At 36.9% G+C, this 70,484-nt stretch overlaps 2 protein-coding genes, 1 long non-coding RNA gene and 1 pseudogene across 3 annotated transcripts; 3 read left to right on the top strand and 1 right to left on the bottom strand.

Annotated features, from left to right (window-relative positions):
• Positions 1-9,999: 9,999 nt before the first annotated feature.
• Positions 10,000-20,333, bottom strand: LOC112203231 (annotated as a pseudogene).
• Positions 20,334-33,338: 13,005 nt separating this feature from the next.
• Positions 33,339-35,673, top strand: LOC112201766. The gene is made up of 5 exons (XR_002936896.2): positions 33,339-33,436; positions 33,836-33,898; positions 34,020-34,071; positions 34,562-34,636; positions 35,659-35,673. It is a non-coding gene; the product is annotated as an uncharacterized LOC112201766 (long non-coding RNA).
• Positions 35,674-38,450: 2,777 nt separating this feature from the next.
• Positions 38,451-41,783, top strand: LOC121049153. Its single transcript, XM_040505737.1, has 4 exons — positions 38,451-38,454; positions 39,530-39,705; positions 39,813-39,934; positions 41,703-41,783. The coding sequence occupies exons 1-4, from the start codon at positions 38,451-38,453 to the stop codon at positions 41,737-41,739; spliced, it is 339 nt and encodes a 112-aa protein (XP_040361671.1). The 3' UTR covers positions 41,740-41,783.
• Positions 41,784-42,905: 1,122 nt separating this feature from the next.
• LOC112202536 lies at positions 42,906-45,490 on the top strand. Its single transcript, XM_040519374.1, has 7 exons — positions 42,906-43,395; positions 43,528-43,797; positions 43,909-44,195; positions 44,282-44,669; positions 44,779-44,848; positions 44,925-45,026; positions 45,134-45,490. Exons 4-7 carry the CDS (start codon positions 44,464-44,466, stop codon positions 45,224-45,226), a joined length of 471 nt encoding a protein of 156 aa, XP_040375308.1. The 5' UTR covers positions 42,906-43,395; positions 43,528-43,797; positions 43,909-44,195; positions 44,282-44,463; the 3' UTR covers positions 45,227-45,490.
• Positions 45,491-70,484: the final 24,994 nt, after the last annotated feature.

The raw sequence follows: 70,484 nt of genomic DNA, 5'->3' as shown, positions 1-70,484 counted from the left end.
TTTTCTATGTATTTTTGGGATCATTTTTATGACAGCGATATCTTGCTTCATACTATCCAGATTTATCTTTCCCTTGTAACCTTGGTTTGTTCTAGGTCTGGCACCATATATATTCTCCTATATTTATCTAGATTTATCTATTTCAATTTTTTTTAAACCAACCATAAAATGACACGTGGCAGCCTCGAAATTCAACAACTTGGGGTGTTGAAGGCTGGAGTTTGGGATGGAGGAGGGTGAAATTAAGCCAAGGTTAATTTGGACATTTTGAACTGATGTGGCAGGCATCTAGCTGAGTTGGCAGCGCAGGATTTGCCACGTTGGCAACTTAACAGACTTTTTGGACGGAGATTGGACGGAATGGACCTTAAGTGTGAGAAATGAGAGATTATGGACTATCCTGTTTAATTTTAAAGGTCAGAGACTAAACTGTTTTTCATGTCAAAGTATGAGGAGTAACGAGTATTTAATCCATATATGTATAATATGTAAGAGGACTTTAGTCTTTAGGAAAGTAGGGTGTTGTGCTAGAGTTGTTGCATTATGGTGGAGTTCCTGTTTTTTTTTTCCTCATGATATCTCTCATATGTATCCGACCATCTTGACATCTCATATCCAACAATATGTCCAACCATATGCCTTTCAACCACACACGTGCCTTCCAACTCTAGTCATACACCCTTATATAGGCCATATACTTACCAATGACCATAATTAGTCTTATAAACTGTATAACGGTCTAATAATCATTATATATTAATATAGAAAACTATAAAATTATAAATAAGATAATAAACATATTATTAAAAATAACCCCCACAATAAATAAAGTAATAAATTAAATTTTAATTTTAAATCATAAAATTTCCAACATCCCCATTGGTTTAGAATTAAAATAAAATCTTTTAGAACAAATATGTGAGTGCTTTTATTGTGCAATTGGCATATGTACCTTTCCGGTTTGAACCTAGCTTAGTGTTGATAGTTTCCATTTGAGGAACCAAAGTGTTCAAAGTATTGAACTTGGCACCTTTGACCAAACTTCAACATATCATACACATAGTACGGATAATTAAACAGTTTCGCGTGTTGGCGCGTTTATGGTTGTGCGTGTATCTTGATTCTCGTGAGAGTACTAGAGAACAACCTATTTCTCATAGTCACAGCCTCACGAACAACTCTCACTTAGGTAAGTTCTTCAAAGGTACGTGTGCCCGGACCGAGAGTTTTCCCGCCTTGAAACTCCTTGAAACTCATTCAAGGTATCATTGTTTTCCTTTCCTAACGTCACGTTTAATATAGCACTAAATGCCTTAGGGATGCACAGGAAAATATCTGTTTTGGATATATATATATATATATATATATATATATATCCTTAAATTATGTGTGCTATATTTGAGCCATGCAGTATGGATTGTCTCTACCACATTGACCTTCTATCATGGGATCTCCAATCACAAAAATTGGTTACCTCTCTAGGTGTCTCCTATATGGGCTTAAGCATACCACTTCAACAATTATAATATGGTCTCCTCCTTGAGACTATAGGGGCCTCCTCCGCGAGGCATATATATGACCTTTTTCATATTATATATATATATATATATATATATATTTTTTTTTTTTCTTTTGGCCAAATCTTGCTTGTTACTTTAGCTTGCAAAATCCTGCATTTTAATTTGTCTATAAGACTCAAATAAACCATCAGCCATAATTCTCATAGGATTATTCTCCTCCATATGAGAAAAAAAAATTATACCTATGTATTGATTATTTAACGATCATGTAAGATAAATCAATAAGAGAGTTAAGAAACCCCTACAAACATCATACTATTGAATGATATCAATCCATAGTAAATAGTATATAAGGATTAAATCATAGCCCTAACATTGCCATGGTATTGAATACGTTAAAAAGCACAACCCCTACATTCCTAAGATATTTGTAACAGAAATTAGTTATGTGAAACTCATAATAATAAGCATCAAGTAATAGTAATAATGAAAATAGTTACCCACATTATCATGATATTGAACTCTTGCAACATATACTCATGACAAAATTACTACGAAAAAAATTGTAGTAATAAGTATTAAAGAATAGTACTAATGCAATGATATAAATTTCAAGTAGTAGCCCCCATATTTGAAATATAAATATTTTTTAAATTAAAGAAATATATCACTCATCTTAAGCTAGAGTGGTCATTACATACTTTTCTGCTGTCTGACAGACAGGAAGATGTGTAAATACTCACAATGGTACATAGAACTATACCACTCATTAGACACCAAATACACTGAAAAACGGATCTCTTCTTTCGGTAATACTCCAGAGATTCACTAAAAGGCACATAAAGTGTAGATCTCCCTAAAAAATTAGAGAATTATTGAAAATAAACAAAGCTGCTAACAAAGAGTTCCCTAAACAAAGAGAATTATTAGAAAGAAAATCTAACTAATTTGTAGGCTAAGGCCCAAAGAACAATAAAAAACCCAAGGCCTAACAAAGTTGGAAGACAGATGCAATCCCCACTCCTCAATGACGCTGACTCGCGCAGATAGCATCCCACTGATGCGACCAAACCCGACACCAAACAACATAATGTCAGCCGTTGTTCACTAGGAAAGACGTCCGCCTTCTTTCAACCATTATTAAACACAAAACTAACAACTCAAACGCTCATTAAAATAAATGCAAAGCTTAAATAAACTTACACATGTATTTTTGAAGCATTCTCAATTTTCAGATAATTTTATGTGCTTCTATAAACACAAGGTTTTTTTTTTTTTTTTTTTAAGAGAATGTGGGTGTCAATTCATTGATGAATATAGAGAATATTACATATAATAGCTTATCCAAGAAAGGGCTACGACAAGATTGAGCCATCCTTAAAGAGCCCTTGGGCTGACCAGAAATGGAGCAATATAACAGGGCTATCTAAAATGCAAAATTATTCAACATCACTATATTTAACTAGTAACCTGACACTACTAGGGAAAGGACTGGAATGAAACGAATAATTAACTGTAATATTATTCACTGAACCTAAGAAGCACCCTATGAAAGGGGACATCGCTAGAGAAAAATGCTGAAAAACTTAAACTATGCACTATGCAAAGCTTTAAAAAACTCTAACATATTGGGCTAAAAACAAATAGGCTCATCCCATAGCTGGCCTAGTAGGATGGAAGCTCAAGCAGCTCAGCATTTCACCCTCGACCCAAATCGAGATCCGTCGCCAGCACCAACTGGATGCCTGCCACCGCCTACTTCCGCTGCCTGCACTCCTCGTGCTCACTCCAGACCAAGAGCAGGCTGAGTCAAACAGAACACAAAGAGAGAGTTGGAGAATTTTTCATACTCATATATATATATATATATATATATATCTCATCTCCAGAATTGGAGTATTACATATACAGAAGTTACAGAGTTCTATTAGAAAACTAATTACAATAATTACAATGTGATATTCTCTCCTTAATTATACATATATTCTCTCCTTAATTACACAAATATTCTCTCCTTGATTACACAATCTTAATCAATCCACAGTCACCACAATAAATGGGATACCAATCCCATGACTCATGTTAACACTTCCCCTCAAGTTGGAGCATACAGATCAAGGATGCCCAACTTGTCAAGTGAATCATAAAACGCCTTACTAGATAAGAGCTTAGTTTGGTCGGTTCACAACATTTATGAGGAGAATTTGATATAGGCAGAGTAACTCGAATCACACCTTATTCCTTAAGCATCAAAAGGGTAAGGTTACAGCTTTGATCATTTATGTTGATGACATGGTGGTGACAGATAATGATTCACAGGAGATTAAGAAGTTATAGAGTTAGTTGTCCTCAGAATTTGACATGAAAAACTTGAGAAATTTGAAGTATTTCTTGGGGATTGAAGTTGCTCGAGGGAAGGATTGTATTATGTTGAGTAAGAGAAAGTATGTCCTCGATTTGTTAGTAGAGACTGGCATGCTTGATTGTAAGCCAGCTAATACTCTTATTGAGTAGAATCATTGGTTAGCAGAATATCCGGATCAGGTACTCACAAATAAGTAAGGTATCAAAGGTTAGTTGGGAGATTGATTTATTTGTCACACACTAGACCAAATTTGGCTTATGCAGTTAATGTTATGAGAGTCAGTTTCTGTATAATCCTAGTGAAGCTCATATGGATGTTGTAATTCGAATCTTGAGGTACTTAAAGTCTGCTCCAGGTAGAGGGTTGGTGTTCTTCAAGAGTAGGCATTTGGATGTTTGTGGGTATACAGATGCAGATTGGGCAGGTTGTATTACTGATCTAAGGTCTACTTCAGGCTACTTTAATTTTGTGGGTGGTAATTTGGTTACTTAGAAAAGCAAGAAACAAAAGGTGGTAGCCCGTTCCAGTGCTGAAGCATAGTATAGAGGAATGGCTCGTGAAGTTTGTGAGATGTTGTGGTTGAGGCACTTGTTGAGAGATTTGGGGTTCAAACAGAAGAAGGCAATGCCTCTATATTGTGATAATAAAGTTGTTGTTCAAATTGCTCAAATCCGATTCAGCATGACAGAACGAAACATGTGGAGGTTGATAGACATTTCATTAAGGAAAAGTTGGATGGTCAAATTATTTCATTTCCTTCTGTACCTACTGAGGAGCAGTTGACAAACGTTCTTACAAAGAGCAACCACAATTGGACCAGGAGGAGGCCACGTGACTAGGGAAGCCGAGTCGTGGACAGCGGTGGAGGAGGAGAGTCGTCGCTGACTGGGATGGTTAGGTGGACCAGCGGCGATGGTAAGTATCCAGGCCTTCGACGACGGGCTCGGGAAGCAGAGGAAAAAGATAGAGTGGCATGCTTTTAAGTTTAGGGGAAATGATCATTTACCCAATTTTAGCTTAAAAATTGCCCACTTACCCAAACACTTAAGAGATTTCCCACTTACCCAAACACTCTAAGAGATTATTTTCCTAATACCCAATTAAGCATTTTTTTTAATTCATTTTTATTTATTTTTGGGACAATTTTACCCTCTCCTTCTTTGTCACTTTGAGAAAGAAGTCATTGGAGACCTTGCTTGACTCCAGTGGCGGACTCTGGTGACTGGTGACCCGACGCCGGTGACCGGTGATAGGAATCCGGCGACCAATGACAGGAATTCGGAATCCGGCTACCCGACTGGTGACCGTATTCCGGCGTCTGAATTTATTGCCTCCTAATAATACCCAGTAACCATATTATTGCCTCCCAATACACATATTATTGCCCCCCAATACTCATATTATTGCCTCAAAATAATCATATTATTGCCCTCCAGTGAATTGCATAAACTCCCAAAACGAAAATGAATACACTACAGGCACAATTGATCAATTTATATCCATATTATTGCCTCCAATAATTATATTATTGCCCCGCAATAGACATGTATAACTACTCAATAAAACTTTTTTTTTTTCATTCTTCTTTCTTTTCAGCAAGAAAACACTACAAAAATTGCATCCAACTGCAATGTTAACCTGCTTCTATTAACAAGATATTACCCAACTATTGTACATGTTTTCTCAAAAAAAAAAAAAAAAAAACCCTACTGTGCTTGGAAATCATACAGAACCAACGGGGAAAGCAAGCTCTAGAACAACTTGTGCTGAATATCAAATTAACCATCAAGTGTTCATCCAACCATTAGTTTCGAACTTTCTTTTTTTTCCTTCCATTCGCGGAGCTCACAGTTTACCAAAAAAAATGAGGCGGAGTTGATAGAGAGACTGGCAATGGAGAATGTAATTGGGAGTTGGGACTCAGACCAAAAAAAAAAAGTGCAAAATCAGGCTACAGACCACTGTAACGGTGGGGCTGAGAGTGGTCAGAAAACAACGTCGTCCAGCACCTCAGCAAACGCAGCGCCCAACTCTGAAGCACTTCCTTCACAGAAGCTCAAAATCGTTGTAGTCGTCATCCTCCGACGCCTAGCTCAGCTTGCCTCTGCGATTGCGAGTCTGTCTCCATCTCCTCGTGCCTCTCACTTTCGTCCTCGGGGCACGAGCATGACGACTTGCCCTAGATCTCCCTCGATTTAGACAAATTGAACCCGAATTCAAACCCAAACCCGTTGTTCTCCCTCTTGTTAGTTGGATGACTGGAAATTTCCGTCGATCCAGATTTGCAGACATGGAGAGAGAGAGAGAGAGAGAGAGAGAGAGAGAGAGAGAGAGAGAGAGAGAGAGAGAGAGAGAGAGAGAGAGAGTTTGAGAGGAGTCAGAGAGGAGTCTGAAAGGTGTAGGTTGTTAATTAAAAGGGCAATATTGTCAATAGATATTAGATTGGGTAAATGAGGTTAAAAAACTCTTAGTGGAGCAAGTGGACAATATTTAGACTAAATTTGGGTAAGTGGTCACAACCCCTTAAGTTTATAATGAGAGTTTGTCTAAAATAGTCTTTTTACTTTTAAATGGGATAAGCGGACACATTAATCTCTTACTGGAGTAAGTGGGTTCATATTTGCTCAAATTTAGACATTTGGTCAATGACCCTTTATAATTCTTGAGAATCTCTTTGTTTTTTTTTTTTACTCTTTTGGACAAAGGGTACCCTTGGACAAAATTTTACCCTTCCTGCAATGTCCTGGAAAATTTTATAACAAATTACATATAAGTTATTGACAAAAGATGACTTAACAAATACATCCTTTAAAAATTGAATTAAACATATAAGAACCAAATTTTACAAATAAAGATAATCTGCTCTCCACTTGCCACATGTCATGAGTTAATTTACTTTTTTACCTTAACTACTTCTTTTGACTTCTAATCCCTTTATAAGGGCTAAATTTTACAAATAATGACAATCTGCTCTCCATTGGCCACATGTCATGAGTTAATTTACTTTTTTACCCTTAACTACTTCTTTTGACTCCTAATCCCTTTATGTTACTTTTTTTCTTTCCTGAGAATAATCCCTTTATGTTACTTCTCAAAAGCAAAAAAAAAAAAAACACTCTTCATTTTACGTTGCTAAGAGAGAGAATCTCAGAGCTATTCGTCAAACTTCTTTTTCTTCTTTATTGCTAAACATGTCCTTGGTTCAGTACAAGCTTCATTTGCAGTAGCAAGAGTAGTAATAGTTGCAGTATCAGGAGCAGTAGTAGTAGCAGTAGCAATAGTATGAGTATGAGCTGGAGCAATAGCAGGAGTAGGAATAGTAGTAATTAGATATGTCAATCCATGAATGAAATTGAAAACATACTAAATCACATTATTCCCACAGCAAGATTACCAAACCAATAGCAATTAGTCAAATCAATCACCCAATAATCATCAAAAACAAAAACTCTTACTCTCCTATAAAAAACCCTAACTCTAGCTCCTTGCAATTAGTTAGAAAATTACATAGAAATTTTCTGGCCCGATCTGGTCTGTGCATTATCGCCATCACTTGTTATCAACCATTGAGATCAAATATAATGGCTGGAATAGAACCGAGCCAAGGTTCTAAAAAATGCTAGGCGCTAGTTGGGCGGTGGCCCGAGGCTTAGCGCCTAGGGGGCGGGGACTAGGTAGTTTTTTTTTTTTTTTGTGTAACATATGTAATTATATATGTGTATGTGTAATTGTAAATGGAATTATAATGATAAAGTTGTAGTAATAATTACTTTGTCAGCTTGTGTCTATCTTCTTCAATTAAAGGGTAATTGATAACATATAATTATATAATGATAAAGGAATCTGGATAACATTGTTACTTTAGGTCTTTAGTAAATGAACTTACTACTTCCCAGATACAAACACGCGTCGAGCCTCACAACCAAATTTCTAACGACCCTGTCATCTTCTCTCTCTCGCTCTAGATTTAGAGAGAGAAATCAACTCAATGAGTTCGCTAAGAATAGCGTTCGACTTCGAGCTTCTTCGACCCGGATCGACAACCCACCGACCCGAATCAAGATCTAACAGGAATTCCTCGCTCCGACCACCTTCGGCCACGAAACCTGTCGGGTTCGGTCCTTCACACCGTCGCCGTCATACCTATGGTTTTGGTTCGTCTAATCATGCACCGTGGACGGAGAATCGAAAGCCGAAAAGCCTATAGCAGCTCTGGCGAGTTTTGCATTTTCCGGAGCTATCGCCATGGACTCGACTTCCTCAGCCACTGATGATCGAATTTAATGAGATTAAGACAATTAGGATTTCTAAATCTCTCATATTCAACGTTTTGGTATCAGTATTCATGTTTGGCGACAATAGATCTCCGTTTTGGGGTTATCTGATCCACTCAGTGGCAGTGCTGTAATATTTTCAAAAAATGGAGGCTTTTGGTCAATTTCTCTTGAAATGCGGAGCCAAGCCTGCTCCAATTCATTATGGGCCTGGGCTTCATGTTCTTATGTGTCTAAATCTTATCACATATGTTTTTTCTGTTTTTAAATGTTTGGTCTGGTAGTGATATGTAATTTTCTAAAAATTTTATTACTAATAAAATTCAAAGAGTCTTAAACTTAAAGTAAAGACAATTAAACAATTGTATCATTTTTTTTTTTAACTAAAGCGTCACTAGGACTTGTCATTAATAATAAAGGTAAGGCAAGAATGTGATATTCTGCTACCATTTACAGATAGACAAGAAGTTGTGATGAAACACACCACGGTGATACATAAGATATGACCATTCATTCGATAAGTCATGCTCACTTATTCAAAGCAAGCCTATTTAACTATGACTTAGTACGCAGAGTAATAGGCTAGTTTAAATAGAAAAACTAACTAAAAGATGGGTATAAAACAGTCCTTCTGGACCCAAAAAAGCCAGGCCCCAAATCTATCTTTAATGTTCCAAGCTCAAACCAGCGGCCCAAGAAGCCCATCAAGGCCAATAGCCCCCACTAGACATGCTGGACCCTAGCAAACCAAGTCTGAAAACTAACAGGGCACCCAACCCAGCAAACCATGACGGCGGGTCACCATCAATTTTGGCCGATCAGTCAGCCACTATATTGAGAGAACCTCTATCATCGACGTCACCTAGAGCCGGGTTTGAACTTGGGTCCACCCATATTGATTTGGACACCCAGAACCGAATCGGATCCTTGGTGTCGCCGCTTCGAATCACCTCCCGTATGTTCAACCATAGCCAGCAGGCTACATGCACTGCAACAGGAAACACCATCATGGTGAAGCCTGCATATTCCAGTACCGCATCCATCAGAAGCCAAACAGTCCAAGTGGGATTCAAAATGGACCCAATTAAACCGATCGCAGCTGTATGCGTTCGTGCAACGAGCCGAGCTTTAAGAGGCAACCTAGACGAGGAAGTCAAATCACCATCGTGGATGAGGCTCTTCTGCAAAGCCGGCCAAGGCCATTCCACCGTCTTTAACACCAGTGAAGCCTTCGGCGAATTAACATGCAGCCAAGCCCCTTTGAAATCTTTCGTATTTTGGATCAAGTTCGTATACAGCAGCGTATGCGAAGTTTCCCAGGCTGTGTAGGGCAGCGCCCAGGCTTGAGGGCGACGAAGCACCTATGGAAATGAATCGGTCCAGTCAGTAGCCGGCGCGAGATTGATGGCCTCGGTGACGGAATGAGAGAGAGATCTAGACTGATCAGAATCAGATAAAGTTGAGCCACCCAGACCACCACCAAAACTGATCGGGATCAGTTTGACGGAGAGATCCAGGCTTTCAACCGCCATCAAAGGCAATGGTTTCTTCGCCGGAAAACTGCGGCTTAGTGGACGACTAACCAGGTCGCCATATACTCCAGCACAGAGCAGAAGCAGGGTGAGAGCGATGAAGATGGGTAATGGAGTCGGCGGTGATTGCCATTGAGATTTGGTGGTGGCGGAAGGCCAGACTCAAGTAGGGTTTTGGTTAGCCATTTTACTATAGTGACAATGCTTTAAACAATTGTATCATTAGGGATATACATGATGAAACTAATTGAAAATTTAGATGATAGTTAACGTAAAATCTGTGCTTCATTTTTTCTTTTTTGTTTCCTTCATACTCTTTCTTGAGTTGTTTCCGGAATTGCATGCATTTCTTGATTAGTGAAAGCAAGCTCAACAGTTGGAACGATTTCCGGAGATACTGGATCGTGAGATGGCGTTTCTTGCTGTCGATAGAATACAGAAGTCCCATCCGTCTGGTTTGTATGGCTGAATGGACTTTTGGGCCAGTTGTCATTTGGTGAGGCATTCACTTCATCATCTGGAGCACCAGCGATCCTAGCTTCATGTTTACTACTACTTTTATATGTACGAGAGCTCAGTTCTTTTTCATTGAAAATCTTGAACATGGTCCTAATCCTTTTCCACTTGGAAGCTCTTGAATCAGTAGACATCAAAACTTGCTTATGCTTGTGAATGAAGGAAGCTGCAAATATGAGGAGAGCGATTATTGAAGCTACCCCAGCAATGAGAAATAGGACCCAAAAGCTCTCAAGGCCAAGACTACTGCTGTAAAATTTCTCGGTACTCGAATCTTTACAACTGTTTTCTTTGATCCATTTGTCTTCAATGTTCATTATCTTCTCTCCTTCGGTCAAATTGAGGATTGCTTGTGAAACATCGGGTATAAGAGGAGAACCTTTCGGAAATACCTGTAAAGTCAACATGAAAAGGAATTACATATGAGAAATCGTAGGAACTTTATAATTGTAATAGCCTTACAAAACAAATTTTGATAGTATGATGAAAGAGATCTTACGAAGCCAAAGCCATCAGTTTTAAATATAGGTCCAATCATGGTTTACTTGGAACAATATTTTGCAACAAAAAGCTTCATATAGGGGGTTTCATGAACAATAGCAGCAATACCACCGTTTGCACTCCCCTTTGAAAGAGCTTTATCTATTTCTTCCATATCTCCATATTCTTTAAGCTTGGAATCATGAAAACCTTTTTGTCTCAGGAGACCATAAATATAAGAACTCGCCAAATAGCCCACATTTTCTGAATTCCTCAAAAGATCATTTATATCGGTAATAGTTGGTTGGAGTTGTTGGACTGTCAATAGTGATGCTAGACTAGCTGTATAGCTCTGTGTCACTATTAGCACAACGAATATCCAGATAATCATCACAAATCTTGCCAAGTTATTAACCACTCTCTCCCCTGTAAAACGAAATTAAAGAAATTCATAAATGTTGGAAAAGTAAGCAGTATCAAATAGAAACATATGTTTGATGGAGAAAGAAAATATAACGAATTAGTAATTAGTGTATGGATAATTACTTTGTGAGAAAACCATGGTTGAGAAAGAGAACCAGAAGCTTGTGCCAATTTGATGGGAGGGAGAGCCACGAAAATCGTCATTTGTTCGATGTTCAAGCACCCAAATAACAAAACCAATAAAGATGAAAAAACATAAAGTTGTCATCCAAAGGTCCCATGTCAAAGGCTTCAAGAAAACCCATGCACTTTTGGTCCTCTTGTCTTGTATTGGCACAACCATCACTACATCAACTGCGGTATATGGCATAGTAAAGCCAACATACAATGACCTATTTGCTCTAATCGTTACATCTCCAAGCACAGCATCAAAATTCTGTTAAGTAAGCCAACAAAATATAATGTTGTCAAGCAATAAAAATCTAAATTCATTGCTTATATTTCAATATAAGGTAAATCAAAAACTGAAAATGCGAACATAATGACAATGTACTTTACCCCAATATATACTTGATACACCAAATCATTGTATGTGCCAGCGCTGCTTCCATTAGCCTTTGCAAAGGGAATAAATTCATAAGGAAGTGCATATGGTAAGATCTCCAATACGGCCTTAAACACGTCAATAACGAACCCAGTGACATCCACTGTATTAGTGCTTGGATATCTGGTTACTTTAAGAAACTCTAGAAAACCTTCCTTCACAGGAACTCCTATTCTTAACTTCGTACCGTTTGTCGGGATCTCCCACCCTTTAGGAACCGATAATGACTCTCCAGGCCATATAATAGGTCGAAGATCGCACATGGAAGTTGATATTCTACTTCTTGTCGAATTCAACCGCTTTACTACCTTTCCATTTTCTGGTGTCCAATATCCAACTGTTCTTGGTGCATCCCCATTCACATTAACAATCTTAAAAGTTGATACATTAAGTTGCCTATCAACAAGATTGAAGTTTCCAGCCATACCTTTGAAATTAATAATGGATAATGCATGAGAAAGTTTTGAACCATAATGAGAGACCTCAAAAGTATCAAGATCTGTTGAGTTGAAGGAAGAAGCATTCCTCTTTTGGAATTTGAAACTTACATTGGCAACTTTCTCAAATGCCATGGCTACTGCAAAAGCAGCATCATATGCCCGCAATCCAAAAAAATCTAATTGAACATCAATGATTTTTGGATTGTCTTGTTGGAATTTCCTTTTCCACCTTGATATGAATTGTCTAAGCTTCAATGTCCTTGGAATATAACTTTCTACACCTAACAAGCCTTGCATCAAATCAAGGACGGAAGCCATAGATCGTAAATTATTTCCAATACCATTAGTTGTGATCCAAACATAACCCTCACTCATCATTCCCATCTCCTTTGCCTTAGCAAATAGCCGAGATGAAAGATTAGGCATCATATGCACAATGAAGACTCGAGTCTGCATCGTCATCAACTTGTAAAGCTCTTTTTCAATTTGGTCATCAGTGGCTAATTCATGAATTAAACTTCTGTGGGGGATATGAGCATCCACCTCTTGCAAGGCATCAATTAGAAAAGGTATGACTCCTTCCCCGTACATATTGTCTACGTAAATGGGCACAACTCGTCTCCATCCAAAGTTTTGAACAATACTACTTATAGCTTTTACTTGGTTCAAGTCATTTTGTGCAAACCGAAAAAAATAGGAACTCTGAAGTGAAGTAAGAGAAGGGCTTGTTGCAGAAAATGATATGATGGGTACATGAGCTTGCTCTCCTAGATTCACAACGAAACTTGCCTGCATCGACGACACCGGCCCTAGGATGGCTTTCACTTCTACATTCTTTATCAGATCTAAAGCTGTGTTTTCAGTTCATCGTTAGAAGAAAAAAATCATAATTAGTTCAAGTATTGTTTGAGAAAGCGCATGCTTATTATAATGGCAAAAAACCAAATGTAACTAGGGTCTATATAATCGTACTATGTCTCTAACATTTGGCGACATTTTCCAAGTCCAGTCCTGGATTATATAGCCAAGTCTCTAAAGATGTAAAACCGAACTCTAAGCCAAGTCTTGAAGGGGAAATATTTTCCAAACTCTTTACTTGTTTTTTTTGGGAAAATTACTGGTCACTCTCTGTACTTTTCTCTTAAAAACAGTTCAGTTCATCGCCTTTTAAATTAAACAGTTTAGTCATTATTCTCTCTAATTTTCACACAATAGGTCCAAAATGACTATTTTACCCTTACTTCCTTTTTTTTTTCTCTCTCTCTCTCTCTTAATTCCTCTCTCTCTCTCTCTCCATCTTATACACACACACACACACACACACTTGTATATTATATATAAATTTATATATATATATATATATATATATAAGATGAAGTGAGGGGTAAATATATATAAAGTTATATATATATATAAATATAAAAGATGAAGTGAGGGGTAAAATAGTTATTTTGGACCACATTGTGTGAAATTTGAATGTTTGAGGAGTAACTTGTTAAAATTAGGATAGTAAAGATTGAACTGTTGACGCCCTAAAAGTACAGGAAGTGACCAGTAATTTCCCCTTGTTTTTATTATGCTTTACCTTGAATTTTGAATGTCAATTTTACTTTCCAAGCTGACATGTAAAGATTTTTAGTCAACTTTTTATTTTTTTATTTTTTTTGAGAATAGATAATTTCATTACTTATCCATGATCTGAACACATGTATATTAGATGTTGTCTTATACCAAAATCATAAATAGCATAAGTCGCGAAGCAAAAGACAAGTAACTCTCATTTGGCGACATTTTCCAAGTCCAGTCCTGAATTTTATAGCCAAGTCTCTAAAGATGTAAAACCGAACTCTAAGCCAAGTCTTGAAGGGGAAACATTTTCCAAACTCTTTACCTGTTTTTGTTTTTATTATGTTTTCTTTACCTTGAATTTTGAATGTCAATTTTACTTTCCAAGCTGACATGTAATGATTTTTAGTCAACTATTATTTTTATTTTTTTTAAGAATAGATAATTTCATTACTTATCCATGACCAGAAGACATGTATATTAGATATTGTCTTATACCAAAATCATAAAAAGCATAAGTCGCCAAGCAAAAAACAGGTAAGTCTCATTATTGCAAACAAAATGAGTGTACTTATTCAAGCCTAAAGAACAAAAGAACTCAACCCTCACAACATAACTACTAGAAACTAGTCACCTAGAGACCTCAGTTGGTGTAAAACTAGAGATACTAAGAGTTAAGCTGACAAAAACCAAAATCCATTTGAAAGGCAAGCTAGATAACAAAGAAAAAAAAATCTTTGCCCTTAAGAGGCCTAACTCAATAAGACCAACAAACCTAACCAAAGGCAAAGCCCAACAAACCACCAACCCACTAGGCCCAAAACGGAACACCGACGAAGAAACAAACCAAGGATGCAGTACCGACACCATTTACGCAGTTCCAAAACAACTCTGATCAAAGCTGCCACCAACAACGAATGGTAGCCCCCTATCAGCGTGCCTGTCATTGTCATCACCCAACCATGGTGTTCTACGTAGAGCCGCCGCCAGGAGCGAATCCAAGAGCAAATCGAGAAACCAATGGCCACCCGGATCAGCCCTACAATCATCGACAGGAGCAGAGCACACAGGCGCCCACCCAACCATCATCTCCCTTGACAGCAACCGACCTCCTTGATCCCCATGAACCAAACGAAGTCCGAAACTATTTTCGTCAACTAATAAGTAATAACTAAAGGTTTAAATGATATTTCAACATGAGAGACCTAATTGGCTTTTATTGACCCTCAATACTTTTTATTTTTTTTGAAAGGCCCTCAATACTTTTTATTGGGGGTTAAAAAAACTTTTATTGGGTGTCAATAAATCTTTCAAAACTTTCAAAATTAAGAACATCTTCATTTTGGATTCAAACTTGCTCACCGCTTTTATTCTGTGGTGATATCACCACCCTATTAAAACTTGCCATGTCATTTAGAATTAATTGAATACTTAAATTATATTTTTTTAATAAAACATCATGATTAACTATAATTAAGTTTTATAACACATGGAAGTTTTATATTGAGTGGTGGTATCACCACAAAAATATTGGTGGTGAGCAAATTTGAAATCCCTTCATTTTTCATTGATTATTGACCCTCAATAATACATTTATTAGGGGTCAATAAACTTTTATTAAGGGTCAATAAACCTCCTAAAAATTTTATGAGATCTCCAATGACCACCGACGATCAGCAAGCTTCGGCAAAGTCTAGTGAGCTTCTGACAAACTCTCTCTCCCCTCCAACAACCCCCCCCCCCCACTTTATCTCAATGTGACAAAGGGGGAGATCGAGGGCAAAACAGTCTCAAATAATTGGGTATTAGGGAACAAAATCACTTATCTTATAAGTAATGGGAAAATCCATAAATTTGGTGGGGGTAATGGGAAATAATTTCTCTAAAATTAGGGTCTTGGACGTATTCCCTTAAATATATTGCAAATTACCCATATATAGCATATGCATGCATGTATATATCATCTATGATAGCTACATGCAAGAGGTTAATTAGAGAGAGAGAGAGAGAGAGAGAGAGAGAGAGAGAGAGAGAGGAACCTGCGGCAGCTGCACCAACCACATCACCATTGGAATTCCTGGTGTTCAAAACGAGCCTAGTCTTGTAGTGAGCATGGGAAGCATAGAAATCCGAGAGCGCCATTTCGATGCAACTCAAATACATTTTCCCACTCGGTTCATCAAGGTCTACGACAACTCCCACGTTCACTGGGATTGTTGTTGTGCTTTCAGCTCCCATGGCGGCGACCATGAAAATCCATGAGAAAAAAACAAGGATACTCCTCTTCTGATTCTCCATAGAGCTCATATTTAATTCCAAGTGCAAGGTCACTCGCTCCTATGTAATGTCAAGCTCCAGCATATTTATAATTTTACATAAGGATAACCAGGAAAGCTAGGACGTCGATGAGATTTCAGTTTCAGATACGAAAGTCCTCGGAAAAGATTGATCAAAGTCATCAAACTAACACACCATTTGACTAACACTTCAATCCAAACTATACGATCGGACTGATCGAAGACTTATACTGGACTTATACTAGTCTCTCTTTGTTCAAACTGCGTAAGAATTACTTCTCTCTTTTGTCTTTTCCTCAGTATTTCATGTCCAATATGATCGTCATCTCGATCCATCGTGTTACTTGGGCTACTTTGACATAGCCTGTATACGACCGAATGTTCTAGATCTACTCACGCCTGTAATTAGTATAAGTCCAAGTATGGAAGATTATTTTGTTTTATTCATAGATTTAGTAGAAAATAAGACTTTGATATGTTTGTTGTCCTTCAAATATTATTCATCTCCGAATAGGAGGTATATATAGAGATACAAGTGAATCCTAATAGGACAATATATATCTCCTACAATTATACAGAATACGTAATCTACATAAACAAGGAAAGTAAATATTTACATAATATTCTACACTCTCCCTCAAGTTGGTGCATAGATGTCGATCATGCCCAACTTGTCAATTGAGTTGTCAAACACTTTTCTTGACACTCCTTTCGTAAGAACATCTGTTAATTGATCTTCTGTATGAACGAATGGGAAACATATAATCTTTCTATCCAGGTTTTCCTTAAGGAAGTGTTGATCCACCTCCATATGCTTAGTCCAATCATGCTGAACAAGATTATGAGCAATTTCAATAGCAGATGTGCTATCACAATGCAAGTCCATAGGTTTTTTGAGTTTAAAACCCAAATCTTTCAACACATTACGAATCCACAACATCTCGCAAACTCCATGTGCCATTCCTCGAAACTTAGCTTCCGCACTCGACCTAGCAACAACCTTCTGTTTCTTACTGCGCCAAGTCACAAGATTTCCTCCAACAAACGTAAAATATCCAAACGTAGACTGTCTGTCATTCTTATCACCAGCCCAATCTGCATTTGTGTACCCCACAACTTCCAATTCATCTTCCTTTTTGAACAACAAACCTCTTCCAGGTACCATTTTAAGATATCTCATAATACGATACACCGCATCCATATGCTCTTCACTGGGACAATGTATAAATTGACTAACTACACTCACAACATAAGCAATATCAGGTCGAGTATGAGAAAGATAAATAAGCCTCCCTACTAGACGTTGGCACCTTCCTTTATCAGTTGGAAACTGATCCGGATAGATGGCAAGGTTATGGTTCATCTCAATCGGTGTTTCAATGGGTCTGCAGCCAAGCATTCCGGTCTCAGCTAACTAGTCAAGCACATACTTACTTTGGGATAAAGAAATCCCCTTTTTAGACCTTGCAACTTCAATTCCAAGAAAGTACCTCAATTGCCCAAGGTCCTTCATCTCAAATTCCTTAGAAAGATACTTCTGTAGCGCCTCCATCTCTTTCAAATCATCGCCTGTGACAATCATATCATCAACATATACTCAGAGTGGTAATCTTACCCCAATTATGCTTGATGAATTAGGTGTGATCTGAGTTGCTCTGTCTATAACCAAACATCCTTATAGACTTAGATAGATACAGTAGATAATTGATCAACAACAAGTGCATGTGACCTAGACAACTTATGAATAGATATGTAATTAGCTATAGGATATTTAACTTTGGCTCTGATGTCTGGTTCATATTGTTTCTTAGGAATACCCTTGGTAACCCTCTGTGATATCCTAAACTCAATATTATCTACCCCAGATGATTCATTTGAAATTAAAGGTACCTGAGGAGGAACATTCGCAGTAGATCCTTCAATTGATGATGTAAGGGGGGGAGGGGGTAAAAACTCTGACAGGTGAGAACTCTGAATTATATTGTCTTCATTGGGTGAGTCACGGCTGAGTTGATCAATGGGTAATTCATCAACATCTGTCCTATTCGACTGGTCATGAAGAAGTCGGCTGGATGGCTCATGGTGTTGACTAGATGAGGACCGCACGGGTAGGTCATATAGGTCATACTATCGGCTGGATGGGACAAATCCACTTTGGGATGCAATCTTGTTCAACCAGTCATGGTGTTGGTTGGATAGGGACCCCACTGCCATTGTCAACACCATCTTCTATTTCTTCTTCAAAAAACACGGCATCTTCTCTTCCTCTTTCCAAGGCATCTTCCAGTTCCTTTTTCCAAGGCCATGGGTCCACCTTCTATTTCTTTTTGCAAGGCCACGAGTCCACCTTCTATTTCTTTTTCCAAGTCCACCACTAGTAGAACAATCAATATTCCCAGCTTCTGTCTCTTTTTCTTTTCTTACTCCTCCACCTTCTTTTTCTTTTCCATTTCCAATCCCAAATCTCGATTCTAAGGTTTCTAATTCTTCAAATGAAAATTAATCTCGAGAATTTCCTTCAAAATCTCTCTCCCCCTGAAGGGAAGACCCCGAAACCCCCCTGAATATATAATAAGACTCGAACTCACGAAACCCAACATCAAGAGATGGGCATGTATAGTGCCAGTAAGAGGATCATAACATCGATAACCCTTCTGGAAATCAGCATAACCAACAAATATACACTTACGGGCACGGGAATCAAGCTTGCTATGTTAAGACTTAGGAATATGAACATAGGCAACACACCCAAAAACACGGGGCTCTAGGTTAGGTAACGATGGAAGTGATAGAACTTTCTGAAGCTGCTGCTGAGGATTTTGAAATTCAATCACCCGAGAAGGAGTATGATTAATAAGGTAGGCAGCGGACTTCACAGCTTCTCCCCAATATTCACGAGGTACATGCATGCCAAACAAGGAGGCACGAACAACTTCAAGCAACTGTCGATTCTTTCTTTCTGCCAATCCATTCTGCTGAGGAGTATATGCATTCGATGTCTGATGTTGAATTCCATGAGATTGCATAAACTCCTGCATAAGACAATTAACATATTCTCCTCCATTGTCAGATTGAAAAACTCGAACAGTCTGTTGGTACTGTGTAGACACCATCTTGTGAAACTCTTTAAACTTAGAACAAATGTCACTCTTGTTCTTCAATAACGACACCCAAGTCATACGGGTACAATCATCAATAAAAGTCACATAATATCAAGCTCCAGAAAGAGAAAGGATCTTGGCAGGGCCCTAAACATCAGAATGAATTTTCATAAACAGAATGGGACTTTTATTAAGACTATGTGAATATGTAATTCGATGACTTTTAGCCAGTTCACATACATCACAATGAAAATCTGAAGCACTAACAACAGAAAACAAATGAGGTTGCAGTTTTTGAAGATAACTAAAAGACAGATGACCTAAACGACGATGCCATAGCCACACTGTTTCCTTAGCATTCTCTACCCCATTAACCTGATTCACTTGTCCTAACAGCTGTTGCTCTCCACTTTCTGTCAGATCCAAGTAGTAGAGTTTCCCCCTTCTAACACCATAACCAAGAATCCGTCGAGTTAGAATGTCCTGAAATACACAGAAAGAGGGATAAAAAGTCACAATACACGCTAGTGCTAGAATAATCTGGCCAACAGATAGGAGATTATATGCTAATGAAGGGACAACTAATACAAAATCAAAGGTTAATGTGTCAGATAGGACAACAGAGCCTTCTCCGGTAACTAGAGTTGGAGTACCATCAGCAGTAGAAACAATATGTTGAGAGGAAGGTTTCAGCTTTTTCAAGAGGCTAGGATCATTGGTCAGATGCACCTGTATCAATTATCGAAGAACTATTTATAGACACCTTACCCTTCATGCCTGACTGTGCGACATTAGCGGAGGCATTGGATGGTTGCTCTTCCTTTGTAGTAGCCACAACAGCTTTTCCAAGGTTCTTTCGCGGTTTCTTGGTGAAATCCCACCAATCAGGGTAGCCAATTACTTCATAGCACCGTTGCTTGCTATGACCCAAATCTCCACAGACCAGACACTTTGTATTTGCATATAGATTTGTCCTACTCGGAGGGCGGCGTGGTGAAGGAGTTGAGAAGTCTGGGGGAGGACCATGTCTGCATTGGATAGCCATGATAGAGGATTCAGAGGCGTGTCCCATTGCCTGCCTATCAGAATGCACCTTTCGAACATAGGCATGACTTTGCTCCAAGTCGAATTTCGTTTGCGCAGAATCTCACCATGGACTTGATCATACTCTGAATAGAGTCCACTAAGAAATATGTGAACTCGCATTCGTGCCATGGCAGTAGTCTCTTGAATAGAGGTGGCAAACGGGCCACTAAGCACAAGCACAGCACGGGCCCGGCACGCTTAAAAGGGGCCCGGCACGGCCCAAGCCCGTTAGTGGCCGGGCACGACTCGAGCACGTTAGAATAACGGGCCGGGTTGGGCCTAGGAATATTGGCCCATTGGCCAGGCCCGGCCAGAGCCCGTAATGGGCCCGAGCACGACATATTGTGGGCCGGCCCGTTACAAACAAAAAAATTCATTTTGTTTTTAAAAATATTTAAAAACCACAATGATGAGATTTGAATATTAGACCTCTTTATTTAAAATCTCACGATAATTCCACCAATGCTATTTCTTTATATTGTCAAAATATTGAAACAAAACATTATATCCTTGTTTTGACATAAAGTATTTTTTCTAATCTCATAATAATACAACTATAGAATGAAGGAAATAATAATATGATACTAAATCTTCATTATATTAATAAAGATTAATCTCACAATAATATACTACAAGCAATATATTTTGACTTATTTTTTTCTTTCTTTCTTTCTTGTAGTGGAATATAAAAAATATTAGAAAACTAATCTTAAAAAGCTAAGATTAAGAAAAATATTGTAGAACTTAATTTATTTTAATTTTCTAAATAGTTAAATAAAATTAATTTTTATTTATTCAAATTAAAATTTTAAAATCGTGCTTTATAGCGGGTAGGCACGAGCACGGCCCGTTTATTAGCCCGGCACGAGCACGGCCCGACACGATATGGACTCGGGCCATGGGCCGGACCGGGCTTAATGTTTAAGTAAATGGGCCGGCACGAGCCCGGCACAATAATAAATGGGCCGGCCCAAGCACGGCACGAAGCACAACTAGGCCCGCTTAAAATGGGCCGGGCCGGCCCGTTTGCCACCTCTACTCTTAAACAATAGCAGCCACTATGTTATTTTGGGAGGTCATACGCTGATCAATCTCTTGAAACATTCCCTACCAATTCATTGTAGTAGGTAGGAAGAGTCCGGCCATTCTGTTTTGCTCCAAAACACTTCTTATTTAATTCGAAAATCCTGGTTTCATTAGAATCATCATAAAAAGTCTTCTCAACATCTTCCCAAACATCTTTGCCTGTTGGGAGGCAGATATACCACGATTCATGAGTGATGGCTCCATAGAATCAATGAGCAAACTCTTCACTTTTTCATTGTCTGTGGTCCAAACTTCAAATTCAGGAGAGTTCTCATCTGGTGCAGCTTTGGCTCCAGTAAGGTAGCTGACCTTTTCTCGTGCTCCAATCCTCATCTTCATAAGAGGTGCCCATATGGTGTAGTTGGATTTGCTCAAGGCAACTCCCGTAGGAAACGCTGAATTATCTTGAGCAGTGGTATGATAATGGTTGATGATTGGAGGCATGTTATCGAGTGCAAGGGTGGCAGCGTCGTCTTCCATTGACCAAAAAATAAGAGGCCTACACGTGACCAAGCTGAAAACAGCAGGAGGTCAGGAGGTCTAGTAGGAGGTCTTAGTCAAACAAGGTGTGCAAACTTAATTAAAATGGTGCAGGATGTCTTTGTCAACCAAAAAGTGTGCAGCAGAAGTGGTTGAATCAACCAAAAAGTGTGCAGTAATTCCAATTCAATTGATGATGATGACTTTCAGTTTCGGTGCAGCCAATCAGTGACTTTCAGAGTTTCAGTTTCGCACTTCAAGATTTTTTTGTAGGAGGTCAGGAGGTCTAGTAGGAGGTCTTAGTCAAAGAAGGTGTGCAAACTTAATTAAAACGGTGCAGGATGTCTTTGTCAACCAAAAAGTGGGTAGCAAAAGTGGTTGAATCAACCAAAAAGTGTGCAGTAATTCCAATTCAATTGATGATGTTGACTTTCAGTTTCGATGTAGCCAATCAGTGACTTTCAGAGTTTCAATTTCGCACTTCAAGATTTTTTTGTCTTCAATGATTCGGGCTTTGGGTTTTGGCTTGGCTCTGATACCAAGTAGAAAATAAGACTTTGATATGTTTGTTGTCCTTCAAATATTATTCATCTCCAAATAGGAGGTATATATAGAGATACAAGTGAATCCTAATAGGAAAATAACTCCTACAATTATGCAGAATACGTAATTTACATAAACAAGGAAAGTAAATATTTACATAATATTCTACAGATTTTTGGTCGTATTGAGATATTAATTCTTCGTATACTAATATCTATTCCAAAGTCCTAGGAAAACAACTCAGTCAAATCCGCTGAATGAAAATTCAGGTTATATAATCTTTGGACTAATTTCAGTTTACCCCTAAAGTTTGGGGTCGACATCATGTTAGTCCCTGCAGTTTCAATTTAATCAGTAACACCCTCATACTTTTCAATTTCATCAACCGTGTCCAATATCTGATTCTCCGTCCAATTTGGACATTAACTCTGATACTTTAGAGGCTAAAATGGTCATTTCATAAAAAAAAAATTAAAAAAAAAGAAGAAGAAGAAGAAAGAAAACACAAAACCTTCCTTTTTGCTCCTCTCTCTCTCTCTCTCTCTCTCTCTCTGCTCTTCTTCTTCTTCTTCTTCTTCATCTTCTACTTCTTTTTCTGATCTTCTTCTTCTTCTCATAGCAGTGACATAGAAACCAAAGACCCATCTCTGATTTCTTCTCAATTTTCACATTCCTCACCCCAAAATCAAATCTTTGGAATCACCCATTTCACAATGTCTACTGGAATCATGACCCGGTTCAAGGAAACCGGCCAATCGACCATGGCGGCACACCAACTGTGGTCCAAATTCACAGACCCGACCGCCCTCAGCCTTCCTTCAAGCCTCTTCGACGCCTCGACCCAAGTCTTCCAGAACTTGACCCGGTTCTTTTTCTTATTATTATTCAAATAATCACATGCATTGCCGAGGCCGGCGGGAACCTTGCCGGCGTTGTTGCGGAGGTCAGTGGAGAAGGAGGCGATGTTGATTTGGTCGTAGACAAAGGAGAAGGATCGGGGGATGGATGGATTGGGCTCGGAAGGGGAGAGGCAGGAGAGACTGGACTGGAGGATGAAGAAGGTGGAGCTGATGAGAATGCCGACGAGGATAAAGAGGAGGCTCGATTGCTTGTGTAGCTGTTTCACGCTTCTGCACTCTGTCTCGTCTTCTTGTTCGTCGCAGAGATAGAGATGGATTAGGGTTGGTAGTGGATGATTGTGACGGAGTGAAGGGGGTGGAATTTAATGTGTTGATTTAGGCATGTGGTTATCTGAAGCTATAGAAGAGAAAGAAGGAGGAGGAGGAGGAGGGGGGGGGGGAGGGGTCGAATATGTCAGCCTTGAGGAGTGAACAAGTGGTTGACGAAAATGACTTCTTTTTCCAGGAGGAGATTGGACGATCAAGGGTGGCTGCGGTGGGTTCAGATCATGGTTATGGAGGTGGTGATGGTGGTGGAAGAGGTCTTCCTATGTTTTTTGGGGATTCATTAGATGTGTGATGATGTATGATTTCTCTTTTGTCTTCTCCGGTTCAAATTCGGAAGACAGAGCCATGCTTTTTTTGGGTTATAGAACTGAAAACATGAATGGAGGAATACTGAAGGATGAGAAAGAGGAGTTGGGCTGCGAAGAGAAGGATGGAGATGGTGGAGAAGAGGCCGAACGACTTCGGATTAGCCCCTAAAGTGAGTTTTTTTGTTATGATATTTTTTTTGTCTTGAAATGAGCATTTTAGCCCTTATAGTGGGCCCCCAACGTCAGATATTATATCCAATTTAGACGGAACTCAAGTAATTGGACACGGTTGATGAAATTGAAAAGTATGAGGGTGTTACTTATTAAATTGAAACTGCAGGGACTAACATGATGTCAACCCCAAAGTTCAGGGAGGTAAACTAAAATTAGTCCATAATCTATTCAACAAGGACCTTAATTCTGGATTTTAGGCCATTTGACTAAGTAGAACAATATTTGTAGTTTTCACTCGAAGATTCTGAAGTACAATTTTTTCTTTGTATTTTATCTTTAGCTTGGAGGTTCGTTTATCGAGGGCGTTTCACTAGTACATCAAAAAAAAAATGATAACTTCCAATTTCTTTTTTATTTTTTATTTTTTAAATTTCCAATTTCTTTTTTGTGTTTTTTTTGTATGCCACTATTGCATGAGTTCTCTATGTTCATACTACGTACATACCATCGAATAGAATAACTAGAACTTAGAGGAGTAATTATTTTATGGTCCTGGACTAATATATGGTGGTTCAAGTCAATAATATCACTCAAATTTGGTGGGGATCATGCAGGGGATGAAAAAAAATTTAGATTAACAGATCTATTAGAAATAAGTACAAGTCACATAGGTCAATGACATCAACTCAGACCACCACGTGTACTATGGTCCGGGACCATATTATAAGCAACTCCAACAGCTTCCCTATAATTTATGTATTATAGGGTAGCAAAAGTCAAAGCTTTAGCCTCTTTTTCTTCTCTAACTCCAACATATTCTCTATTTTACAGCAATCTCTAAAATCTCCATAATTCTTCCTTAAAATTTTAGAGATTGCTGTAAATTTAGGGAATTTAGTTTTCTCTTTCCACACTATCCCTAAAATGAGGATAATTATAGGAAATTTGTTGGAGCAAAAGATGCTCGTTTTTCCCTAAAATTGAGAAAAATCAAAATATGGGGAATCTGTTGGAGTTGCTCTAAGTTTTCTACTTAGAGCGAACATTAAATGTAGTTGACCCGTCAAGAAAACACATCAACTTGCACGGGTATTAGTTACCTGGCCAAAGTGAGTTGACTAGGAACTCCCCAAAAGTTAGGTCTCACATTCTTGTCAAAATGCTTGAGGTTGGAGATATATAACATGCGAATACATCAAAAAGGCGCTTGTCCACACTATGCCAAAAAGTCCATCAGACGACAGAACAATCGTCTGAAGGAACCCAAGTCTGTCATCTAGTATGGTGTCGTGTCTTGGGGGTATCAGACGACAGAACACATTTGTCATCTGATTTTTTAAACGATAGAAACAAATAAAAGTCATGTGTCGTCTGATAAGTTTTGCATTTCAGGACCAATGTGATATGTATCTTTAAACGTAATAACACCACAGTTTTGTAATGTATGAGAAACAAAACAACTACATTCTAATATAAATTCTATTGTGTGAAGCATATTTGCAAGACAGATTTCTATCATTTGAGGTTATTAACAAAACAAATATTTGTGGTCTGAATATAAAAGAGACCACAAATTATAGATCTTTTATAAAATCTAGGTCCATTGACTATTGTCATTATATTTTCATGTCCATTTTGCCCCTCGAGTTAAATATAGAAACAAATCAATTGCTTTTTAGCATTGATGTAAAATTTAAATTTTGAACCCTTAATGAACTTGCAATAATTCAAAATATAATTAGTAGGATTAAATTCAGTTTACCCCCCTGAAGTTTGGGGGTAATTTCATGTTAGTCCCTGTCCTTTCAATTTAATCAGTTTACCCCCCAAGCTTGTCAATTCTTCTCAACCGTGTCCATTCCATCCAATTTAGATGTTAAGTCTGACTTTTGAGGGCTAAAATGGTCATTTCAAGACCAAAAAAAAAGAATTTTTTTTTCTTCTGTTTTTAATTTTTTTCTTTCTGTTTTTTTGTTTTTTATTTTTTTTTCTGTTTTATCATTTTTTATTTTTTTAAATTTATCTTCAACCTATACACCACAAGTTATAATAGGTTTATAAGAACAAAAAGATACTCTAGGTGGTTGAAAGCCGCTAGCTAATCTACGATATTTGTGATATATCTTCGATAAAGTGAAGAATTTTAGGACATATCCCCAATAAAGTGAAGAAATATCTGTAAAAACGATTTTACACTTTATCTATAAATATCTGTAAAAAATGATTTTACACAGATATTTCTTCATGATTTTACAATTTATCTGTAAATATTTGTAAAAAATAATTTTGCACAAACATTTCTTTACTTTATTGGGGATATATCCTAAAATTCTTCTTTTTATCCGAGATATATCATAAATATCATAGATTAGCGAGCGACTTTCAACCACCTAGAGTATCTTTTTGTTTTTATAAACCTATTATAATTTGTGGTGTATAGGTTGAAGACAAAATTTATATAAAAATAAAAAAAGATGGAAAAAAAAATTTCAAATGAAAAAAAAGAAAAGAAAAAAAAAACAGAAATAAATAAATAATTAAAAAAAGAAAAAAAATTCCTTTTTTTTCTTTCGTTATTTTTTTTGTATTGAAATGACCATTTTAGCCCTCAAAAGTCAGACTTAACGGTCCAAATTGGACTGAATAGTAGAAATTGGACACGGCTGATTAAAATGGGAAAGCTTGGGTGGTAAATTGATTAAATTGAAAGGACAGGGACTAACATGAAATTACCCCCAAACCTTAGAGGGGTAAACTAAATTTAATCCTATCTCAATTATAGTAATTGAAAAACATTAATCCGTAATCATATATCTCTTATTTAGGTACGTATCTCTTACTTATAGTATACCTACAATATAAGAGAGTTAATTTGTATATCTCTTACTTTATTTATACCTACAATAGAAGAAATCTAATCTGTAAATTTATATCTCTTACTTAGGTACATATCTCAATTATAGTAATCAAAGAACATTAATCCGTAAATGTATATCTCTCACTTAGGTATGTATCTCTTATTTATGGTATACCTACAATATAGGAAATTCTTAAATTTATATCTCTTACTTAAGTTATATACGTATTTTTTAGCTTGAATGAACTTTTGTTTGTACCTTTAAGTTAGGTTGATTTCCCATCTCTATTTGCTAATTTTATAATAGTAATTAGGATTAAATTCAGTTTAGTCCCTTGAACTTTATGGCTAAAATCACTTTGGTCCCCGACTTTTTTTTTTTAATTACGATGGTCTTTGCACTTCCAAATTACATCAACCTAGTCTAAAACTTGACTTTGACTCGAAAGATGACGTCATGTGCTGAGTTGGAGCTGACATAGGGGCTAACTTTTCTGATTTTAAACACCCAAAGAAGGGCAAAATGGTCATTTTCAATTTAATCTAATTTCTAATTTTTTTTTTCTCTTCATTTTCTCTCTTTTCTTCTCTCTCTCTTGCTCTCTCTCTCACTCTCCTGATTTGCATAACCCAAAACCCGATCTGAGCCATGATCTCCGCCCTCCTTCTCCTCATCCTTTCCTCTACACCCCCGCCTCTCCCACTCCCATTCCCCCCACTTCAACTATCGCCACCAAACCCCCATCTCCCAAAACGACGACATTTCCCCCTCCAACCCTCTCATCTCCGAGGTAATCACAACCGCTGTCACCACCATCCCCGCCGACAACATACCGATGGCCACAGCTTCCTCTCAACACCGCTGTCATCCCACTTTGTTTTTCACAGAAGAGCTTCAATGAAAGAGAATCGAAGCCCGAAAGCTTCTCAGGTTCGCAGGTAAATTTTCCGATTCCGACCAGATCGTGAAGTCTCACAGATGGCCGAAGCTTCCTCTCGATATCATGGACGTCCTTATGGTGTCAGATTGTCCCAAAAACAAAGCATGAGTGAGAATCGAAGGAGATGGTGTAGGGGTTTCACGGTGGGTTTTCTTCCTTTTCTGGCTACCTTTTGTTTCAACTCAGGTATGAAAGTTGGTCAATTCTTCGAGCTTTACCTCTCTGTATGCATGAATTTGAGTTTGGATGAGATTTGAAGAAAGTTAGGTTTTGAGCAGTGGTTGACCACCGTGTAGTTACTGTGCACAACGAGGATGGTGGTTGTCGGAGTTGATTTCTGGCCTTAGTTACTGGCTTCATCCCCAACCTGCTCAAGGACCTCCTTGGTGGAAATTTAATTGACCAGACCTAGGTAACTTGGTGGTCTTTGTGTCTAGAGGAGCGGCAGTAGAAGCAAAATGCATCTCCACCGCTGTCCAAACAAGACATTTTCTTCTCAAAGCTCAAAATGCTGCAGAAGTGGGTTATCTAGAGAAATGTGATAGTGGTAATGTTGGTGTACAGCTATTGTTGGCACCTAATGGGAGTTCAAAATTCACAGAAGGGAGTTACTTTTGTTTCAGATGAAATTGCAGAGAGGAAGAGAGAGTCAGAGAGAGAGAGAGAGAGAGAGAGAGAGAGAGAGAGAGAGAGAAGAAAAGAGAGAAAATGAAGAGAAATTTTTTTAAAAAAATTAGAAATTAGATTAAATTGGAAATGACCATTTTGCCCTTCTTTGGGTGTTTAAAATCAGAAAAGTGGGCTCCTATGTCGGCTCCAACTCAGCACATGACGTCATTTTTCGAGTCAAAATCAAATTTTGGACTAGGTTGATGTAATTTGGAAGTGCAGGGACCATCATGATTAAAAAAAAAAGTCAAGGACCAAAGTGATTTTAGCCCCAAAGTTCAAGGGACTAAACTGAATTTAGTCCAAGAAAATAAATAAATATGCTAATCTATGGCACCAAGCCTTAATAATGCTTGGCTTTGGTTTTCGCCAAGGCCTAATCAAAACTAAGAGCCTAGTGATGATTATTTACAATGAGGTAGACATTGTCTTTCAAAAGTGTGATTTTAATTTTCTAAATGACTAAGCCAAAAACTAAATAAACATCAACAATTAAAAATGAAGAAAAAATAAAAGAGAGATAGATTTGGGTACTAGGGATCACTCTCTAGTAATTTCAATACAACAAACACATTTCAAGCAAACAAACATATCTTCATGAGAACCAAATCCCGTACTTAATGCCGGTCAAGGCCACTAGGCCGAATTTCCTTAAATGTATTCACATTTTCGGTTAGGACAAATATGAACTCTCTAACTCATGAATATTTAGTACCTTACTAGGGCTACCAAAACATGAACTAAAGGCGTAGAGGTCTAGAAATTAGGGATTTAAGCATGCAATAGTTACAACCTAGAATGTAACGGTTACTTAGTTCTCTACCTAATGCCGGTTAAGGCCACTAAGTCAATTTCTCTCATTTGGTATCCATTCTTCCGACTAACACTACACCAAAAACCTTAACATACTACACTTTTTGCACAACGAAAAAAAAAAGTGTTGTGTGGTGAAGGAAAGTGCATCAGACAATATGTTTACTAGACTTACGTTATATAAGGTGGTTAAAATTTTGAAGTTTTTATCTAGAAAGTCATTGCACAACGGTTACAAGAATAATCTGTTGTGTGAATAAAAAAGATGCCACCAAATTGTACAACTGTTTAGTTATTTGTGTTGTAGGAGTATACTTGTAAATCATCATACAATGGTTTTTAATGTGCCGTTGTGCAAATGAGTGGCAAAATTTGGAGAAGTCTCCAAAATGGCATTCATCCCCCCCCCCCCCCCCCCCCCCCACAAAAAAAAACAAGCAAATTCGGCTTCAATGTTTGTCATGCTTGCAAGTTCCAACAACATAGTGAACTATTTCTGTTGTGTGAATGAAAAATGCCTAGCTTAAGTGCCAAAATTGACATTTTGATTGCATAGGCAGGAAATTTTCATCTTTCGTTCCCTTAGCTATTAGCAATTCAGACAACGTAAATGTATCTATACGTTGTCTGAGTAATAAAGGGAAAAAAAAACAAAGTTAATGCTAAATGCCTCAGACAACTTGAGAGCACACTTAAACAAAGTTAATGCCTTTTTCATGTCTGAGAGAAAAACTGGAGCTTTTCTTCACTCGGGGAAAAACCTGGAGCTTTTCTTCACCATCTTCTCAAAACACTTAGCCATCACAAATCACCATCTTTCAAGTCTGAATTAGGGTTCTACTTGATTAGGGTTCGATTTTGGGGTTTTTGTTCTGCTGAAAATGGGGATTGGGTTCTCACCAATTCGATTGGGGTTTTTTCCTGGCTTGCTCTCTGACCCGGACACAACGCGACCTGGTTAGCGACCGACCCGAACTTCCACGTCCGGCCACCGATAGACGACGGACGACCACCATCTTCTTCGTCTTGCTGTCGCCAACAGCCTCTTATCCTTGGATTGTCCATGCGCTGAACGGAGAAGGAAACCCGACGACGAGAAGCCCGAACATTCACCGGCAACCTCTGCAATTTTCGGAGACCGATTAAGCTTCATCTGGTATGGAAACTCATCTTCATGCCATTCTCTACATGTTAGGCTAATTGGTTTTCAAAATTGATGGAGTTTTGTCGACTTGGTTTCTCAGTTAGCTCAGGTTCTACGAGGTTGCTACGCCGGCGACTTCTCCGATGCGTCTGGGCTTGGTTTCTGGTTCGACTGCTTCCCTGGATGAGGCCTGACCTTGAGTGGGAGTTAAACTTCGAAGATTTCTGGGTTGTACCACGAGGCACCATCAACTCATCACCAACCCAGTCTCGGCAGCAAGCTTTGGAAAACGAAGTTTCTGTTACAATACCAGAAACTAGCCAAGGTAAACCTAGAGAAGCAAGCCTAAAATTGTCGATTTGATTTCGTGTGCAGAATGGGTTGTTTGTGTCTTGGCATGAATTAATTGAATCGTGGTGTTAGGAGTGAAATTCAAGTTTGAATGCATGTAGAGAATGGGTGTCTGTGCCTTGGTTGAAATTGGTCGAGTTGGATTGAATGGGTTATTTGCCTTAAGTTGAATGACTTGGGATAATCAAGTTTGATGTTTTGATCCTACTGTTATGGCTGTTGGTTGTTCGGTGTTTTTGATGACTTTGGTTCAAGACCGTCCTACCATGGAATGACAGATTCTGAACTCGAAACCGCCAGGTGTGTAGTTCAATTCAACAAGCTTCACCATTTTGTTTCATGAATTAACTAAATTTTATTACATTGAGTAAGGGTTGAAGCTGAAGCAGCAGATGATAAGGGGTCAAGGCACATCATGATAATTGGTTTGTTTATTATGCTCACTGTTTAGGTCTGAGGTAGTATTGTGAATGAAGTATTGTTGGGAGGTGTTTCGTAAAGTTTCGAAATTTGAATGTTCAGGTGTGCAGATTTTGCAATTCATGATGAGCTTGGAGGTTGATTAGCTGCAGAATATGCTAAGAAGGATTTGCATACATATGTACTTTTAGTTGCATTACCATGTGAGTTGGTTTGTTTACTCGGTTTGATTTCATGTATATGCTCGGCAGTTAACAGCTTATACTGAAATAATCATGATTTGATGAAAACTAATAGGTAGTAAGATTTGATTTGAGCAGTACTTCTCATGCAAGAATGATATAACTGTCTTCTGCATGCACATTAGTAGATAACGGATTAATTTTCTTGATATCTGACTTATTGCATTCCTGCAATCTGTTCCAGTCTAATTGGATTCTGTGGTGCTGGTGTTAATTGAGAAAGCAGCTGAGAAAGCCATTCTGCATGGTACAAATTTATTATGCAATTCTGCCACTTTGCAAGATACGTCTTTTTATTCTATACTTCATATATTTTGGATTGCTTCTTAGTAGGTGAATGTATTTGAGTTTTGATTACATGGGCTATGGCTGGTTGCTTCTTATGAATTAGCAAGCCTAAAGCATTTCTAGTAGGGCTGGGCACCCAAAACCGAAGTCCCAGTACCGTCCCGAAACAGTCTCGAAATTTACCGGTACGGGCCGGGATTAAAATTAAAATTTTACTATTTGGGCCCGTCCCGTCCCGTTCCGAGATAAACGGGCCCGGTACCGGTACCAGCTCAGTCCATACCGTTAAGGCCCGTCCCGTCTCGTTTTTATTAAATAAATTAAATCTTTAATTGTTTTATCTTGGCTGAGTTTGATTGGATGATTTAGTCAAATATATGGGAACAAGAAAGAATGCCCACACCTGATCACTAAACCTATTTAACCTAAAAGGCTAATTCGATCCCTAATTCTCAGATCTGAGACTCTCTTCTCTACTCTCCAGTTCCTCTTCTATGCTTCATCTAAATCCCCGATCCCCAATTTCTTTCCAATTTCCCCACCTGTTCTTCAGTAATCAGTATTGATTTCACTTCCAGTCCATTTCACACTTCGATCATCTCCAGTTCAGTTCTTCGATTGAAATTTTGATGGCTAGAGGGAAGATTGGAAGAAGCAACTTGCTCATCCACCCACTTCGGGGCTTGAAGACCATTCATCTCCAGTTTGGTTTTCTGATTTAAATGAATTAGGCTGAGTTAATTTGTAAGTTTAATTGGTAACTTGATCTATAGTCTTACAATCTCAATAAGCAATTATGCAATTGTTCATATATGAGATTTTTATGTTGATTGTCTGATCTTAGTATAAACTTGAGTGATTAACTAGGGTTGATCAATCATCAACGTGTATAAGCTTGGGTGATTAACTAGGGATGATCAATCATCAACGTATAAGCTTGGGTCATATTATAACCAATGATTATATGATGTTGTTTCAGTTTGCCATCTGCAGGTTATATATATATATATATATATATATATATATATATAGAGAGAGAGAGAGAGAGAGAGAGAGAGAGAGAGAATGGCAGGTTTCAATTCTAGAAATGATGAATGAAATGAATTAGAAGCTCTCGTCCTGAAACCGTCCCGGGCCCGTACCGAACCCGTTCGGTTTCGGTACCCTCGGTACTAGTTTTGAAAAACCAACATCCTGTCCCGACTTATAATTCCGGGCTCGGGATCGGGATTACCACAATTTCGGCTCGTCCCTGCCCGTGCCCAGTCCTAATTTCTAGTGGATAAATAAGTGGATGGTGCACTTCAGCAACTCAGGTAATTATCTCTCTAATTTCCAACTTTGGCACCTCACTTTGTAAACTTTTGGTAACAAGTCAAATAATTCTCTATATGTTTCTATATATTACCAGCTTCGACATTTTTCGATAGCTTCTGCAATGACCATAAAATGATGCTCCTACAAGATCTACAGAGATTTGAAGTAGTTCTATATGTTTCAAGAGTACATCAACACAATTAATGATCTGTAATAGTTACTGCATCAATGTTCACGCCTCACAGGTTTAGTTGCCACTGATTTTGGAGTGAAACCTACTTTTGCTCTTTGGTTTAAACATAAACTTGCACAACCTACAATCTTGCACAACCTGATCTCAAGGGGTAGCTGTCTTGGAACAAGCTGTTGACGTCTACACCACTGAGTTTGAAAGGTTTATTAGGTTTATCAGGTATTAATGCTATTTCCTCTGTTGACTTGGTAACATTAGTTGATGTTATTATTTATGGTAATGATTCTTTTCACCATCTCTTCTTCTTAAAAAAAGCATATTACTTTCAAAGTTTCAATTTATCTACCCTTTCCTTTTAGCTAGTGTTTGATTATTTCTTTACACCCTTTCATCCCATGAATGCGTAAAAGTGAAAATTGACAAATAGATTTCATGGTATGCTGCTTCTGATCATGCATCATTTAAGTTTGCATGAACTGAGATAGCTAGCTAAATGCCAAAACGAAGCTGTGTTGTCTTCTTGGGCCGTAAATCTGACTTCAAATGTACTGCCCACTGCCGCTAGACTGTCAGCTGCTTATTTCTATATCAATTAATGTACTATGCATTTTTTTCCAGTGAGGTTTTTGCGAATTCGCCCTTCTTTATTTCAGCAGAGGTTGCCGGTGCATTAGATGGAGGGTTAGATTCTGTTCTTTTTCTTTCTTTCCTTTTCTTTTTCTCCTTATCATGCTTCACTTCTCTATATTCAAAATATGTATATACATATATAATATATAATATTTATTCGCTTCCTGTACAGGAATAATGATGATTACAAAGAGACAACTGTTCCTGCCGGTAAAACACATGAGGTATGTTTCATATCTGTTGGACTCCTTTAATTTTGGGTGGATGCTACTTATATTCATTCAGATCAGCATCACCCTTTATCTAGTCCAGATGTGATTGAGGGATCAGTTTGAATGTGTGACTGAAAGCCCAAGTAACTGGGTAATGTGTTATTTGATTTATGATTTGTTGGTGTTTGTAAAAAAAAAAAAAAAAAAAAAAAAAAAAAAAAAAAAAAAAACTACAAGTTTTCAATTCTAGTACATTGAGGGTAAGGAAAATCTGAAAACTTGTCCATCTAAACTGAGTAATGTGTTATAAGATTTAGTCAAGCTTAGTATAGTAGGTAGTGAAGAAACTTAGTAAGTAATATAGGTTGAGAAACAACCTTCTTAACTAGCTGGTTTGTGGTATAGAAACAATCCTGCAATTATCTTATTCAGTTTCTCTGTCAAATATTATTGCAATACAGCTCCAAACTTATGGCATTTTGTAATTTCATCACTCTTATAGGTTTCTCTGTCTGTGGACTCGAAAAATTCATATATTTCTTGGGACTTTTCGCTTGTGCAAGGGAAGATAAACTTGGTATCGTTCCTAAATTTCATTTCATTACTCGGTGAATGTGTCTTCTTCTTTCATAGCCTGACGAAGTATTCTTTCATCTATGATGTGAATTCTCTGGCCTTCTTCGTTTCCTGTAGTTCTCCGTTGTGTAACTCGTGCTATTTTCTTGTATGCCTGTTTGTTTGGAATGAGATTGGTAATGAGTCCAATAAAAGTTATTGATGAAATGGCAAATTTTAAACTGTATGAAGATTGTGTGAGGATGTTGGGTTGGAATATTCACTTTCTGGTCATTGTTCGACCCAAGGTTGCCATTCTGAGTACTATGAGGTTGAATATAGCAAAAAAGTGCTCGCTTTTCAGATTCTCCAGGAAATTTGGCTGCTTGGTTGTATAATGATATCCTTGTGAAGATTATCTTTTTATTCATCTCTTTATTCTGACAGGATCACCTTGTTTTGAACAGATGCCTTTTAGTTATTTTCTGAGATAATATTTACTTCTGATATAACATTATGAATGATATATGTTATTCGTCTTGTGAAGGACCTTTAGACATTACCCAAACCCCTATGTTTGATAGTACTTTAGTAGTTCTTGAATGTATATTATCTTTCAGTTCAGACTATTGATAATGAGATATGCTGTATAATATCAGTATGTGTTCCAATTATTAAAATAACTCTATATACTTCTTTATGAGAAATTTCTGAAGATTGATGTCTGGTCATAATGGTTAACTCTATATACTTCTTTTGTTTCATACATAAATGATCACAATATCGATTCGAAGTTTGTAAGTAACATTGGTTGGAATATATTAGCATGTATGAATCAAATCATATTAAGAGTGTAGCAAATGACTAATATACAGCTCAGAGATGCATATGACTTCTATTTGGACAACTTGACTTGCAACTTTCAATATTTAAATCATAAGCATAACAATTGGATATATGCACTTTTGGATGGCATGCAGAAGGTTGTGTTCTGATGGATAGAAAGGAATTTCAACTTTCTGAAGCTTATTTGTTTGTATATAGGTTCTGGACTGGATTTTTTGGCTGAGGTGTCTTTGGTTGGACATTTGGACAGAAATTGCAAACCACTCGCTTCAACTTTAAAGGTTTGACACCATGGTTGCACAGACTAAGTTCCTGGAATAGTGGGAAGACAAGAGTTTGTATCAATATGTTGGCTATTGAAACCAAGTTCCTGCACAAACTCTATATGTGGCATGTTTTACGTAGTTGTATTAGCTTTTGGGAAATGCTTTTAACATTAAGAGATAAATGAAATAGGTTTGATTACTCATTTGAGCATTTGCAATGTGTTTTCTTTCCAATTGATCAACGATCTAGACGTACCATTATTTAGGTAATAATGGAGCATTAATTTTGCCTATTTCTGATCACACAATGATCAGGTAACAAAAATAGGACAAAAACACATTGTAATCAATCATATCACACATCAGTTTTTAACAAATCAGTGTCTTTTAATTTATACTCAGACAACAGAATTAATTGAACTCTGTTGTCCTAAAAGTTAATCACACAACAGAACCAATTGAACACTGCTGTTCTAAAGTTCATCACACAACAGATATAGTCCAAGAACTGAAGTTTGAAGATCAATCAGACAACAGACGAAATAAAAAAATGTTGTCTGATACACTTAACATACAACAGCTTAAAACTGGTACTGTTGTCTGAAGACAGCTCCTCAACTGCTGTGCAACTGTGCTTGGCATCTGCCGAGCTATCACACAACAGTTATAACACATACCTGTTGTCTGGCTGTTTATCACACAACTGTGTTCCACCGTTGTCTGATTTTTCATCAGACAGCGGCTTGCTCTACAACGGTGGGTCTCCAAATCCCACAACGGTTTTCTGCCGTTGTCTGATAACATTTTTGGTGTAGTGTGCAAGGTAAGAATGAACTCTCTAACCCTAATCATTATGCCTTGTTAGGGCCACAACATCTAGGATTAAAGGCAAAGGGCACAAGAAAATAGAAACTTAGGCAATCATTCATTCTCAATTAAGCAACTACTTGACACACCACACTAATTACATGAAGCTAGTGAACAAAAGAACCACCAATTGTATCACACATCACAAATCTCAACACATAACAAAGAGAGTGGTTAATTCCCTAAATTCATGCATCAATAACCAATTAGCATAGTAATTAGAGTGCACCCATATGAAAATACATTATTTATCACTTGAAAAATATGTCAATTACATCCAAAATTGAGCTAGAGTTAGAAACCCTAGCCCCCAAAAGTAACTACTCACAACCCATATTCATGAACATCAAAATTACAAAATTCAAATAGCAAAGAGTAGAGAACTGTAGGAGATAACAAGGATAGTCACAAATAGCTATGAAGCTAGCACGACTAGCCTTGAATTACAACCCCAAAAAATACCCAAATCTTGAATCTTGTAGAGATTGAGCCCCTTGATGGATCCTTAAAGCTTTGTGTGAGTAGTCCTTGAAATCTCAAAAGAAAATATCAAGAAGAGAGGAAAATAAAGGAGACACTAAAAAAAAAATTGCAATAGCCACGGCCCCCTGCCGTTGCGAAAAACTGTTTTGCCGTCGCAAAAAAGCATTTGCGATGGCTCTGCGACGGCAAAGCTTCTGACGCCGTTGGTGGCATCGCCAATATCTTTAGCCACGGAAAAATGCCGTCGCAAACCACTTTTGAGACGGCAAAGAGCTTTGCGACACTTACTCTGCGACGGTTTCTTGCTACCCCTAATGCCGTCGCCATTACAAAATATACTACGGCAAATTTCCGTCGTAGCGTAATTAATATTAAGATAATTATATTACTTCCCGCCAAAATTTGTTTCCCGCCAATTTTTTTCCCGCCAATTTTTTTTTGCTGCCAAACTAATTTGCTTCCCTCCAATTTTTCAATAGCAAATTTTGCTACGGTCTCGTCGCTGTAGCTTCGGTGTGGTGTTATATAGAAATATATTCTTGGCTACGGTAATTCACCGATGCAAGTAGCCAACCAGTATTTTTGCAATATCCAAAAATGGGATAAAAATATCAATACACAACACATATATTGTTCATTAACTCATCTATTTCATTGCAATGTAATTAAGTTGTTGCACTGTCAGTATAGGTAATTAGAAGAAGTACAAATTAAGTTATGCCCAAAACCAAGTTCCTAATGAAGACAACCAAGAGTAACACTTAACAAAAATATGCAATAACATATTGAAACTCAGTCCATTGCTCTATCACTGCTTGAATCTGGATTCCCTTCTTCTCCTACAGACTCCCTCCGAATTTCATGGTCACTAGTTGCATCTGGAACCTAAGACATAAAAAAAAAAAAAAGATATATCATTTATGGCTTTGCATATCACCCTTTTTCAATGTCACACCATAACCCGATTCCAATAACCAAACACGCAGATTCGCAGGTTGCATCAATTTTTATAATCATATTACAAAGAGAATGGTAGTATGAGAGGAAATTTCAAACCAAGTGTCATCAAAGCTAGTGTTTCTTTTACAAGTTGATACTAGTATGTATATTCATCATTGATAAAATAACAGCAAAGGGGAAACAGATCAAATAATAGAACAATTGTAGGACTGAGGACATATATGATCATAATAAAACATTATGATCCACCTGCCTACTATACACATACAGAACTAACAAAAGTGACATACTTAAACAAGGAAAAACATCCCACTAAAAAGACCTTTTAGAGACCTTTATACAAAACCAACATATGATCTATATAGGGAACCAATATGATAGGCTAGGTACTATGAACTATATTCATAGACCTAAATGGGTTGAATCCATCAGATGCTAACCCAAGCCTTACATTGCGAATGTCTCCCGAAAAATTTGTGTGTTTTTGGTCAAAATCTTTCCATGCAAGAGAGTCTGTAGGATGCTTAAACACACCATCATCGGTTCTTTCCTCTCCCTAGAAATCCTCCATGCCATCTCATAAGCTTTGCTGTTTTTGAAGACATAAACAACCTCTGTAACCCTGGTTTTAAAGGAAACACTAGGCCAATAACCTTAACACACGACACTTTTTACACAACGAAAAAAAAAAATTTGTTGTGTGATGTGGGAAAGTGAATCATACAACTCTTTTAAGAAAGCTTCATTGTCTAAAGCTGTTAAAATTAAAAAGATTTTAGCTGGAAGGTGATTGCACAACAATTACAAAAAAGATCTGTTGTGTGAATGAAAAAAAAAAGAGCGCATATTTCCCTCGTACTTTTACTCATATGTGGCTCCAAATTTTTACTAAATTGCACAACAGAATTGTTAATTTTGTTGTATGAGAGTAACTTGCAGAATCTCATACAATAATTTTTTACTTTGTGTTGTATGATAAAGGAAGATATTTTGGGAATCCCTACTAAATGCTACTCATTCCCCCAAAAACATACATATTGGAAATCATATTGTAAGTTCCTACAACATAACTCTCTTATTTCTGTTGTGTGAATGAAAATGCCTATTCTAGCGCCAAAGTCATTGAATATAGCGGGAACTTTCCCTCCTTTGAACCTCAGCTAAATTTTAACTTGTACATAATCAGAAAACAAAACGTAATGTATATGTTGTCTGATTCATGAATAAAAAAGAAACAAGTTAAGAGAACGGTCTTTGACTTAGGTCTTTGACTTCGTGTTCACTTACACTTAGACAAAGTGGGTAGCCGTTTCCTCAACACTTAGACAAAAGAACAACCTCTTCTCTCCTCAAAAAACTCAGAGCTACCATGGCAAAACTTCTCATCTCAACACGACCTGCATCACCCCTCATCAAAATACTATCATCCACCGTCTCGCCATTTCTCATGAATTAGGGTTAGGAGTTATACTGTCACCATCTCTCATCAATAGGGTTCTACTCGTCGCTTAGAGAAGGGTTAGGGGTTCTACTGAGTTTGAGTAGGGTTTCATTTGTGGGAAGAAGAAGGAGGAAAAGAGGGTTTCAATCTGCTAAGATTAGGGTTCCATTTGTGGATTCGGGGCTTTTTGGGCTACTTGATTTGGGGGTTTCTCGGCTACTTGAACTGGTGAGTTAAATTTTGTTTGGGATGTCTCGATTTGGTTTTGTGATTATTCATTGCCTTTCATGTGTCGATTTGATGAACTTTTTCATTGGCATATGTGGGTTTTCTAGTTCGGAATTGGAAGAAGCTATTGTGGGTATATTGATTCCAAGTTGTTGGCATGGGTTAAAGGCATTCTTCTTCAGCAAAACATTCAAGCCATTGTTGCTATCGTTTTGTTCACGGTACAAATGTTAGTTCTCTTCTGTTTTCCTTTTCTGTAGAAACAGCTTATGGTTGATTTAGAATGTGATGGTTGGTTAGATTAGGAAATTTGTTTGCTGTGAAAAGTGAAATGTTACCTTCTTTCCCTTTCAATTTCTCCTCGATGGTTAAATATTAATGTCCTCTGTTATGGGTTTTCTCAGTTGACCACAGTTTCTCTGGGTTTCTATTTCTAAATGTTTATATAAACCAACTAAGTAAACCCAATTGCTTTTATATTTGTTCTCAAGCATTTGTTCTTCAAGCATTTTCATATCAAAGAGCCTTATTCTGGATGTATTAAAGCTTTAAATAATTAGGAGATAAGTATATTGATTTATGTCATTCCAATATGATTCTGTCTTAAATGCTGCAAGTGAGACCTTATAGTTTATCTAATTTAGTTCTTATGTTTGGATATTGATTTATTTTGTTTTTGTATTCCTTCCAATTAGTTGTTAGGGAAAACTAAACCTCCTTTAAGCCTCCTATATCTGTTGTTTCCTTTATATCAGTTTTGATATTGTGAATATGTTGAGATTTATTATTTTGGCATTCATCGTACTTGTTGGATTCATTATAGTTATTGTTGTTGAATTGGTTTATTGGTGAATTCTGAGAGCTTGTATAGTTTCATTGCCTCTGTTTGATTGTGGCTCATGGGAATTTTTTTTTAATGTGTTTTGAATTAGAACATGGATGTTTTCAGTGTTCTGGGTTTGTAAGCATATCACCTTTTGCATCAGCAAAACTCTGCTCTGATTTGGGCTGGTTAGAATATCAGTAAGAAGAAGACTATAGTGTTAGAAAATCTTAGATCATGATTTCAAAGGTTTCATAATTAATATGCCATACATCTAATTAATAAAGTTATATGAAACATAATAGAGATCATAGATCTTATGTAGAGGTACACGTCTGCCCCCCTAGTTGGAATCTGCTAAGTATGGAATTGAAATTTTATCCCATATTAGCGTTGGAATTTCATCAAGGAAGTGTCTTCTGTTAATGTAATATCATGATCATAAAATTTATCATATTTTCTGGTTTCCCTAACCTTTTGTGCAAGTTGGCAGTATGCCAAATCTTGTGTAGTGTTATATATATATATATATATATATATATATATAAACATAAACTGTTCGGACAACATTATTACCCCCCACATACCTATTCTTAGTGATGGTAAATATTAGTATAAGAAATTTAGTGAAGTTGTTGACCTACTAGGCAATCTGACCAAACGATGTCATTAGTTTAAAGGTCAGCCCCCTATGATCACCTAATATGATCATTAAATAATCAACACCTTGAAGCTAATAAAGTTATCCGCTCCCTGCCACCAGAAACTATGGGATTTTCTTTTGAGTCTAAAGTCTTGTTTTATGTAGAAACTATAAAATTGAGTTCTGCAATGACTTCTAAATGGACTTTGACTGCAATGAGAAGAAGCATAATTGGCTTCTTAATTTACATGAAATTGATGTGGTTCAAGCTTAGGATAAATGCAGTTGGGTCTTGGTTATCCATTTGGTATTAATTTCATAGTTTATATGAGTTGTGTGTTAGCCTGGTATCCATTTAGTGTGCAGGTCATTTTAGTAATCATTTTAGTAAATGTAAATGGTTGATATATGATTGCTTGATCTCCCTATCAACAAGCTGTAACTATCTCAGTTTATAAATATTATCAATCGACTCCTCTTCAAAAATTTCATAACTTGTATCTAACTATCATACGCTTTTATGCTTTTCAGATTCATAGCTCATCAACACTTCCAGGAACTGCATTAAAGCCATTTTGGGGGTTAAGGACTGGTGAGTATTGCCATTGTGGAATTATATTGTTATGTGCTAGCATATTAAATTGTATCAGAGCCTAAATGTAGTATTTGTTCTATGCTGGTATATTGTTCTGTCCCAATATATGGAATTGTTTTTTTGTGCTTCATATTATAGTATGTATATGTGAACATATTTTGCTATTTTTGTTTAGATTAGCAGATTTTTCTTATGGACCTTAGTGAATCGTCATTGTGAGTTTTTTGATGATTTATTGAAAGGGAATTGTTCTATTTCTTTAATGTAGATGGATAGATCATGGATGAATACTGATAGGAGGTCTTATGAATATAAGTTAGGGGTGGCTGAGTTTTGTGAGTTTGCTCTGGGAAATGCTAGAGACCCAAACCACATTTGTTGTCCTTGCATGAAGTGTGGAAATACGAAGGATTTTTCTACACAAGTGATCAAGGATCACTTATTTATAAATGGGATTGAACAGAACATGGGGAGGTTGTAGTGGAATAGGGATCAGATATGGATACTGAAAGTGTTGAGACAGAGGCAAGTGAATCAGAAACTGTGGAGGGTAACATCGGGGCAGATTATGAAGTAGAATTAGATAGTGATGTAGAGTTGGAAGGCGATGAGGATGAGCAGCTCTCAAGGGAGTGTAATGAATTCAGGAAGTTTGTTGATGATGCCAACAAGCCCTTGTTCCCTGGTTGCACTAGGCACACTAAGATGAATGTGCTTGTGAGGCTTTACAACTTGAAAGCCAAACATGGTATGAGCGATGCGGCTTCAAGGAAGGCAGTCCAAGGATGGCAGTTTCAAGGATGAAGAGACAAAAAAGAAGGCTGAAAAAATAGTAAGTCTAAATATCCATAGTGTATGTATGCAATTTATTCAGATGATATAGTTATATTTGTACTCTAAATATGTCAGGATGCCTTGAAGAAAAGGGTTGCTACTGGAGAACTATCCATTGAGGGAAGTGATGATGTCTTAACATTGGCGTTGAGGACTCCTGAGCATGGGGGAAGAGTGCGTGGAGTGGGAGGTTGTGTGACTCCTTCTACTTACTTCCATCTACCTAAACGTAGAAAGGAGAGCATAGAAGCAACAGTTAGAGTTAGTGTGCAGAAAATAATGTTAGAAGAGAAACAAAAGATAGTAGAGGAGGCAAGGGAAAAGATAATCGAGGAAGCAAAGGAAAAGCTTGTAGCAGATGAGCGGGCATTTTGGGGAACCAAATTTGCTGAACTTGAAGCCAAGATAATTGCCAAAGAAGCTGGGAACTGTGATACTCCCAAACCACATGTTTCTAGTCAAGGGAGTTGTTCACACACAATTGATGAGACAGGTCAAGAAGAACTGCCAAAAGGTGCATTGGAAGAAGAAATGAACCATGTGGATGGAAAAGCAATTCATGGAGCTTTAGATATGATTGAAAACAAGGTTATGCAACGTAAAAGGAAGGGTTCAAAGGTGATGAAGGGAGGCCCTTTGGATGTTTCTCCATGCTTGAAGGACCTTAATCAGTTGAAAAACATGGTTTAGAAAGAGACTTTGGAAGAAAATGTGTCACCGAATGATATTCAAGTGCCACAGCATGTGGAGGGGGCAGAATATGTGGATTTGACATTGCTTGACTCTTCAAAAAAGGTAACTCTGTTTTCAGTTTACACCCATATTGGTAGAATTGATGAGTATGTTATTTCCGCAGGTTAGATTGATCTAGTATAAATTTAAACATATAGGCAGGGTTATAAATATTATTTTTTGCATGTTTTTCAGTCATCTGGAGCAGAGATTAAATGCAAGTTGGCATTAGGTTCTGTTGAACATGTTGTTGCTTATGCTACTGTTATGGACTGTGATGATAACAATCAGCTTATTCATGGTGCTCCACTTGGGGATGATAATCTGCGTGTTTCTATCTATGAGGCGGTTGAGGAGAAAGCAAAGGTCCCATTTCCGATTAAAGATGAAATTGAAACTGTTAAGCAGGCTATGGGGAGTTGGGTAGCATGGCCTAAAGAGCTAATCATAAGGTCACTTGTGAAGGTAAGAAAGTATAAATGAAACTACTCCGATCACATTCACTTGTTTAAAGAAATTTTCTTAAGTTTAGATAAGCTGCATAACATCTAGGTTACATTTATTTCCTTGTTCTAGAAACCTATCAAGGATAATGCTGAGAAGAAAAAGAAAAAGAAAGAGACAGTCAATGAAGACTCAGAGGTACAATTTAGCTTGGCGTCAATGGCACCTACATTACCAGAATCATTGAAGATGCTATGTCAGTGGGGTGAAGAAAAATTCAGAGACGGGCGTACCATCAGCTTCCACATTGAACCTGATGTCTTTTGATATTCTCGCAAGACCTTTCTAATGGGATCAGATGTTCGGCGACTTGCAAGCATGAGGGAAGTTAGTGGAACTTGCATTGTTGTGTATCAAAGGTAAAAAAAATTCAAATTTTCCATTACATATCATTGCTGCAAGTATGGTTGCTGAAAGTATTTTATTTGGTGTAAATGCTTGATAGGTATCTCTATGAGCAGTTGATTGCTTATAAAATGGTAGACATGGTTGCATTCATTGACCCTTCTCTAATTGGTGCAAGTGGGTCTGGGAATGGAACTGTTAGGGCCCAACACATTAGAGATAGGCTTGTAACTGCAAAACCAGGACAAATGTTCATGTTGCCATATAATTCGGGGTAAGTCCATGAAAGTTCTATTTTTCGTATATTGTTTGCAATCAATTTGTGCCATGTTGAACATATATTCTATTACAAGATATATGACTATTTTGTATGCATGTAGTGATCATTGGATGTTGACAATTGTTGATCCGGACCAAGACACTGCCTATTTTTTGGATCCTCTGAAAAGACGCTTACCCACTGGAGATTGGATGTCTATAGTGGAAACGTAAGTCACTGCTATAGATAATGCATTGCTGAGATCATTATATCTATTTAAACATATATGTTGCCCCCTTCTGTTTCTCTCACATCTTCATTTTCTTATTCTGATGTAGTGCACTAGGTATGTATAATTCTGAAAGGAAGAGGAAAGGCCGGAATTCAGTTATGTGGAAAAATTTGGCTGTAAGTTTCACCTATGCATATAGTTGTCTTGCAAAAACAGTATTTGGTTTGTTGTTTAATGATCATTTGTTTTTAGGGCATTCCTCCCCAACCTAGCAACAAGGAGTGTGGGTACTTTATCATGCGATACATGAGGGATATTATTGAGGATAAAGACCTGTCATTATTTCCTGTAAAGGTAAACCCACCTATAAATGTAGTCACTTTACTTGGTTTCTATTGAGATTGTGGACATAACAGTTATGCATGTCTTTGCCTCACTTTGATGTAATACATTGGTTTCAGTGGGAGAGGAGAGATAGCAGCCACTATACCCAAGCAGACATTGATCAGATGCGAAATGAGTGGGCAAAGTTTGTGGTCAAGGCGTATGTGTAGGAGATGAAGGAAAGCATTTCCCATGACATAGGTTGTTGCTGAAGGAAAACATCATTTTGGCGTGCTTCTCTGCTGGTACAATATCCATGCACCATGTCGCATGTTTTGGAACAAATATTATGTTTTTGTACCAGCTTTTGATGTCCCAAGTAGATGGACATGCATTTGAGTGCTTTTCTTCTTTTTATTTTGGATGGGATGATTGGGAAATGCTCCATTTTAACATTTGAGGTTTATAATATGGGTTGGATTATTCATTTGATAGTTTGCAATATGATTTCTTTACAACTGATCAGGGTTTAATAATTAAGTCCAAATGGAGCCCCATTAGTAATGCACAAAATGCAGGCAATAAAAATTGTCATACAACAGATTTAATGTTAATGTTACGTTGTCTCAATACACCAAAATCCGGGTACTCACACAATGCATTCTTATATATCACACAATGGTTTTACCAAAATGTGTCTCTTCAATTACACTCATACAACTGTAACAAATGCATTCTTATATATCACACAATGGTTTTACCAAAATGTGTCTTTTCAATTACACCCACACAACTGTAACAAATGCGTTCTTATATATCACACAATGGTTTTACCAAACATGCGTCTTCTCAATTACACTCACACAATGGTTTCACCAAAAATGCGTCCTCTCAATTACACTCACACAACTATAAAAACAGAACTACGTTGTCCAAAACTAAGCTATACAACAACCATAGTCTCTAACTGAAGTCTGACGACAAATCAGAAGACAGTGAAACTTAAAAAACGTTGTCTGATAATGTTTTCCAACAACATATTGAAACAAGTTTCGTTGTCTGATGCATGCACCAACCATGCGCAGCATGGCTGCACGACAGCTCTGCCTACCATCTGCCGAGAGAAGGCACAACGCTGATAACAAGAGTATGTCGACTGTTTTCATATCATACAACGGTGCATCACCGTTGTGCTATTTTTCATCACACAACGCGTCGATACACAACGGTGGCTGTCAATATCCCACAACGAAAAATATCCATCGTCTGTTTCATTTTTTGGCCTTGTGAAAATATCTTGCTTGTTTTGCTGCTTTTCATTTCCCAAGTGCTGCAACATCATTTGAACTACCATTGTTATCTTTCCATCAAGATGTCATGCATATTCCGCATTCATCCAAATTTATGTCTTCATTTCTAAACAACATACAACTATTAGGACATGCATCTACTGTTTCATAAGTGAATCTAAGATCTTCTGTTAACTTCTGGGCTTCATAATATGACTTGGGAAGTTGCACACCTTCAGGCATAGATTCTTTTGCTATCTCAAGTAAAGTTTTGAAGGATTTATCTATCCATCCATGGAGCACCTTCGCTTGCAAAAGACGAACTGTAAATGACAAAGTTGTGTATCTCTTAGAACCTGGATACAATGGAAGGTTTGCATCCTCAAGAAGCTTCAAGAACTTCTTGGTAGGTTCGTTTGCCCCTACATTAGGATTAGTTGAGTTTTCTTCACTAGTCTGTTCATGTGTTCCTACATTAGGAGCTCGTAAAGCTTCTTGGACAAGTCTGATCATATCATCCTCCATGTAAGAATCTAACCCAATACCATTTTGATTTCCATCCACTGGATGAACATAATGATTAGGCTCACCAAGTTTATCCCATTTCCTATACTTCTTAAAGAAATCATAATCACGAAAATGCTGCCGCACAACTAATCTTACATAGAGATAACGATTTTCGCACTTTCTACAAGGCCAATAAATCCTTGAACCCAGATCCCTATTGATGTATGCAAAAGTCAAAAATTGATCTATTGCATCATAATATGCTAGAGAATGCCTATCTACTAAATCTATCCATGATTTGTCCATATTTCTCCTTAAGCAATCAAATTGAACATCTACGTCAAATAGCCAAGAAAAATATAGTTTATTAAATTATAACCATGACTACTAACCAAACAAAGGACTTCAAACAATTAACCAAAGTGAACAAACATTGCCTACAACTGAGCTGCCATCAAAATACAACACAAAAACTATAAATTCCCAACATCAAAAGTGTAAAATTACTATAAGCTAGTTCAGTCCCTAAAAGAAGGTAATTAATTAAGCAAAGAACATATACTCTAGTTGCAATAAACAGATAAGCTTTGTTCAAAAATACATTAAACAAAAATATATATATAAAAGCGGCAAACAAAAAAGATAAAGCAGATAGCTTCTGCATTTATACCCAACAATCTCATCCAAGACACAAAAAAGTTGTGGCTTACCTTGAATTTTCTATGACGAGTGGAAGATAGATGATAGAGAATAGAGGACAGAGCAGATTAGCCTCCAAGTGATACGCAAATAACCTGCAAAGCCAAACAATAAGATGCAAACAGGTTATGAAGTATCAAACTTTAGTGCTTCAGGCAAACAAAACCAATTAACTGAAAGGGAATGAAATTTAGCAAAATTAGTAAACATGCATGAACCAAACACAATACAAAACTCTTTGGTGCTTTGCTGAAGATTTCCACATTTGTGGAAGCTTCTAAGTTTTCTAACGACACTAAGAAAACTGGACAAATTAAACTGAAATAGAGAATGTATATATGCTCTGTAATTAAGTTATAACATAATTTGCTGCTAAGTTGGGGGAAACTAACAACACCAGGGGAAAGCAGACCAACTTTAATATAGCAAACAGGCCACTTGAAATTAAAAACAAAAAGAAGATCAATCTAGAAGAAACTACTTAAAAAAACCGGGCAGACCAAATACATAATAATGTCACAAGCTTCCAGATGACTAATTTTTCAAGCAAGAGCCGGAGCTTAAAGCCTTGAACTTGGTATTTCATACTGTCATAAACTTCAGTCCTATTGTTCATGATCAAAATGGTCAGGTCCCCCTTTAAACACATTATTATTATTTTTTTAACACTATCAACTTCATTGGGTACATATTTATAACAGCATTGAAAGGAAACCCACATCATAATTCCAAACAAGAAGTGGTGGTCAAAGGGTAACAGATGTTGAATTCTGGATCAATATGTTAGGGGAAGGTAGTATCATCTTGGGATGATATGCACCTTCATCGAGATAAAAAAAAATTCGTATGCAAAATCTGTTTAACAAAAATCAATACTTGATTCTGGTTTTATGGAAATGTTAGCTGATCCTTGATTGAATGCATGCCAAATTTTGGAAAAGAAAACAAAAGTTGAAAAGGTTGTGTATAGAAATCAATGAGCTCTTATTTTCCCAAAAGCAAAAGAAAATGCATAGACAACAGAATATTAAAAGGTGAAAATAAACGAGCTTCACATGCAATCATGGAGAGAGAGAGAGAGAGAGAGAGAGAGGTATGTGTTCAGTAAATGTAAGAAGATAACTTGCATTTGTCATTGAAAGAAAAATAAACAAAAGAAACAATGTTTGAAATGAATCTTATATCTGTAGGTCTCCATTGTTGAACCCTTGTGAGTTCTAAAAAAGCAAGATTAGAACAGAGCATATTTCATATCGTCTTTTAAAAAGTAACCAGCCAATTAAAAGAATCTATGAAATAAATCTCAAGAACCTAATTGGGCATGACACCAAGTTCCACTGCTATCGGGTCATCAAAATCCTAGGATAGCACCAAGTTCTAAACTTTAATAGCACCTACCTAAATTTTTATTTTCCTGTATAGTTATTCCCAAAGAATTTCAAAAACCATGCACATGCACTTCCAAACCTGTAGCCTCCATTTCACCTTTAAACCCGTAGTAAAGTTTCTATCTTGGAAGCCTAAGGTTGTCCGCTGAAAGTGAGTCACTTCATGTTTTTAAGGTTAAACTTATCCAAAGCTAGTAGATTTCAGTTAACTTTCCCTACTGTTTAGAATTCATTAACCTTACTCAGCATATAAGCAAACTACACACAGGTCACATAAACTTGAGGGAAAAACACTTGAGACTTGTTACAGGTTACAGTCAACTTCAGGTTCTTTTGTAGGATAATCAAGGAAATCTGATCCCATGACCCAAAAACTCGTGAAACACTAGACCAAAAATTTGTTTGGATGCTCACCAGGCAAATACTAACTTATACACCATAGCAGCTTGCATGCACAAATTAAAGTTCTAGTGGCCAACCCAATAGCTAAATCATATGATAAGTAAATTACTAGAAGTCTGCAAACATCATTTCCAATATGCAGAGAGACTAAATCAGCATATATATCAAAGTCACCATCTTGGATCTGGATCTAGATCTCTCTCTCATATAATGGGCTAGGGGAAAAGCAAAAAACAAAAAAACCCTTCATTTGATTTATTCCTAAACCCCAAAGGCATAAGCATCATTTTTTTTTTCCTTCCAAAATGATCCAAAGGGAGAATGCTAAGGCTGGAAGGACTATATTACATATCATATACATGCTATAGTTTACTTGACAATATAAAAAGAATGGAACTGTGTTTGTTCCAAGTATGAATTCTATGATTCAGTCAATTCACATAGGTTCTGATATGGCATGTGCAAGCATTAATAAACATTTTAAGCATAAAATAGTTTCAGCTCCATGTATTGCTTTCCCCAATCAACCATCCAGTTGCAGTTTTGAGTAGTGGATTCAGCTCACATTCACAAGAGCCTCAAGTACTGTGCCGTCTTTTATATATAATAACTAGACAATATACAGCTAACAAGCATATGAAAGAACAAGTACCTTCACTAGACTAGCATTTACAATAACCTCTAACGGCCCTCAAAATATCTCGCAGACAAATGATAGGATGACATGGTTATGTAGTGATTAGTCATGGCAATGAAATTATATGCAACCAGCTGCTATGGAGAACAAAATTATCCACTAATTGAGAAACATGTTAAGCTAAATCTATTGAAACAGCAATGTACTCTGTTTGGTTTTCTTGCTAACCTATAAACAATACTTTGATCGTGTTCCAGCTCCAATGAACTAAACAAACAAATCCCAGGATCCCTAACTCACAAGCCAAAATAGAAAGAAACAAAAAATCCAAAATTCTGATTTAATAAATAAAAACGCATATCCAAAACAGAAGAAATCAAAACAAACAAGGAATAGAGAATTAATTACCTTGAGGAGGGTGTTCATTGTGCAGATGAAGTTGAAAACGCAAACGGAAATTGAGGAATCCAAAATTCTCTCTCTTTCGTTCCCTTCGTGAGGACCTGGTTAGTTCAGAAAAGACCAGAACATGTCACTTAATCGGGGATTGCAGGAGAAAGTGAAAGGGAAACCAACGAAACATCCAATCTGACATATCCAAAACCAAAAAACATAACTATTCTTCCATAATTAAGCAAAATCAAAAGTAATTTCAGATACACAAACAAATTTTCTATACTTAATTCCTCTCAAACTACAGAAATCATACTCTTCCATTTCATAATTTGAACTAACTGAATTCAACCCACTGATGGAAGAGAGAAGATAGTTGAGAGAGTGAATTGAACCCACCGAATTGAACCACTGATGGAAGAGAGAAGATACTGAGAGAGCGAATTGAACCCAACTTGAGAGATCGAAAGAGAAGGTCAGTACTGACTATGGCATATGAGGTTCTTCGGATGCAGACAAGTTTTAGGGTTTAGGAGAGGGGAAGATGGAGTATGAGGTTTCACTGTAATCTGATTCAGAAATTCACATGTTAAAAGAAAGCTTTTCGATCCTTTTCAAGAGATTGAACAAAAAGGGCAAGGAAATTAGAGGTAACCTCATTCTGAACCTGAAGAAATGTAACAAATTTGATCGTATTCATTAGTTTTGTTTCAAACGGAGTAATAGAGGGATCGAACAGAATGAAAATATTGGAAACAAAGAGATGGGATTTACCTTAGAATTTGATTAAGCCCAGAAAGAAAAGAAGAGAATAGAAGGCGTTGAATGTTTAAGGAAGAAGAAGAGAGTTTGTGTTTAGGTTTCAAATCTCAGGGGAGTTTGCGTTTAGTTCATCGGGAACTAAAATCTAGACGCGCCTAATTTTCGTCTCTTGTCGCCTTGGAGCTAGGTTAAGTTTGCTTTTCAACATATCTGGAAAATAAGTTGAAAAGGAAATAAAGCTACGGCAATTGCAGCGAAGCAAGAATTAGGAAAAATCTTGCTTCAGCATTTTTAATGTCGTTGCAATTGAAGCATTTTTATGCTACGGCACTCCTTTGCCGTCGCAAACTTTTTTTTTTTTGCGACACCTTGTTTCCCGTAGCAAATCTATGACCAATGGCGACGACATTTTTGCGCCGACTCTAACTGCGGTGGCCATTGCAATTATTTTTTGTAGTGAGAAGGAGAATGGGGGCAGTGCTGCCCCCCTTTGGTGTGCGGTGTTGGTGGTTGATAAAGTCGTAGAGAATGATAGGGTTGGTGCTATTTATACATATATGAGTTGTGGTGGCTGTTGATCAAACAAAGAGGGAAAAAATGAATGCATCTCGTCCATTGGTCGAGAGGGGAAGAGAATTAACATATCAAGCTGCTGTGAATGTAGGGATAGGAGCACATGCTGGCTTTTCTTTTGGTCGGGAGACAATGAAATGATCTTGGCTAGGACACGTGGCATGACCAAAATTGGTCTAGCGGTGCAGATGCAATGATGCAATGTTTAATTAACCATTTGGTTAGATTGTGTCATCATGGACTATTATATATGTAAATATATATCGATTTATAGAAGCCAAGCTTGACCTCCGTAATCCATATCCATATACCGATTATGATGACGAGTGGAACCACACTGAGTATAAAAAATCTTGTTTGTGGGGTAAGTTAAATCCTTCTTTGCTTAGCTTGAAATATGCGAGTTATTTAGACCTCAGCTACAATAATTTTCATGGGATACGGATTCCCAAGTTCATTGGGCAGTTTACAAGTTTGAGATATCTCAATCTCTCAACTTTAGGGTCTTATTCTTCATATGTGGGAGAGATTCCCTCTTCTCTTGGTAACCTTACAAACTAGAACTATTTGGACATTAGTTCTGATATTTGTAGTGATGTTTCTTCCAAGAACTTGAATTGGCTTTCTCATCTCTCTTCCCTAAAATACCTAAATGTCGGAGGTGCAAACCTTAGCGTCACCGGAGTAAGTTGGCTTCATAATGTTAACATGCTTCCTTCACTCTTAGAGTTGCATTTGTCTGGTTGCCAAATTCAAGAAAGCCTTCCACTGTCGCCACACATGATTAATCTTACATCCCTTTCAGTCCTTGATATGTCAGAAAATTACAACCCATATATGTCACTTGATTCTATTAAATTCTTCATTCCCCAAATGGATTTTTAATCTCACTAGTCTCATAAAACTTGATATGAATAGGAATTCTTTCAGTGGTTCATTTCCTCATGAATTTGCAAGCATGCAATCTCTGGAACTCCTTGACTTAACTTATATAGGACTCCAGGGTCAACTTCCCAATTTCATTGGAAATTTGTGCAAGCTAAAGTTCTTAAGTCTTGAATGGTAGCAAAATATGGACATAACATTATCTGATTTACATTAAGAATAAAACCAATTGATTTATCTTTACATAAATAACAAGAAGTATATAATCATAACTCCAATTCTAGTTATCTATTGAGGAGTATGTCTCTTAATAGAAGTAGGAAGCTCATTAGTAATCAACCTGAATTACATCGAGTATTAGTGATAAACAATAAGTCTCCTAACTAGATAAACATGAAGCAGTGTTGGACTCCTTATGGGATGAGTCTAACTCGTGGTTTTGGCCAATATATATAGGGAACAAAGTCCCTGTATTCATCACCAGTTTTTAGCATATTGTTCAGCCCCATTCTAAAGCTTTTGGTGTTGACATACATAAGGCTTCTTGCTCTAGTTCTGCTGCTATTCAATCCGTGTTCCAAGCTGCTCAAGATGTCGAACCTAGGCTAAGCTGTCTCTGCAGGGATCTAGAGTGTTATTGATCCAGGTGGAGTCCTAGTTCCACTAGGAAAGTTATTCTGCAGTTTCTATGTGGATGTTATGCAACTAGTTTAATTGTTCTTGTATATGTGTTATATGTGTTGATCTTGGTTATTGATGTATGTTGTGTTGCATCATGAATTTAACAAATGGTATCAGAGCTTGTGAATTTCATGAAACACATATCATGCGTTTTTATCTTGAGTTAGAAAACAATACAGTGAAAATTATTTTCTAAAATTAAAATATATTTTTAATACTAATCCGGTTTTAACTATATTTTTAAAATTAAATATTTTAAAATATATTTAAAATATATTTTCTAAAATTATTTTTAACCCGGTTTTAGTACTAATCCAACTCATTAAGTAAATAGACCCAAACCCGAGTCTAGAGTTAAAATATTACACTACTACACAAAAACATTCAATGACGTTTAAAAAACTTCAGAAAAAGATTTTCATGGCGTTTTTCAAACGTCATGCAGAACGTCATCTCTACTGGTGCCATCTTATGTGGCATGAATCTATGACAATCAGAAAATGTCATAGAAAGTATTTCCATGACAGTTCCAAAACGTCATAGAAAGTTTTTTCATGACATTTGATAAACACCATGAAAAGTATTTCCATGACGTTTCATAAACGTCATCAAAACTATTTCCATGACGTTTATGAATAGCCATAAAAACTATTTCCATGACGGTTTTCAATTGCCATCTAAAGTATCAAAGATGACGTTTATAGAGTGCCATAAAAATAGCTTTAATGGCGATTAGCAGTCGCCATGGAATAATTTCCATGACGTTTTTTAGTTGCCATTGAAATGCTTTCATGACGTTTTGTGAATGTCATGCTATGTTTTCATGACATTTAGTGAATGTTGTGCTCATATGTTCAATGACATTGACAAAGTGTCATAAAATAAATAAAATTTAAAAAAAAATTATTCAGTATATTTAATATTTAATCAGAAACAAATATTATATAAATCCATCACCAAATATAGGGAAATTCGTCCAAACAGTGTCTTAACTTTTCCAGACTATTAATTTTCATACCTATATTTCAAAAAACATCAAAATAGTACCTGACGATTTAAGCCCGACCCAACTTCCGTACCTAGCAACAGTAAAATCATTAACTCTAATAACTTTTGAAGGGTATTTTCGTCATTTTACTATTCATCTTATCTGAAACCATCCTCATCTCCATCCTCTTCTTCTCCTCCACCGAAACCATCACCAAACCAGACTCTCAGATCTATTGATAACTGATTCTTTCTTTCCTTCTTCTTCTTCGATTGTTTCATCAAACCAAGGACAAAGCGCTGTCTCTATCTCTCTTAATTGCTGCTTCTTCGATTGCCCCATTTTCGCACCACCAGTGAACCCAAACCCGGCCCACAACCAGCTCCAGAATAGCCCGCTTACGGAGGTCTGATTCCCGTGGTGGAACAACGCCAACGCCAAGAAGCTTCCGCACCCAGCAAGAAATCGAGGATGACGTCCGCCGCTTCGACTCCTCCACCAGAATTGCCACCGTCGCTACGGACGACTCCTCCTTCGATGCCGAAGCAACATTCAAATCCATAGGCACGCCTTCGTCTCCCTCAAGCCCTTCAATTCCAGGCAGAAAATACAAGTACTCCAAGAAGTTCTCAAGCTCGCACCCAGTGTTTATCTGAGTCATCAGACCCACGAAGCTCTCAAGTATCTCTAGAGAGAAGCCAGAAATCAACCGGAAAGCCAACATCTCCGTCGGCGACGATGGGCTCTCTTTGTGAAATGGGCATCATCAGTTCACTTTTCTTGGTTGATCTGATTTGGGTTTTCTTTTTTGACTTGTTTCTATGGTTGTTTTTCTCAAGAGATGTGTTTGTTCAGACTGCTTTGATTGATTTGTATTCAAAGCTGGGACGAATTGGTGAAGCCCATAAGGTGTTCGATCAAATGCCTGAGAGACATGTTTTGCATGGACTACAATGTTTTCTTCTCTTACTCGTGTAGGGAATAAGATTTTGGCGAGGACATTGTTCGATGAGATGATAGAAAGGTGTACAGCTAGTTGGAATACTATGATCGACGGCATGAAAGGTGCAAAGAAGTGAAACCAGAAGAGAGAACAAATGGTGAAGTTGCAGAGAGATAGGAGGATGAACAGTAAAATGATGGAAATACCCTTCAAAAGTTAACAGAGTTAACGATTTTACTGTTGCTAGGTACAGAAGTTGGGTTGGGCTTAAATCGTCAGGTACCATTTTGATGTTTTTTGAAATATAGGTATGAAAATTAATAATCTGGAAAAGTTCAGACACTGTTTGGACGAGTTTCCCTCAAATATATCACACATTGTTATTGAATTCAAAATACAAAATACTTATATATATATACATATATATATATATAAATATATAACTGCTTATGCCTTGTCCAAAAAAAAGCTAGTTGCCAATACTATTTCAACTATCACAGAGAATGTACTTAATCGGCCAAGCAACAGTACTTCCAAGTGCATCTTCCATAGTCACAAATTCGGGCTGACTTTGATTGAATACAACATCAGGCATGGCAACTTCCTCAATAGCAATTCTATAACAATCAGGTCCAAGTTTGTAGCCATGCACTTTTGATTCTAGATGAATATCAGAAATGTGTCCTCTAGCCACTACTTCATTTGTACCTTCCCACTTTAGCAACTTGCACTTATCATTGATAGAAAGTTGGGTGCTATCTTGTCCTGACTACAAAATCCAAAATGGGATATACACAATCCAAAGTTAACTACAGTTTTAAAACACGTTCCAAAATCCAGAAATTTTACACAATCTCATAAACATGTTTCGAGGCTGGATACCATGAGGAGAAAGTTTACACAATCTCATAATATACCAAAGCAACATAATACAAAACCTCACCAAAGCAAAGAAACAACAATCTTAGAACAACCAAAGCAACATATCACACTTCACCAAAGCAACAGAACACAAAAACCCACCAAAGAAAAACACAAATTCCAGTAAATATTTAACTGCCCAAATGTAAATGTACCTTAGAATTTCCGGTACCAGTACTTCCTTCACCATGTTCATGTCCATTCTAATTTGTATATAAACAATGAGAACAGTATATATAAGTGTAAACCAGATTCTAAGTAACAAAGTGGAATGCACCAAATTCCTACTTGTGGAGTATTAATAGGATCAGCATGCATATTTCCACCACCACCACCACCACCATGCCCATTTTGGCTCTTTCAAAACAATCACAAACAACTTTAAGGGTTTTTTTTTACTATGTATAAAGACTCAGGGAAGTTGTTTTCATCTGGCAGCATATTTTTGAATTCCTTCAGGAAGTCATCAAACCTAGAATTGGAAAGACCAGATGCAGCTTTCAATTTGTACAAGTTTAAGGTGGCTGATAGCTTTGTGTATTTTGTACAACTTGGGTATAGAGGAATTTCAGCCTCCATAATCTTCTTTTTGTACTTATCTTCTGCATTTGTACAAGATGCACTTGCAACGCCATCAGGAAACTGAAAGCAGGCATCTTTATACATCTGATGAGCTTCTGGCATTTCATAATCCTCATCAAGGTGAGGTGACATTGCATAATCATTGACTTGAACAGATGTGCTAGGCTCACCGTGTAAGACCCAGACTTTATAGTTAGGATCAAAGCCATATTTGATCAAATGTAAGAACAAATCATCATCAGTTTGTGGGCTACAGTTTCCACAAACAGCGCAAGGACATATGACCATGTCAGGATTCCTTGCATACTTCTTAGAGTTCAAGATAAATTCCTTAACTTTTGCTTTGTACTCAGAACTATTTGGTGACCATTTTATCCAGCTCTTATCCATTTTATCCAGTTTTTGATGGGATGAATCATGAAATTTAAACTGACCATAACTCTTGATATAGTTATTCTTTAGTTAATTAGTTTATAATTTGTTTGGATTTACAAATTAGTTTATAATTTGTTTACATGTAAAAACAAATTATAAACTAATTAACTAAAGAATAACTATATCAAGAGTTATGGTCAGTTTAAATTTCATGATTCATCTCATCAAAAACTAAATTTTATTGCTAAAACAAAAGTCAATCTTCACAACCAAAGAAAGTAATTCAAACCAATTTAAATAAGGAATGCGGAGGATCTGAAAAGTAATATACATAACTCAAACCAATATGCATAACTCAAACTCAATCTTGACAGTACATAGATAGATATTAACTACATCATCCAATACAAAGTAATGAAAACTTACAGTTTTTGAAGACTTTCGCCAACAGAGAATAATGTAGATATGCAGTACTTAATCAACCAATGAAGGCAGAGGAAATAGAGCAAGAGGGGAGAGAATCCAGAGAGTTTCCACTTCCTATATTCTGTGATTGGAAAATTGTAACATAATTAGGAAGGACAATACTAACAAGCAGGTACAGCTGCAAATAAAAAAACTACAGTAAATAAAATGAACAAAACAAGCCTAAGTTAAAGGCATAAAGTAGAACAAGCACAAATAAAGAAACTAATGTTCTTTCTACCTGTACTAGAAAGCCTGAGTGATGTAGGAGTTGCAGCTACACATACTACCCTACAGATTTATCACACTAATATTCTTACGGTACTTTTAGCTGAGTTATCTCCAACCAACCCAGAAAGAAAAAAAAAAAAAAAAAAAAAACAGACGCGTATGATCTGATCAAGAAATGAACCGATCATACATATATGTATATAAATATTTGCAGCTGTAGATGTCAATAAGAGAAAGTTGCAGGTGTACATATGAACAAGGCAAACCCCATATATATATATATATATATATATATATACAGGCCCTATCACAGGCGGACGTCCGCACTTTCGCTAAAGTGCGGGAAAGTGCGGACGTCGACGCAGCAGGAGGTTCCAGGACGCGATGGCGGCGCGGGGCTAGCCGGAGGGAGGCCGGAGGCGTCCCAGACCTCTTTTGGGCAGCGATCGAGGTCGGAGGAGGTCGGGGTTGCCAGTTTCTGGGCAGCCACCTCACCTGCAACTGCAGGTTCTGTACAGCGCTGCAGAACGGTCACCGGCGACTCCACCCGACTGCAGACCAGCTTCACAGACCCCCAGCGTCCATTAGGCAAGATGCGCCGCGCTGTCGACGCTCAATCGAGGCCGAAGGAGCGACGTCTGCACTTTTTCTGGGTTGTGGACGTCTGCTCTCGAACGGCTCCGTGTATATATATATATATATTTGCAGCTGTAGATGTCAATAAGATAAAGTTGCAGGTGTACATGTGCACAAGACAAACCCCATATATATATATATATGTATATATATAGTTAAAGACAAGATATAGTTGCAGCTGTGAATCCTCAAAATGCCAAGCAAACACAAATGATTCAATAGGATAAATATAAGAAAATAGAAATAAAACCCAAGTAGTCTCAGACCTCTTTAGCGTCCACAACGATTGACAATGTTCTATTCCAAAACAAGAGTCACAAATTCAACAAAATGACACTTCAATACTAACAAAAACACTTGTTCAGAAATCATTTAAGGTCCGAGATCGAGTATTCTCATAATTCATTTAAACCTGTGACGCAGTAAGTCCTACACTACCTGCCCTCTATAGGATATAGAAGGCAATTGAGTTTCGTAGTGAGCCCGGGAATCGTTGTAGTATTGCAACGACTAAAAGCACTTACAGAAATGAAATTCGGATCATTTTCTAATAATGGAAGATAGTGAAACGAAAACGAGCCACAAACCCATTAGACATAGTTTTCAATAGCTCCAAAGAACTCAAATTCTCAAACTCAATCATTTGCTCACCAATCACTCAATTATAGACCCAAAAATCACTTCAAAACAAATTGAACTTATCCAAACACCACAAAACCCTCCAATTCAAGCACAAACTACCAATCCAATCCCTCAATTGCAAAATCATCACAATTACAAATCGAAAAACCCAAAAAAAACAACAGGTAAAGGATTTGCAGCAGAGGTCATAAATCCACATAAAACCCAAGTAGAAGAAAAGAATCAAAAAGCAAAATTGAGATTACTTGAATACAGTGAGAGAGACGATGAAGGCCGTTGAGAGAACAGATAGGGATAGACGATGGAGAGAGCCTTCACACAGTGAGAGAAGGAGATATAGACGATGAAGGAGTTCTTTTTCGAGGTTTAGATGAATTTTCTTTTCTTTTTTGTTTTTCAGGCTAAGTGTCTTCCTAAGACTAGAAAGACTTTTTAAAAAAAAAAAAATGGTTATATGGTGCCAGATAAAAAGATCTGGATGGGCTAAGCGCGTAATGAAAATTTGGCGCTGGTCTTTAAATTTTGGGCCAAATGTTTTTATGACATTTATGAAATGTCCCGTTTTAGAATCAATGACACTTTACAAACGTCATAAAAAAAATTCTCATGCCATTTTTCAAACGCCATGACCCATTTCAATTACGGCACTTATCAAGCGTCATGAAAATATTTTTTATGACGATTTCCAAACGCCATGGCCCATTGTCGTTCATTGCACTTATCAAACGTCATGGAAGAACTTTTCATGACTTTTGAAAAACGTCATAAGAATAATGGCAGTTAGAAAACATCATCAAATAGTATGACTTTCAATGACGTTTGCAAAATGTCATAAACTTAAGATGCAATGTTGATCCATGACGTTTGCTAATAAAAACGTCATGTAAAGGGTATTTAATGACGTTTTGGGCAAATGTTATCTAAATATTGTCATTAAAAGTCATATTTGTAGAGGTGTTAGTTAAAGAATATTACCGTTAGAACATAACGGTCACTTATGCTTTAGGGATCAGATTGAGTAGGGCTTACTGAGATTGAATTCTCAGTTCTGAGGATTCAAGACCCTCCTTTAGAAATTTTTTGATCAACAGAAGGGTTAAAATTGTTGCTTGCTTTTGATTCTTGCTTCCGCTAAAATAATTGTTGCAGCGCTGTAGCAGAGGCCAAGGTATGTTCATTGAGAATCTCAAAACTTGTTCTTCAATTTCTGCTTATGGAAAGGGTTGTCATATGGATCACTATTTAGCATATGGAAAGGGTTGTCATTATCATATTGGAATGCTTGATCATACATATTGATGGAATCATGCATATAGTTGAATGCTTTACTGTGATCGTGTGATATGAAGTGTGAAATTGAGAATTATATGGTTACTATGATGATGTGATATGATTGAGTATGGTTTGTTTATGTATGCTATGGATCTTTAATTAACAATATGTCTCCCAAACATTAAATCTGCAGTATTGTTATTTTCATAGCATGTAAGAAAATTAATAAGTTCATATGAGGAACTGAACATGTGGTTATTAATATTTGATTTTGTGATTCTTGAAAGATTGTTTTGATCATTTTGCACAAAGCAGATTTTCATTATCAATTTTCAAAGATTTTAAGCAACAACAAAACTGCAACTTGTGTTTCTGCATCTAAAATTGCACTTATATTTTGTCTTCTAAATAAGTAGTTCACTGTGTAATCTTGAGTGCAGAATAGTGTCATATGTAAACACAATTATCTATTTAGATACCTTGAAGCTTTTCTTGTCCAAAGATATAGACTTATTCATGGAATAGCAAATTTTTGTTAAATGCAGTATGATAATTAAGAACTTTAGAATGTTGAGTTTTATGCCACAAAGGTGTTACTTGATATTATTTCAGTTATGGGGTTTTATGGAAAACTAATTATGTATCTGCATAAATTTTAAAGCTAAATGACTGCTTCTGAATTTTATGTCTTTTACTTCATCTTGTTTTGTGTTATTCAAATACATGATTTTTGTTTTAAAGATTGACACACAGATAAAAGTTTTACTGCAGAAATCTTATTTTCTTTATTTTTCTGTGTTTTAGGTCTAAATGTGGTCACTATAGGCCAAATTCAGTTGCTTAATGGAACAAATTATAAGAAGTGGAGAAATCAAGTTGAATTTTATCTGTCTATGCATCAAAATATGGATCTTTGCTTGATTGAGGAACAGCCATTAGAGCTAGACACTGAGAGCATAGAAGAAGATAGGAAATATTATACGGAATGGTATAGCTACACCAGGAAAGCTAAAAATGTTATAAGAACCTCCATGTCTGACACAGTTAGGGGTTCAATCATTGAGCTAGAGCTTGCCATGGATTTCCTAAAAGCCATAGGAGATAAGTATCAGGAGAGTGACAAAGCTGAGGCTGCTAGACTGTCCAAAAGATTTAATGAGCTGGAGTTTTCAGGAAAAGGAAGTGTGAGGGAGCACAGTATGGAGTTGATTGACCTCAACTCGAGGCTGAGGGATTTAGACATGGGAGTTAAAGACTCTCAGGTTGTGCATGTAGCACTTCAGTCACTGTCTAACACCTACAGTAACCTGAGAACCTTATACCATGTCTAAGAGTCTAACTGGGTCTTGAACAAATTAATTTCTATGTGTAGTAAGGGAAGAGATGATCAGAAAAGAAGGCAAACCAAGTACTGCAGTAAACCTAGTTGAGAAGCCTAAATGGAAGAAACAGAACCAACTTAAGGCCAAGAAGACTACCACCACTAAAGTACCTGGCAAACCTGCAGAACCTAAAGCTGAGAAAACCTTTAAGTTTAAGTGCTATTTTTGCAAGAAAATAGGGCACATGAAGAAAGATTGCAGTGGTTTCAAGGCTTGGATGATAAAGAAGGGTGAGTCTTTTCCAAATTTTGTCTATTCTCTAGAAGTTAATTTTGTTAATATAGCATCTCACTGTTACTGGTTAGACTCAGGCTCACCTATACACATTACAAATTCCTTGAAGGGTTTAACAAACAGAAGGACACCAAAGAAAAGTGAAGTCCAAGTCTGTGTGGGAAATGGTTCGAGAGTAGCAGTTAAGGCCATTGGGACCCTAAAGATTGATTTAGACTTAGAAAATTTTATTTTTCTAGATAGTGTTTATTATATTCCTTCCTTGAAAAGGAATTTGATTTCAGTAGGTCTTTTAGTTAAGATTGGTTGCAAACTCATTATTGATTTTGATGGAATAAAGTTATTTCAGGGTTCAAATTATCTTGGCTGTGTTGTGTTTATGCATGATTATTTAAAATTAAATTGTTCTGTTGCTCAACAGGAAATTATGCTAATTGAAAATAATCAAAACACTATAAAGAATAACACTGTCACAGGTACAAAAAAAACATTGTTCAATAATAAGTCTGCAAATATATGGCATAGAAAATTAGGCCATATATCTAAAGAAAGACTTAAAACACTCGAGAAAAACAAAATTTTACCTGCATTGGATTATACAGATTTGAATGACTGCATTGAGTGTTTTAAAGGGAAATTGACAAATTGCAAAAAGAAAAAGGCCTTAAGAAGTCAAAACCTATTAGAACTAATACATACAGACATATGTGGTCCATTTAAACACAAAACTATCTATGGAAATTTTTACTTCATCACATTTATAGACGATTTTTCTGGGTACTGTTATATCTATTTACTGTCAGAAAAATCACAAGCTCTAGATGCATTCAAAATTTATAAAATTGAAGTTGAATTGCAACTAGAGAAGAAAATAAAGTTAGTGAGATCTAATAAGGGAGGTGAGTTCTATGGTAAACACAATGAAGCAAGCCAGCAAAAGGGTCCTTTTGCACTTTATTTACAGTAAAATGGCATTAGGGCTCAGTACACAACTCCCTATAGTCCTACCCAAAAGCAGAAAGAAAAAATAGGACCTTGTTGAACATGGTGAGAAGTATGATGTGCACTACTGGTCTACCTATATTTTTATGGGGTGAAGCTCTTAAGACTGCAAATTATATTTGCAATAGATCACCTAGTAAATCAGTAGACAAGACACCATTCGAGTTGTGGTGTGGAAGGCAACCTAGCTTGCATCATTGCCATGTGTGGGGATGCAAGGCTGAAGCCAAGTTTCCAAATGCATTAACATAGAAACTTGAATCCAAAACAATCAGTTGCCATTTTATTGGCTACTGTGAAAAATTCAAAGGCTATAGGTTTTATGCAGCTCATAATTTTACCAGAATTTTTGAAACTCATCAAGCAAAATTTCTGGATGAAGGATTTAGTAATACTAATTTTGAAGACTTGTCTTTAGAATTAGAAGAAATTACAGAAAATGAAAATTTAGAGAGCTTCTTGCCTTTAATTCAGACAAATAATGCAGATACAGAAACTCAAAGCCAAAATCAAGCTTTAGAAGAACCAGTAGCCTTAGAACCTCATATAGATGAACCTATGAATGATGTCCATTTAAAAAATAACCCTGCAGAAGAACAAATTCCACTTCAGCCTAGAAGATCACAAAGGGAAAGAAGACCTGTATATGGGGAAGAGAGTGATTTTGTAGTATACCTGCAAGAAACTGATATTCTAGCAGAAGATAATGATCCTTCAAGCTTCAAGAAAGCTATTGAGAGCCATGAAGTTGAAGAATGGCAGAAGGCTATGAAGGTTGAAATCGAGTTAATGAAGCAAAATTCAGTATGGGAATTGGTTAAACCAAACCAAAAACCAATAGGCTGCAAGTGGGTGTTTAAGACAAAGAGACCAGCAAATGGTAATGTAGAAAGGCATAAAGCCAAGCTAGTAGCTAAAGGTTTCACACATAAGGAAGGCATAGACTATACTGAAACATTCTCTCCAATTTCAACTAAAGACTCATTTAGGATTATAATGGCTCTAGTAGCTCATTATAACATGGAGTTGCACCAAATGGATGTGAAAACAGCTTTTTCGAATGGAGAGTTAGATGAGGTCATGTATATGAAACAGCCTGAGGGTTTTGTGAAAATTGGAAAAGAAGATCATGTATGCAAATTGAAAAGATCAATTTATGGACTTAAGCAGGCTTGTAGACAATGGTACAAGAAGTTTGATTCAGTGATTTCATCTTTTGGCTTTTCAGAAAATATTGTTGATGAATGTGTATACATTAAGACAGTTGGGAATAATTTTATTTTTCTTATACTGTATGTAGATGATATTCTTTTAGCTAGCACTGACATAAAATTGCTTAAAGATACTAAAACTTTTCTGTCTAAAAATATTGACATGAAAGGTTTAGGTGAGACATCCTATGTTTTGGGAATTGAAATTAAGAGAGACAGGGCACAAGGCTTATTAGGCTTATCTCAACACAATTACATAACAAAAGTGTTGAAGAGATTTGGGATGGAGACTTGTGCATTAGGTGATGCTCCTATGTCAAAGGGTGACAAACTGTCCAAAAACAAAAATTCTAAAAATGGGGGGAAGATGTCTAATATGGAAAGCAAGCCTTATGCTAGGTTGATTGGTAGCCTAATGTATGCACATGTCTACACTAGACCTGATTTATCATTTGCAGTTGGAATTTTATCTAGGTTTCAGTCTAATCCTAGTCCTGAGCACTGGGTTGCAGGAAAGAAAGTGCTTAGATACTTGCAGAAAACTAAATCTCACATGTTGGTTTACAGACAAGTTAAAAAGCTAGCTTGAGCTAGTTGGCTATACTGATTCAGACTTTGCAGGTCATTATCCAGATTCTAAAAAGTTCATATCTGGTTATGTCTTCATGCTTGCAGGAGGGGCTATTGCATGGAAAAGAATGAAACAGTCATTGATTTCAACCTCCACCATGCAGGCTGAGTTCATAGCTATTTATGAAGGAGTCTGTGAAGGCTTGTGGATCAAAAAAAAATTTAATGCATACTAAAGTGTTAAGTTCAATTGTTTCAGATGCATTGAAAATATTTTGTGATAATGAGGCTGTAGTATTTTTTGGTAAAAACAATAAAACATCCAACAACTCTAAACACATATACTTAAAATTCTATAGTGTTAGAGAAAGAGTGAAGCATGGTGAGATAAATATCTTGAACATAAATACTGAGTCACAACTTGCAGACCCTTTCACTAAAGCATTGTCAGTTACAAGTTTTCAGAAACATACCAAGAACATGGGAATTCTATCAGATTTGGAGGCTTGAGTTCAGTGGCAGCCATCTTTTAATTTTTAGAATTTATTTGTGTAATAGGTTCTTGGTTCAGTCATTGCATTCTTTAAACTTGGCTTGTAACTTTTGATTTTGCAGACTTTAAATAAAATGAGGTATTTCATATATGTGTTTTTAGTTTTCAATATTGTTTTAGTTTTCTGCATTTACTATTGCTTACAGTATTTGAACTTTAAAATATCTATGTGTGTTGTCAAGTGAACTTTTCTGCATTTTGAAATGCTGCAGATTCAGTTTCAGTTAAGCAAATACCAATTCACTAGTGTTTCAGTTTTTGATGTTAAGACTTTGAGTTATCAAAGTCATTCTGTTGGACTCTGAGCATTAGATATTGCAGGTAGATATACTTATCTAAATTTTGCTCTTATTATCACCTTGAGCTTATATGATTACAGTAATTCATGTTAGTGATCTTTAATCAACCTGGTTATTTAATCAAAGTTGATTTGAGGTTCTGCATTATTTTCTGTAATTGACCAAGCTGAATGAGTGGTGAGTTTTTGTATACTTCAGTGCACACTTTAGTTGTTGGTTATGTCGAGTTATTGGTTCAATTGTGTTGTATGCAGACAATGTTAGTCCAAGTGGGAGAATGTTAGAAAAATATGGACTTAACATTATCTGATTTACATTAAGAATAAAACCAATTGATTTATCTTTACATAAATAACAAGAAGTATATAATCATAACTCCAATTCTAGTTATCTATTGACGAGTATGTCTCTTAATAGAAGTAGGAAGCTCATTAGTAATCAACCTGAATTACATCAAGTATTAGTGATAAACAATAAGTCTCCTAACTAGATAAACATGAAGCAGTGTTAGACTCCTTATGGGATGAGTCTAACTCGTGGTTTTGGCCAATTATATAGGGAGCAAAGTCCCTGTATTCATCACCAGTTTTTAGCATATTGTTCAGCCCCATTCTAAAGCTTTTGGTGTTGACATACAGAAGGCTTCTTGCTCTAGTTTTGCTGCTATTCAATCCGTGTTCCAAGCTGCTCAAGATGTCGAACCTAGGCCAAGCTGTTTCTGCAGGGATCCAGAGTGTTATTGATCCAGGTGGAGTCCTAGTTCCACTAGGAAAGCTATTCTGCAGTTTCTATGTGGATGTTGTGCTGCTAGTTTAATTGTTCTTGTATATGCGTTATATGTGTTGATCTTGGTTATTGATGTATGTTGTGTTGCATCATGAATTTAACATTGGAGTCAACAAGTTTGATGGGGGAATTCAAGAGTTTTTCAGTGGTTTCTCAAATTGTTCATATAATAGAATGGAGTTGCTAGATTTGAGTGATTGTGGCCTAGTTATTAGATTGCCCGGTTCTTTAGGACTGCTAATTAAAAAGTTTGCAGCATCTTGATCTCGGCTTCAACTCTTTTTGGGGCACCATTCCAGATGTTATAGTCAGCACTTATCATCCTTGAAAACACTCTCTCTCAATGATAATCATTTCAACAAGTCAATTCCCAAAAGTTTGGGACAACTGTCTCAGCCAGTTGGTTTAGGTTTATCAGAAAACTCATGGGAAGGCACATTAACTGAAGCCTATTTCATAAATCTTACACGTTTAGAGTCTCTTGAAGTGAGCACAAACCGACCTATGCCCATCATTTTCAATTTCACTAATCATGATTGGATTCCTCCTTTCAAACTCCACTACATTAAAATGCAGAATTGCTGAGTAGGCCCTGGCTTCCCGGTATGGCTTCAATCTCAAACCAAGCTCTCATATGTCAATCTTATTAATGCTGGAATCTCAGGTACAATACCAGAGGAATGGATGTCTAATATATCTTCCCAAATCCAAAATTTGGATTTATCTAAGGACAGTTCTTAGGTTCACCCCTAGGGTGAATGAGCATATTCACCATCTTTTGTGATTAACACATAATAACTTTATAATTTTCTAATCCAAACATTCATGTTATATAACGTAATGATACGTCCAAAATAAGCATTCAACTTAACCCTGCAGAATGTAGTCGTTAGCAATATAGAGTAAGCAAGGATCGTTCGATGCCAGAGATTGAGGATAACAAATTAATCACAAAGAAAAATAAACTAAGCTAAACTAACTAAGAACACAAATCAAACAAACAAAGAAACTAGCTAAGTAAAAGAAAACAAACGCAGAAAAGGGAGAAGGAGATGGCAGAAAACAGAAGGGGATAGAAAGGGGCTCTGCAATCCTAAGGTGAAACAAATTTGGGGTTTTTGAGTTCAACGAAAATAAAAGAGAAAACAAAAGGAAAATGAATTTGATTTTTGATTTTGAGAAAATAAGATGGAGAATATGTTAGAGACTTGGAAATCCACCATGCACCAATTACTTTCGAACAATGTTAAGTTAACCTAGTTTCAATTACTAAGGTGTGAACAGAAACCAACCAAGAAACAAGTAGGAGCAGATCATGTCCCTTATTAATGTTTCCCTAATTACTTAGTCTACGTGAACTCACAATAGCTAAGCCTATCAAATATGCAATCAAGGTATAGAACGTTATCCTATCAACAACACATATAGTGTCAACACATTTGAAGCATTCAGATCTCATGGAAACGATTGGTTATAGAGTTGCAGTCTAGTGTGGAACGCCTATCTAGCATGCTCTTCTAGTTGTTTAAAACATCAGCTTTTGTCCAAAGCCTTGCATACTTGTGGATTAGAAAACAAGACGATTAGGTGAATTATTTTCTAAACCTAGCTCCAATTACATGCATAAATCCTATGTTGGCCACCATAAAACATACACATGCAAAAATTTTCAATCAAGCAGAAATAAACAACCAATTCACACCAAAGATCAAGAAACTAGATTAAAACCAAACATATGTTTTACATAATTGGGGCTTCAAACCTCACCCCTAACAAAAAGTGACTAGCCACACATCATCTTAATTTCAACAAATAAAAGCATGAGTATTAGATTACAAGAGGATAAAAACTGTAAAGGGAGAATATGAGAGCCACGAATTCACTTTTAGGCAGCCTTGGACGCAAGCACTCCTTCAAGATGGGACACGGCAGGAGGTTGATGGAAGGTGGAAGATGGATTGCACGGTTTTTCTTCTTGAAGACTTGGGAATTTTAAGACTTTGTGAGCTAGGGTTTTGGAGCAGAAGATGGCGCTGTAAGGTGGTGATTTTTAACGTGTTCAGAGCCTATATATGTATGGAATACACAACCAAAGTTTCCTTTTCCAATTCTGCTTTGAAAGCCTCCCCTAGTTGCTTGAGGATTACTCTAATTGGTGCACAATTAAATAATTTTCAAGCCTTAATTATCTTCCCAAAATCTTGATGAATCATTCTAGGACTCTCCTTCATATTCGCAATAGCAATAACCTTCCAAAAATGTCCTAGAAATCCGTCCAAAGAAGAATCTCGGCCAAAATGCCCTGTTTTGACTAGGATTCAATTTCTGTCTCTGAAGCTTCCTTCTTAGACAGGGAACAACTTTGTCTTGACAAGTTTCTGGATGGTTCTTGACTCTCACGTTCTCTATGACATCATATCATCTAGAATGATCAATAACCTTCTAGAAAAACTCCAAGAAAATCACCGGAAAAGATCTCCCAAAAAGCTTAGTGAAAAGCTGACAGTTTCTGTCTTATCGGGTAGCCTAGTTTGCGCTTGGTTTTCTACTGCCTCGTTGACACTTCTGACCATTTCTTTGGCTCTTGTTGAAGTATAACATCATTTCTTCAAGGTTCGCTGGTCCTTTCTGAAAAGGTGCATCACTATTAGGAAAAAGTTCATAGACATCAGTTCACAACTGATGTTAAAAAAAAAAAAAAAATCAGATGTCTTAGTGGGCGATGTTAAAGATCACCAAAACGAAGACATCGGTTCACAACTGATGTCTATTTTGCAATGAGACATCGGTTTAATGTCCAGAACCGATGTAAAAACGTTAATGTGATCACCATTTTGGTGTGTTTAGTTATTGTCAAACCTTCATATTTTGGCATTAGATGCTTAATGAAATATAGGTCTAACAACACAATTATCCATTTTAACATCGTTTCTGATTAATCAGAAACGATGTCTGATAATATTTTACACATCGGTTCTCATAAATTTTTGCTTGTGGTTCATAAGCTTTTCGTGTGTTTGGTACATAATATTTCACTAGACATTCAATCTACATTCTGTAATATAGTTTGAACTGATGTCCATATTTATACTAGACATCGGTTTTGTTTATATATCGATGTCCATAGTTATTCTAGACATCGTTTTTGTTTATATATCGATGTGCATAGTTATTCTAGATATCGGTTTTTCTTTATATATTGTTGTCCATATTTATCCTAGACATCGGTTTTGTTTATATATCGATGTCCATATTTATCCTAGACATCGGTTTTGTTTATATATCGATGTCCATAGTTATACCAGACATCGGTTTTTGTTTATATATCGATGTCCATAGTAATCTAGACAGCGGTTTTTGTTTATATCTCGATGTCTATATTTATACTAGACATCGTTTTTGTTTATATATTGATGTTCATAGTAATGCTAGACATCGGTTTTTGTTTGGTAACTGATGTATTTTCTCATTCTTGACATCGGTTTTTGTTTCCAAACTGATGTATTTTCTCTTTTCTGACATCGGTTTTTGTTTTCAAACTGATGTAATTTCTGTTTTCTGACATCAGTAACTGATGTTTTTTTCATATCCCTTTCCTGCTGTATTTGGTACTAGAAAGCTGATCCACAAATAACATGAAATTCAAATGTACTTTTTTTTTTTTGAATAAAGGGCTGGTGCGGCTGCCCTTAAGCCTTGATTAATGAAACTGCAGAATACAATGGGGGGACATTGAGCCTAAACCCCTGATTACAATAAACATCTAGAGTATGTCCCGAAATGATATCAAGAATCTCTTCAGAATTCACGTATTCAAACAAGCACCAACTAGCAAAGAGTGATCTACTGGCTACTCGATTTGCTTTGACATAGCAGTGACATAACGGAAAGATAACTCGATATGTAACACGATTACAACGTAACATAATTGCCAGCTTTAGCACAGCTTTCCTACTATGTTGCCGTCGGAGAGATCCAGCGACACTTAGTCTCACCCTGCCACTATGCGGAAGAGACCATTTGACGAAGCAAGGAACTCGCCGCCTACCTAGAGCAGACAAGGCACTTAGAGTGCACATATAAGCACATAGCCTGACTACCCCTACATAGCCAATGTGGGGACTTATTGCTCGCATAAAGCGCGACATGACTAAACAAAGAAAGTAAATAAAAACATTAA

This window comes from Rosa chinensis, chromosome 5 (assembly GCF_002994745.2).
Source record: "Rosa chinensis cultivar Old Blush chromosome 5, RchiOBHm-V2, whole genome shotgun sequence".
NCBI classification, from domain to species: Eukaryota; Viridiplantae; Streptophyta; class Magnoliopsida; order Rosales; family Rosaceae; genus Rosa; species Rosa chinensis.
Note: the sequence above shows the minus strand (reverse complement) of the source record. Positions and strands in the feature narration are given on the sequence as shown.

Bases quoted from the DNA above. Each gene is read 5' to 3' on its own strand.
- LOC121049153 (XM_040505737.1), top strand. The intron at 39,706-39,812 runs GTGAGTTAAATT...TGGGTTTTCTAG, and splicing joins TTTCTCGGCTACTTGAACTG to TTCGGAATTGGAAGAAGCTA. The intron at 39,935-41,702 runs GTTAGTTCTCTT...TATGCTTTTCAG, and splicing joins GTTTTGTTCACGGTACAAAT to ATTCATAGCTCATCAACACT.
- LOC112202536 (XM_040519374.1), top strand. From the start codon at position 44,464: ATGAAAGTTCTATTTTTCGTATATTGTTTGCAATCAATTTGTGCCATG. The intron at 44,849-44,924 runs GTAAGTTTCACC...ATTTGTTTTTAG, and splicing joins TTATGTGGAAAAATTTGGCT to GGCATTCCTCCCCAACCTAG. The intron at 45,027-45,133 runs GTAAACCCACCT...CATTGGTTTCAG, and splicing joins TGTCATTATTTCCTGTAAAG to TGGGAGAGGAGAGATAGCAG.